Below are 72,089 nucleotides of genomic sequence, written 5' to 3' on the forward strand. Positions count from 1 at the left end.
TTGCGCCTTTGACCATCTTTAGTTCGTTATAGATTGCCTCATAAGGGTAGGATCCACTTATTCTTTCTCAAGCCTCTCATGCATACCTTTTTATCGTTTTACTTGGTGCATACTCGGATGTATATGAGTCAGTCATAGAGCAAAGTAGTATATGCTTAGCACACATGTCTTTATGCTTCCATGAAGTGTATGTGCCTTTTGTAGCTTGTGATGAGTTGCTTCTCGGATAGCGAGGACGACGCTGAGACAATATCTTATTCAAACCCTCATCATAAAGCCCATAGCCTATTTTGCGCTTCCATGAGGGGTAGTTTGTTTCATCGAACGTTTCGGTCTTTGGGATCTCAGAGATAAACATGAGTGCAGCAATATTTCTTTTCCCAAGATAATACAATTCTAAAAGAAAATAAAAATTCCTATGGGCAGCATGAAACTCTCGCTCTGATACCATTGAAAGGTGGACAAGGTGATATAGCACGATGTATATACTTTTTTTTATTATTATTTCTCACACCGACTAGAACATTTACAATGATCTAATTACAATAAAATCGACTCAAAATAATAAATAAATAACTAAAAGTGGTTCTCACTTACTTCCACTAATTACAACTTTATTTTATTGGAATAAGAAATGACAAGAAATAAATAGATTGCAAAACATAAAGTAAAAAAACCATAAGATTATCTCAACCGAACTTAGAACACCCCACACCCGGTCTCCTCCTTCATTGGTGCACGAGATCAAATGGTCTATCTCGAATCTGCCAAGTATGAGAAAGCTCAGGTTATCCCCCAAATGTGAGAGCATGGAACAAATATGGTCAAGGCCTCAATGCCTTAGAACAATTTGAGTGAAGCGTGCCACCTTCTTGAACTAAGTGGGGCATGCCCCCTCTTTCGATCTCTTATGGGGCATGCCCCCTCTTTCGATCTCTTATGGGGCATGCCCCCTATCTCTCTTAAAGGAGAGAAGAGACCTTAAGAAAGAGAGAGAAGAACCAAGGGTAGTGTGGCACTTCAACATAGATCAAAGAGAAAAGAAGGGAGGTATTTTGTGCAAAGAATGAGAGATGCGGGGTGCTTTACCTGTGGGGTAAGAGATTTGTGTCATTCAAACCTTAGATCAATCATCATGATCCAAATGATGATACAGAACCTTATCCTTTAACTTCCCGAGCTTTATTCCATCAAATATTAAGTTATGGAAAATATGAGGTAATACCTCTTTTTGTTTAAATCTCTTTTCTATTCCCTTTAAGAGTCCAAACTCCTTTGGATTCCATAAAGCATATCTTGTTTTTAATTGACTAAGTCAACAAGATTATCTTAGTCAACAAGACATGATCTTAATTAATACATAATCCAAAATAAGTAGAGTGTGCCATCTAGAGGCCCTAGTGGGGCCCAAACGCACATCCCATTGAGGTCCGTAATGGGCTTTCAAATCTCCTATGAATTTTAAAAATAATAAAATTCATTTTTAGATTTTGGAAAATATACTTAAATTTTATATTCCTTTGAATATTTAAATACTAAAATTGAATATTTCTTATTCTATAAATTTGTTTTGTAAAAATAAAATATCCAAATACTCATAAAAATTCAAATAATCAATCTAAAAATCATTAAACATCAAAATAATTAAAACCAAATAATTTTGGTGATAATCGAATACATCTAAGTCTAAGATTTTATAATATTGTTGAAGCACTCTATCTTCTAATATGGACTATAATTCACATTTGCTTTCTCAAACTGGCCCAACAATTACCATGACCCACAGACCACAAGGATTCATAATTGAGCTATCAAAATGAACTAGACCGGATACAACCATTTCTAAAACTTGAAATTCATTTTTTTCTCATGTTCATGCATCTTGAGATCGAGATGATCAATTTGAAGAAATTTGAACATCAAAATAACTTCTTCTAGTGAAATTTTTTATGCAGGCTCTAATTTGATTGTTTAGAGCCTCGGCTCTATATAAACTTTTCCATTTTTAAAATTTTTAAATAACACATAAATTGACGAATATTTATAGGATTCAATAATTTTTTGGTTCAATTCAAAATAGATTGATCATTTTTGTGGAAATTTTGATAAATTTATCAAGCTATATGAAAACCAACAAAGTTTACACATACTTTTGAGATCGATTTCCAATAAATTGTAATTTACAAATTTAAAATAAACTTTTAATATCGCACTATTGAATAAAATAGTTCCCCATATGAAACTTACTACACCAATTTTTCAGACAAGTTCTAGGGAAAACTGCTTCGCTTTCCCATGGAAATTATCAAACCGGAGAAAATGATTGCACTAACTTTCAGATGTTTCTAGAACCCCAAGTATTCTCAAGAGTTCTCTGTGAAATAGTAAAAAATTATCAAACCAAGCCTAAACTAAGAATAGATAAGGCGCCAACTCTCAATCATCTTCTTCAAATTGTGATTTAGGAGGGAGGGGAGTACATGGGGAGTATAAATGCTCCAAAGAGGTTAGGAAAAGGTGGAAAACGGGGTCCTCTGTTGATAAAGATGAACAATCATATCTTCTTAAGCAGGCCTCTCAAATGCGGCTGTAGAGTTGTTGAATTTGTAGCCATCTGAACCACGTAAACTAGTTCTCCACTAATAAACTCAAAAGTTCGGGTTATTTCTCTCACCTGCAAATGGTACAATCTGTTAGAAAGCAACATTCATCACTTCCGTTTTCCACATTTCGTTTGCTCTTTTTGAATTAATATGCTTACAAAAAAAGTCATCTTTCATCCGTTTAAAAAAAAAAAAAAACAAGTCAAAATCTTTCTTCTTCATTTTCTTTTTTTTTTTTAGTATGCATCTTTGCTGATTATTTTAAAAAACTTAGAACTCACATTTTAACAAGGGGGTCCACCTTAGAGTAGCAACATGCCAAAGTAGAAGAATATACATGAAGTCCACACCACAAAGGATGATCGAGTAGAAGCCCATAAGAACAGCTTGAGTAGGCAACAAAATAAACATTTCAAATTGCAATCGAATTTATTTTCACAAAATCAAAAGAATGATTCCAAGCAACACAAACACTTTGCCATAAAATCTACCAGAAGCCTCAGGCAAGAAGGAAAGATTCACAGCCCCAAGCAAGCCCAAACTAGAGATGCCTTATGTTCACTAAAATCTGGAAAAGGTCCACTACTCCACAGTATTTATAGCTATTAATGAACATTGGGAGGACTACACATGTCCAACTTGATTGGAGCAAAAAAAAAGAACTGCATGGGTCTGGGGAGATCTGGGACAACGGGAAGCACCCAACCACTGCTCAACCAGTATTCTCATATCCAATCGATTAGGCTAATCAGGTATTGATGGTGAAAAAATGAAAAATTTTCAAAATCTAGAAAATTGACGGTCCAATCTCTTGAAAATCTATGGATTGAATCATCAGAGGTTTTTCAATTTTCACAAAAATCACAATGGTAATGGCATTGGGATCACTGTTCCTTCCAAAAGTTCATATACTAGGTTTTGCATAAAAGGGAATTGAAAGTTGCTAGGATTTATATGCCTGAGATATGAATCAGTTCTTTGAGAAACTCCTACCAAAGACATTCCAGTAATAAACAGTTACCAGTTTCAAAAAAAAAAAAACATTCCAGTGACATAGTGCATTTTATGTTTTTAATGTTTAGATGCACATTACACCTACTTGAAAGATAGACATAATCCATGATATGTCCAAGATGCAGACTTGAAAAAGCAGCTAGGTAAGTCGTGTCTGAAATTAGCTAAGCTTTCATGATTACTAAATTCACGAAGTTAAACAAAATTTGAGTAGTTTAAGGAAGAGCGATCAAAGCATTTGTGACAATTAATTTCACAACGTTCAATAGTATTGTAATTCAAAGAGGAATTGAAAGACATGGGACCGCACAAAATTATTTCAGTCCATTCGGATAATGGGACCACAAGAACACAAACAAATCTATAGAAAGGACTGTATAATCCATATTATCATCACACCCAGTATTTGCAAGAGCAGACTTGCCCAAGTCGCTTGGGCCCATAATCCTCTAACTCGGGGATATATAGAAATCTACAGCAATGTGGCCAATTTATCATAACAACTCACCCAAGCACCATCAGAGTCAGGTGAGTTTTTGAGTACTCGACAATTCATCAATATTCGTCCAAGTTCAATACTGAAATCAAAACATTAGTGAGGGATATCCATCCCCTTTTTCATTTTTGATGATAGACAGCCATTTTAGCCCAAACGTTTTGCCTATTCACTCGATTAGTATGATCTCTATCCACTAGATATATCAAATTTTATAAAAATCATCATACTTAATAGAATAAAAGAGATCAAAGATTCTAACTAAGGTTTTGATTAATTTATACAATTTGTGATTTCTTCACAATCATAGGCATGTAGCTCAATTTATACAATTTGTGATTTCAACTAAGGTTTTGATTAATTTATACATGCCTATGATTGTGATTTCTTCACAATCATAGGCATGTGATTTTCTTTTTTATCCAATCATAGGCATGTAGCTCAAAAAAAAAAAAAAAAACTCAGATTTGCGAAATTTTAATTTTATATTCTACAGTCACCCCCAATTTTCACAAGCTCGGATAGATTAAATCCAAACTCGGACCCTAAATCTGGTCTTGAGAAGAGTTTGAGGATGGTTTGAGAAAGACTGGAGGCATCGATTCACTCAGTGCACAGAGATTAGAGGATCAGCCCTAAAAATGTTGCCTAAATTTCAATTCGTTCAGTTTAAATTCTCGTGATTGATTTATTCTTGATAGATCTAATTTAAATTCAACATCAATTTTATGTTATATATACTTTTATTATTTCTTATGTTTTTTTTTTTCTTATTTTTTATTAAAGTTCATAATTTACAAAAATTAAAGTACTTTTTTGGGCATCTTGGATGACTTGAGGCAAACTTAGGTGAGTTGACTAAGACTTGCCCAAGTAGATCATACTGGCCAAGGGCGACTTCCATCTTTGAGCAACTTCGCCAAAACTTGATCAAGACTGTATAGTCATAAGGGCCATCTGCTCAACCAATGGATTGGATGATGGAGGGAAAGTAGGTCCCATCAAATATAGTTAGCTCCAAAAAGGAAATATTGACATAAAGAATTGAGATCTTACTTGTTTGACAATCAAGATAGTTGTTCTCTAGCATATAAGTAATTAGAAATGGGTACTCCCAAGTTCATGGCAGGGATTACCTTTGTGGCATTCCCTATAAGTTCGCTTTGAAGCTGTACCATCTTCTTCTCAGCATCATATGTCCCCTTCTGCAAAAACAAAGGAGAATGTTGTTACTCAAGTACCATTAGGAGCTCTAATCACATTAATTCATGCATCTAACAGTTATATCAACCACAATAGTCACTAATCTCTGCTGCAAATATAGCCCCTAGATTGTTTTTTAGTAATGCCATCTATGTTTCCAAGAAAACCAAATGAACTTGCATTTCGATACAAACTAGAATATGTTTGGTAGGATTCTCATCTAAGAAATTTCAGTTCCTTGAAAGGAATAATTTCAAATTTTCAATTTAAGACATCCAAATAACAACAGCATTTATCATAATATCTAACATGAAGGATATATAGAACTATCATCCATGTGTCTGTGGGTGCATGTTAACACATTTGGTTTTCATAATAAATAGTGCAGTACACAACTAATACATACAAATACAGTATAGTTTCCAAAAGCGATTCGGAAACTGAATCAATTTAGGAATTGGAAGCGAGGAATCACTGCTGGCTGGAAAATTCCTATTTTTGGGATCGACGTCTATACAAGAGGAATCGCGGAGGACGAGATTCCGATTTTTAGGAATCAAGATTCAACCATCATAGAATCGAGATCCCTACGTAGATGGAATCGAGATTCCTTGCTCATTGGAATCTTGTTTCCAACCTAGTTGGAATTGAGTTTCCAACCTAGTTGAAATCGACCAATATGGAATCGAGATTCCGATATTTTAGGAATCGAGAGGGCACTAAGAAGGAAAAAATACATTCTCAATGCCATTCATTGACCGACATGTCATACATGCATGTTTACATTATTTGTACTAAATTATTTTTAACATCTCGGAGTTGCAATCTCTCCATTAGATGAATAAATTAAGTAGAGAATGTGGATCTCCACTTTGGTTTCTTCTGGTAATTTCATGCCAAAAAAGATGATCACACCTTATAGCTTGGGATTGAGTGTCTAGCTTGTGTAGCTTGGGATTGAACGTCTAGCTTGAGTAGTTTGATGCCTTGAAAACTTAACATTACTTCTAAGGGGAAAAAAACAAAAAACAAAAAAAAAGGGGGGAAGTGATAGAATTTCGATAAATGTGGAAATCAATTTCAACAAGTGTAGAATCGAGATTCACCAATTGTGGAATTAAAAAACTAACAAATATTGGAAGTAAGATTCTATAAGTATTGGAATCGAGATTCTAGACTTCATAGAAACAGATTCCGTGAAGATTCCTAGTCGAAATTTCTAAATCGGGGTTTAGAATCGGAATCGCAACCTTTGGTGAGAGATTCGAGTAACTATGGCATACATTACATAAAATTAGTCTATCCTATGTTGTATAAGGATACATTTTGTGTCTTTACATCTTTTATTTTTATCCAAATATCTCATATTTATCATGTTATATAGGACATGGACATGTAAATAAAAAATCAATTATATTTTGGTATTATCAAAAACACTACATTTTTGCTTTAGACACCACATAATATATTATAATGTTATTATACATTACATTATATTATACACTACATTATATTTTAGTCGCATTACACTTTTACATTTATATCATTTGACTTTTATAAGTACCTTAAGAGTGCCACTATCCTAAAAGTATCACGTTGAGAGTGGTAGTCTCTAAGCATATAAAAATATTCAGCTCTTTTAACTTTTTGCCACAAGAACAATTACTTGTCCGTCAACCTCAAACCATGGTCCTTTTTACAAAGTTATGGAACATAAGTAAGCATTCAAGATAGAGAGGAGTATTCAGACTTGCCCATGTTACTGAGGCGAAAATTTGAATTCGGAACATTGGATTTGAGAAAAAACCTCAAATCTGAAGAACTTGAGAGATTATAAATTTTGGCCAAGGGTTCTTTGAAATTAAAAATTGTGATTTGTTTGCAATGGATGGTTCAATTTGATGGAATTTGATATCTAAGCCTACTTTTGGAATGGTAATCCACCCATATTGCATGTTTTTCACAAAAAACACCAAAAAAAAAAAAGTTCAGGATTTGAGAGATTGAAAATTTGGAATTTCTTTTCATCCAAAATATTCAAGTGCTCAGATCTCCCGATACAAAGTAGAAGGTCAAAACTAGTTTAGGGGCTTCATTGTAGTTGGCTTAGGAAGCTTTGAGGGGATTTAGAGGTGTAAATTTGATATGAGTATGAATATATGGGAACCAAGAGTTTTGCTCGAAATTTCAGGTAAATTCCTTTTTTTTTTCTTTCACTTTAAATTCATAAATGGGATTGTCTACAAAGAGACCCTTTATCTTTTGTACGTGGAGGTCACAATCATTCTTGTCCCTTAAATTTCAAAATGGGTGGTTGTAAGATTGTCATTGAATAGACATAAAGTTTCAAAAGAAAAATTCTCGGACTTCATGACTCACCCGAAGCCATCCAATTTGACATATAATGAGTGGGAATGATTGTGACCTCCATGTATAAAAGATCTTTGTAGATAATTCCTTCATAAATTTGCCTTATTAATGAATAATTTTGGTTGATCTAGCAGTATTTTAGTTAGAGAAATGATCCTATAGGACCTTCCCCCACCCATGTGTGTAGGACCCCAAAGGATCACCATTAAAGTTGGCACAGATATCTAGAAAAGTCAAGTCCCACACCCATGTGATAACTTTTCTAGAGATCTATGCCAACTTTAATGGTGATCTTTTGGGGTCCTACACACATGGGTGGGGGAGAGTCCTATAGGATCATTACTCTTTTAGTTATTATTGCATTTTTTTTGCAATCTATCAAAGGAAAATGCATAATATTCAATTCATGCAGGATAGACTTTTACTCATAGATAAAGATAAAAATTACATGCATCTATAATGTTTTAATAGTTATGTGGACTCATTTTCAATTTTATTTATGCCTCTAACATACTTCAATTATTTTGTAAGTGGAATTTACTCTAAAAGGAAGACTTCAGCAAGTTAATTGTTTTTGGAATTTAAAAAATAAGAAAATAGACTTATTTAGGGATAAATTATTTTAAAAAGGAAAATGGAACTTCGATAATGAGGTCAATATTTTGTTGAATTAGATGGCTGACTATATTAAGAAAGTGGCAAAAGACGTTTTAAGAGAATTTAGAGGGAAAAAAAATTTCGATAAAGAAACATGGGGTGGAGTGATGAGGTTCGGAAGGCCATTAGTGAAAAACAATCATGTTATAAAACTTAGAAGGATAATAGAAATGATCAAAACTTAAAAGAATTTAAAATTCTAAGAAAAACACTAAACAAATAGTAAATAAGGCTAAATTTAAGGCATATGATAATCTATACAGTAAACTGGGAAAAAGCAATGGTGAAAGATGTCTTCAAATTAGCAAAAAAGAGAGAGAAACAGTGTGGGGATCTAAACCATATAAAATGCATTAGAAGTGAGGATAAATGGTCTTGGTGAAGGATGAAGAGGTCAACGAATGGTCGAGAATTTTATTTTCAAAAATTATTTAATGACGAACACAATGAGAACATGGCGGTAAAAAGAATCGTTGGCATAAATGAAGACGAAGGTCATAGATACATTTGTAGGATTAGGTTATCGGAAGTGAAAGAATCTTAAAAAATGATGAATATAGGAAAGGCTTTAAGACCGCATTGTATCCCGATAGAGGTTTCTAAGTGGGGAGATTAGCATTGACTGGTTGACCAAGTTGTTCAACAAGGTGTTGAGAATAAAAAAATGTCAGATAAATGGAGGAAAAGTACTATCGTACCTATTTACACGAACAAATGAGACATACAGAATTGTGCGAACTATCAAGGGATCAAACTTATTGAGCCACACTATGAAGCTCTGAGAGAGAGTAATTGAGCAAAGACTTAAGGCATGAAATCGAAAAACCAATTCGGTTTTATGCTAGGGAGGTCAACAACCTAAGCTATTTTTCTACGTAGGCAACTGATTGAGAAGTTTAGGGCAAATGAAAAGACCTCCACATGGTCTTTATTGATCTAAAGAAAGCTTATGATAGAATACGTTGAAATTTAACTTAGTGGGTGTTGGAAAACAAAGGCATATCCAGACACAACATCGACTTGGTGAGAGATACGTACGATGGAGCGCTAACTAGTGTAAGAACAACTAGTGGAGAGACGAGTGAATTTTCAATGACAATATGTCTACATCAAAGGTCAACATATGGGCGACTTAACTAGGTACCTACAAGATGAGGTACCATGGTGCATGTTCTTCGCAAATGACATAGTTTTGATAGATGAGACTTAAAGCGGCGTCAACATAAAGTTAGAACTTTGAAGGGATGCTCAAGAATCTAAAGGTTTTAAAATTAGCCAAACAAAGACAGTATATGGCATGTAAGTATAGTAATAATAAGAATAGAGACGAGGAAGTAGTTAAGATTGACGATCAGGAAATACTAAAAAGAACGTACTTTCGATATTTTAGGGCGATAATCTAGAAAAATGAAGAGATTGAGGAAGATATCGCACATAGAATTAGAGCTACATGTGCGAAGTGGAGATGTGCATCCAAAAGTTTATGTGACTACCGCATACCAATGAAGTTGAAAGGCAAGTTCTATAGGACAGTTGTGAGACTAGTTTTCCTCTATGGGGCGGAATGTTAGACGGTCAAAAAATAATATACCCATAGAATGGGTGTAGCAGACATGAGGATGTTGAGATGCATGAGTGGCAAGACAAAAAGGGATAGAACTTGAAATGAATGAAAAATTTAGGTGTGGCACCAATAGGCAATAAGATGAGAGACATAGGTGGCTGGCCAAATGTGGTGCAGGTCCAGTACAACACTTGTTAGGATGTGCGAGTTAGTTCAAGTGAAAGGCGTAAAAAGGGCAAGGGTTATGCCCAAACGGACAAGGTTGGAAGTAATGAGAAAAGATATGGGAACTTATAACCTCACTGAGGGTATGGCCCTTAATAGACCAGAATGGCGAGCCAAGATTCATGTAGCCGACCCCAATTAGTTGGGAAAAGGCTTTGACGATGATAATTCATATACGAAAGTTTTTATATCTGTTTTGAGTTTTTTACTTTTCTTCTTCTTTTTTTATATTGTTAACTGTGATGTTTTGATTTATTGTTTCTAATGTTTTTTTATTATTGTAGCTTAATAGTTTTTCCTATCAATTAGAATGCTTTGGCCATTTTAAAAGCGGTATTTAATTCAAAAAAAAAGTTTGGATATATGTTTTATCTTCTTGTTGCAAATAGTTTCTTTTTAAATATGCAGATCGCGTCATCTCCTCTCTCACTGTTGTACACAGACTAGGACAAGTCTGCACATCACCTCGAATGTGGGCGAGGTGATGTTGAAGGCGACTAATATTGCCTTTCATGGCCTTACTGCAATGCCTACAGTTCAGCCATCTCTTACCCTTCTCTGGCAGCTTCCCCCATACTGCCATGCTAAATCCTCATTATCTCCTAAACCTACAAGAGAAGACATGCTAAAGGCATCAACAGCAAACCAACATGTTTATATATATAATGATATAGAAATAAAAAAAAAAACGAATTAAAAATAAATCTAAAACTTTTGAAGTACACTAGATGCACAAAAGAAACTAGAAAAAGATAGATTGGAAAGGGAAACAAGGTACAGAGGCAAATGGTGCTTGAGAAGATAGGGATGGATATTATGCACCTTTTGGGAGGGTGAGGGTGAGGATGAGGAGGTGGAGTTTGAGGCCCAAACAGAAATGACTAAGAGGGCCCAAATAGAAGAGAAGCATAGACAACATGCCCACATAGATGACATACATGCTAAATGGGAAGGAGCCTAAGTAGTCATCCACATGGTCCCAACACGTAATACCCGGTGTGGGGGGTGTGAGCACGAGCCCTTTAGATCAACCTCAATTAGAAGACATTTTACTCGTTCCTGACCTTTGCTCAAGGAAATAAGATTTACACAATTCATATACAATCAAGGAAATAAGATTACACAATCCATATATAATCGCTCCTTTGTTCTTTGCTTGATGAGACAACATTATAACAGGGGGCTCGTCATGCATGCTATTACGAGGTTTGCAACCCATACGTGACATTAAAGTCAATACTAGACTAGTGATCCAGATTGAAGAAGATGGTGGCTTCAATGGAATGGGTTCATGCACAAATCTCAATGACTCAACAACGATAGCAAGTTGGATTAAATCATTGGTAACCATAGATTCTAGGATAAATGCAGGCAGATAGTTGCTGCCACTATCTCGCTTGTACATATCCTAAGAATGGTTGAATCAGATGTCAAGCCTGCTGTGCATTTTCTTAATTGAGGCGTTGTATCATTTGAAGTTGGGAATAGAAGCCCATTATAGATTTTATATCAAGGTATGGGCCATCTTTGATGAGAAGAGGACTAGCCCACTGCACCACCACATCCATGCAACAACTAAATTTAAATTTGAAGTTTAATTTATAGTCAAATCTTGTGATTATGTTTACCTATACAATGACAATATAATGTACCTAGTTTTCCTCTTTAGCCAAGCATATCACTATCTACCTAGTCAGAGTGAGCATCCTACGAGCATGGAAGGGGTAAAATAATGTATTGAGAGGTTAGAGCCAGATGAGGATGACCAAATTGAAATCTTAAGAGAAGTAAGTTTTTTCAAGAACTTTAAATTGTGCAACAGTCTCTCTTTAGCCTGTTGTAGTTTCTAAATTTTAAATCTATTTTTTGTTGTTTTAGGTTGCTTTCTCTACCTATGCACAAGGGAAATTTGGGTCCATTCTAGCAAGAAGACATGAAGGAAAATTAGAACAAGGTTAGTATTCATATTTAAATGATTGTCAAATCCTATTATAACCATTAACCAATGTGGTTGACTGTCCTCTTGTTTAAACAAGGTATGGTGGGATACACATCAAAACTACACCTCTACTCACAAAGTATTGCAATCAGGTTCCTCAACCAAACTTGCTCTGCCACAATGTATGAGAGAAATTGGAGTACATTCCTATAGAACATGCTGAAACTTGATGAGTTTCACAAGCTCGCTTGTATGCACTACAACCTGAACTTGAGGAGGAGGCTGTTGAGGAGTGAGAAAATGGATTACAATGCCATCAACTTGGATTACATATTCCAGGCGAATCCAGCATATGAATGGCTGGTAAAACAAGAAGAGCCACCAATCAACAGGAAGATCCTTGAAGCCTTGCGGATGATCCAAATGACATCCCAAAAGAGGGGAAAGGTGACACAACAGGAGGCAGAGGAGGCCAAGATGGTGGGGGCTCTGGTAGAAAGGGGGAAAGGTAGGGCCGAGATGTTGGGCAGCAAACCCAACTTATTAGGTGACAGAGCCAAGATGGTGGCCAACAGAGCCAAGGTAGTGGTGAGTAATAGAGCCAGGGTGGCAATGAGCATGAAGGTTGGACAAGCCTTAGTGACTTTGGGTTGCAAGCCGCCGACATGCATACCGAAGACATAAGGACCACTCCAGACATCATAGAGATGTTAGGAGGGAACCCCTCCCTGACACCAAGGGCTATGTATAACTATGATACTCATGGAAGTACTAGAATGAATGAAGAGTCCCCATATTACTTGTAGCGCAACACTCTCTATGGGAAGCCTGCAGTTGAGAGACTATCAACCTGTATTGGTGTATTTTGTACCTATATTGCAAATTAATGTATGATCTTTACTCTTGATGCTTATTCACTTATGTGGAGTGGAGTTTCATCGGCCTCAATTGATCCAGCAATATAATAACAGAAAACTTTAAATTATATAACGTCAAATTGGATTATCAAGTAGTTTCTGTAAGTGGGGCCCAATATTGTCATATAAGTTTCATTTTTCATAGTTGACATTCCTTATTCATTGCCTGTATTTATTCTCTTTTTTAACATATTTAAATTTTTCCTTTTTTTTGGGATATTTCCAATTTTCTATTCATTTTCTTGTGGCTATTGCATGGCTTTGCACAACCTCAGCTGAGTTGACTTGAAGATGCCCAGTAACTCAACACGACTGGTGGCAAGTTCCTCAACTGAGCCGAGTTTGAAAACCTTGAGTACAAGTACTAAACCTCCGAGATGCATGGGATACAAAGACAAGACGGAGAGAAAGAGACTAGAGTTTAATGCTTTTTTAGTAAACATTTTTTATAGGCAATCGTCTCAAACTACAACCATTTTATATACATTCTTTAGTAAAATCTTACTCATAATCCTTTTAGGATGTTATGATATTCAATACATGCAAAGGGCTAAAAGTTTCCCCTCTACCAATGTTCAAAAAATCAGAGTGGGTCGCCAGCCAACATGGACCAATTCATCGACCATCCTAAGATTATAAAAATTTCCAAAAATAATATTCAAAAGTTATCAAAAATAAAATTTAGTTGGTCAGTTGAAAAAATTTAGTAAATAAGTAGTATATTTAAAGGGAATTGTGAAATACATGGGAATAACTAGATTCTAGTTGCTGCCTGAGTGCCATACAATCATTTCATAGTAACAACTGCAGAAAAATTCAATAGCGAGAACCATATTGTTGATAGAATATCAGTATCATATACAAAAAAGTCAAAACATACAATCTAAAAATTATATATCTTTGAGAAATATACCTTAATTATGATTAAAAAGCAATACAAAATTCACAATATAACTGAATTTCCACATGAACAAATATTAATTGCTGAATCACCAAAAAAGCAAACATGAAAATTAAAGATAAATTGTATTAAATAAATTTTAAGAAAAATAGAGATTTTTTCCATCAAAAAAATACTGAACCATGCAAACAGAAATCAAACTTAATCATTGATAAAAAAAACATAAACAAAATATTCAAAAAAAATTCTTCAAAGATCCAAGCATATTTTCATGAAAATAGAGAATTGAGCAAACATAAAAAGGTTTCACTAGAAATTAGGTAGAGACACAATAAAAATTTTATCTAAAGCAATCCTAACACAATCTAGCACAGAAATCATAAAAATAAAAAAATTGATTTTAATATTTAGTTATTTACATTAAAATTGTTCAAAACTTTGTGGAACTTTTTCAAAAAAATATAAAACCAAGAAAAAAAAGCAGTTTCATCATAAATCGAAGAAAAAAATCAACAAAAAAATATTTAAACCTTTCTTAACACAATCTAGAACAAAAGTCCCTAAAAAATTCAACATAATACTTTCAAAGATTTATGTTTTTCTCAAACGATAGAGCCATTTTTGGAAGAATAGAGAACCAACCAAAAAAAATCATTTTCATTCGGAAATAGGGAAAAGAACAACATAAATTAAACCTTGCTAACACATCCTAAAGCACATAAAAAAAAATTTAAAATAAAATAAAATAAAATAAAAAACCCCATAAAATCTGCAAAATTTTCAGATTTTGTTAAAAAATCCAAGACCCATTTTCCTGGAAATAAAGAAAGAAAACAAAAAAGATCAAAAGAAATACAAGTTTTAATTGCAAAAATAAAATACCTAGTTTAATCAATCTTACCCTCTTCTAGACAAAAATTCCACACAAATTGATACTTAAAAATTCCAAATTTCAGACTTTTCTAGAAAATCTTAGCCTCTTTTTCAAATGAGCTGCTATCCAGTAAAACCTGACAACTTTGACATTAGATCTCTTGTAAGTTTGTTATCGATCCAGAAAATTTCTTTAAGGGTTCATTAGTGAGCTCAAACACAAACAATTCTAAAAAAATTTCCAATTGTTTGGTTCAAATTTGAGGGAGAACAAGTAAGAATGGCAGATTTGGGTTTTAAGGCACAAAAAAACGCAATTTGGATGATAAAAACTCACTGAAATCAGAATATTCTCTACCAATCTTGTTCCAACCCTCAAATTGATGGATTAATGCTCAAAAGAGTGATTGGAATGATTTACTATAGATGAAAGGACCAATAATTGATCAAAAAAAGTCCAAAACTACAGCTAAAATGTTTCTTTTCTTTTTTTCATGCGAGGGAAAAAAAGGGGTTATGGGACCAACTCGTCCAACTCTTGGCAAGAACCGAACCGGTAACCCACTAGGTCCCAGCCAACTTGGACACTACCGAGTTGTCTCACCAATTTTTTAATCATTGTGTTCTACCATGCAAGACAAAAGGATAACCTACTTGCATTTTGTTAAGTAGATAAGATTGTCGCACACAACGAGTATATCAGAAAACTAATTCGGTTTTACGCCAAGGAGGCAATTGAAATTATTTTCCTACTTAGGCAACCGATTGAGAAGTTTAGGGCGCAGGAAAAAGACCTTTACATGATCTTTATTGATTTAGAGAAAGCTTATGATAGCATACCTCGAGGTTTAATTTGGTGGGTATTAGAAAAAAAAGGAGTCTTCAGATACAATATTGACTTGGTGCGAGATATGCACGAAGGAGTGCTAACTAGTGTGTGAGCAACTAGTAGAGAGACAAGTGAGCTTTCAATGACAATAAGTTTACATCAGGAGTCAGCTTTGGGCCCATACCTTTTTGTCTTAATTATGGATGACTTAACTAGGCAATTACAAGATGAGATACCGCGGACGACATAGTTCTAATCAATGAGACCCCAAGCCACACCTGTACAAAGTTAGAACTTGGAAGGGATGTTCTAGAATTTAAAGGTTTTCAAATTAGCCGGACTAAGACATGTGGAATACAAATTAAGTAATAATAGAAGTTAAGATTGGCAGCCAAGAAATATAAAAAAAGAGCATACTTACAATATCAAGTCATTACTCTAGGAAACTGGAGATTGAAGAAGATGCCGCACATAAAATTAGAGCTGGGTGGGTGAAGTGGAAATGTGCAACCGGACTTTTATGTGATCGTCACATACCAATGAAGCTAAAAGGGAAGTTCTATAGGACAACTGTGGAACCAATTTTGCTTTATGGGGCAAAATGTTAGCAGTCAAGAAACAACATAGCCATAGAATGAGTGTAGCTGAGATGGGGATATTGACAGTGATAGAATTTGAAATTGAATACATTCGGGAGAACTTAGATATGGCTCTAATAAGTGATAAGATGAGATAAAGTAGACTTAAATGGGCTAGGCCTATGCAGCGCGAGCCTAGTACAGCACCTGTTAGGAGGTGCGAGTTGGTTCAAATAGAAGGCTCAAAAAGGACAAGGGGTAAGCTCAAAAGGACATGGTTGGAAGAAGTCAGAAAACATATGGGGACTTATGGCTTCACTGAGGGTATTAGCTTTTGAAAGAGCAAAATGGAAAACCAAGATATGTGTAGCCAACCCCAAATAGTTGGGAAAAGGCTTTGATGATGATGATGATGATGATGATAAAATTGTCACACACATGCGCACACAAGAAATATTGGTGATCCCGTAAGAGCAAATTGCACATTTGGTGTCGTCTCCAAAGCACCATGTCAGGGGATCTGGTTGTCCACAAATCTCTCAAATCATCTTTTGTTTATCTCACAAATCAAACTAAGAAAGAAAATGATTTGGAGCACAAATAAGGTACTCATCTAAGATATGACCCGCACCATCCATTTGATGGACAATCAAATCTAAGGTCCTAAGAGAACATGCGTATAATTAAATTTGTCAAAAGATGAATCTAAGATGTTTTGAAAAGCTTTAGATCATAGAAATCCTCTTAACTAGGTGTTTTTCTGCAATACCACATGTACAATATCGACCTAGTGTACCACATTATACACACCCATATGTGTGTGCGTATGGATGCCCACATATGTGTGTGCGTAAGGGCTGCGTGCCTTTTCCATGGTTTCAGAAATTCTGAAAAGAAAGGGCTCTACTCAGGCTAAGGCATCTCCTGATACAGAAGGTGCTTGCCTTTAGGGAGCAAGATTCAACTATTCAAGTACGGCCAACAAGAGCTTCCCTTTTATACAATGTAAGAACCTCGGGTTTGACATTCTCTTTGACAAGTGCAGCAAGTAGATGCAATGAGATTAACAAAAAAAATACCGATGTAAAATGGAAGACCTAAGAATTTAAAAAAAGATAATAGGGTCCAAGTAGAGAGGAAAACCCTAAGAGCCAGATAAAGGTTGAGCAGAAATATAGGAATATGATAGGATTAAGAACATACCTGAAACGTCAAAATATAGACAGAGCAACAGCTGGAGAAAGGCATGCATAGAGGGGACCATGGGTTTTAATTAGGCCAAGGTGTCCCCTAGTATAGGTGAGTCTTACACCGAATCACTTGGAGTATCCCTTACATAGGAAGCTTTTGGGAAAATCACTTTACTCCTTTGCTCCCATTGCAGGTCTCCTTTTAAATTATTTTCTTCCTATGGTGATAAAGCAACTCAACTCATTGAACCACAATTGAACTCTGGATTGTGCAATTTCAAAATTCCATATACTAAAATACTTCCAGAGGGGCTGAACAAGAAATTTAACAGAGTTCATTGAGAGATGAAAATCACCCTGAGGATTGACCTTGTTTACTCCAATACCTTTCGCTGTTAATCTTCCCCTATTCTATGCTGCAATTTACGTATGGAAGGGAAACGATTTCACTAAAGTTTTAGGCACATGGAAAAAGTGTACTTTGCATGCTGCAAACAAATAAAATTAAGCAAAAGATACAATAATTTTAATATATGATGAATTGATTCATGAATTCAGTGACAGGTCATCTAAAAGCTTCAGCTTATGATAGCATATCAATAACCTCAACACCCCATAATTTTTAGAGTAATGAATACAACAAATTTGTCACTTAAATTTTTTTCTTATCTCAGGACTCAATAGTTTAAGAGCACATTTTTGTTTCAGAATCCAGTATAGCCAAGATACAAAATTTTGAAATGCAGAAGTCCACTTGGACTTCTTCATGTTCTTGTAATACAAACAGCAGAACTTATCTGAAGGAAACAAGAGTTACCTGGACCTCCACTAGACCAGTACTTTGAGCAATAACAGCTTCAATTGACCCATCAACCTTTGGCCGCCAATAACCACTTTCAGCATGCATGTTCTCCTGAGAAGCTAATTTCCATGTTTTTTGAGCATAAGCTATAACAGGCTGTTCTAGACATTCATTGCAAAAGTTCTTGTTAGATGATCTAGAATGCATAGGCATATATCCAAACAACTCAATTTTACCCAATGTTCAATAACTAGGCTCGGGCATCGGACTCAACCATTGCCAGAGCCAAGTTACTCAGCCAAGTCTCAGTGGACTCGAGTGTATTCCCCACAAAGACTGGGGGGACAGAGAGAGAGTTTCAAGTTACACTTAATTTTTTGACAGAATAACCAGTTTGGAGTTTGAAGTTCTAAGAGAGAGCGCTCCAACTTACACTTAATTTTTTGACAGAATAACCATTTCGGAGCTTGAAGTTCTGAACCAGTTTAGTTACCAAAAAGTTGGTTCGGAACCTAAATTTTCGAATGTATCTATTGATAAAGAAGAGAAGACCTGATTTAAAACTTCGAGTTCCAAGCCAAGGTTATTTTATGGAAAAATATAAAAAATTAAAGAAAAGAGGACAGGAGCATAAATCATGTAAAATGGGGACCATCTTTTAAATACCACATAAAACAAAGGTTATTTACGCTAATTCCCCAGAAAACTTAACTTTGAGGTAAAAATATTGAAACTTTACATACAATACTATATAGAAGCAATTATCAGTCGCAGACCAACCCACAAAGGCCACAAAATCGAACCCCCAAAGTATTTTGGGGTGAGGCTTTCGGATTTAGAAGATCAGAGGTTCATTGAAGCTTTTTTTAAACTGAAAAATGACAACCTTGAATCCTCTCAAATCTGTGAAATTTGCTTAATCCTTCGCATAGACGACCCTAGAGATGAAATTTGGGGGCTTAATACCAATGTTAGCTGAAGTATGTTAAAATGACCCTAGAGATGAAATTTGGGGGACTTAATACCAATGTTCGCTAACGTATGTTAACTTCATCTATGCCTTTTGCCACCCGAAGCAAAAAATGTTGTCTGAACCTGTAAGTCACTCAAGAACTTGCCAAGTCTGATAAAGAACTGGCCAAGGCTAGTTCTATACCTGGGTAGTTTGCTGATTTAGGAACCTCCAGACTCTGTTGGTGCTAGGTTTAAGTGACTCAGGTGATTCCGTGCCTGTGTTACTGAGTTATGCACTGATCTTGCTTTATAACTCGAAAATTTCATTGAAGGACTTTGTATAAATCGAGATAATATACATCGTCATCATTGTAAGTGATTAAGCTTCTATAGCTCCATGCAATACACTTGACAAGTAACATTTGAAAATTAAAAACATACATCAAATTACACTTGGGCTAAGTTAAAAATACAGCAGCAACCAGGAAAGAAGTAAAAAAGAAAAAAATAGAGAGGAACAGAGAGAGAGAAAGACAGAGAGAGATCAAAAGCTTGGATAGGAAGAAAGAGAAGGAGAGACACTTTGTGAGAAGAGAGATAGTGAGTCATGTGGAGTCCAAACCAAAGTTAGCAGGTCAGGGATTTTCAATAAATCAGCTTACCTTAAAATCGGGAAAAAATCATTTTTATTTTAAAAAGTCGAATGAAAAAATCGGATAAAAAATACGGATCGACAAAAATACTTCTTGTAAAGATATCGCCAATATATCGGACTAGGCTAAAAAAATTGGAGTCAAAAAATCGGATAGGTTAACAAAGATCACATCTACTTCATACCAAAAAAAAAATACACAATATAAATGTTCACATTAAATAATTTAACAAAGATCACAACTACTTAAAAAAACAAAAAAAAGTACATCATATAAATTTTCACATTAAATACTTCAACAAATATCAAATCCACTTAAATATCAACATACCCTAAAAAAGGCACAATTTTTTTTTTTTTACAAATATCAAATCTATTTAAATATCAACATGCCCAACATACACCATATAAATCTTCACATTGAATACTTCAACAAATATCAAATCTACTTAAATATCACCATACCCAAAAAAAAAAAGGCACAATTAAATATCGACAAATATCAAATCTACTTAAATATCAACATACCCAAAATCTACTTTAAAAACCCAATTTTCATTGAAAACCGCTTCTTCAAGACCATTTGTGAAACTTGAAGACTTTGGGGAAAAAGATGGAGCAAGGCTTTGGAAGACCTGGAAGAAGCTCGATGGAACTCTCGATCTCACTGATAAGGAACCTCGATAGAACAGCAAGGTCTTTGAAAGACCTGCGTTTCATTGAAAACAGGGTATGCTTCTTCAAAATTGGGGATGGGGGTTTTGCTCTGTGAGTTTGGAAAAAGCTCAAAATTAGGGATGGGAGCTTTCTCTGTTAGAGAGAGAAAATCAAATGGGGTTCTTGGGGATGGGGGTTTTCAAGAGCATGAAGATTATGAAATTTGCAGGAACATGAAGATTAGGTTTGTTGATGAAAATAATATATTTTTTCAGGAACATGAAGATTATGAAATTTGCAAGAACAAGAGTGTTCTCTGTTAGGATTTTTTTTTTATGGAAATAATACGTTTTTTTTAGAAATTACACATCAGGAATTTTTTTTTCTTTTTTAAAAAAAATACAAGTAAAAATGCTTTTTTTTGGGCCCGTTTAATTTGTTCTCCAAAAAAACGCGTTTTTAACGTTTTAATGAAAAAAACACGATTTTTTGACAAACTTTTCAAAAAAACGTCGTTTTAAACGTTTTTCAAAAAAACGTTAAATTTTTTAAAAATCGGCGATTAATCATTGATTTGCTAACTATGGTCCAAACTGATCTCCACGCACCACTCAAGGAGACTTCTTTTTATTCCATAAATAGCCTTTCTCAATCTACACATTTTTCCCTCATATCCAGGAATCCTGAATCCAGGAAAAGGAACCGTTTACACTTCTTCCGCCCATGAAGGAATGCATTCTTGATGTCCAGTTGATGTAATACGCACTCCATGTTAGCTGCCAGAGACAAACCGACCCGAATGCAGTTCATGTTAGCCATAGGAGTGAATGTCTCCTAATAGTCTATTCCATAAGTTTGAGTGAACCCATTGGCAACCCATTGAATTTCACAGTAACAATATGCAGACCAGGGCTATCTCCATGGACATGCATATTGGAGGTTACAATGTGCAATATTAGTGAAGGTCGAAGAATGGCTTGAATCGCTCATATTCGACCATATTGACCACAAACAGGCTAAAAAACACCAACACATTGATCAGCACAGCCAGATACTGAAAAACACTTCGAACAGGGACCCGAGATCATCAATGCTAGAGATCGCGAAAAGGACTAAGTTCACAACTCACAAACGAGGGTTCAATCCATTTAAGGGGTCCAACAACAGACTTTAGCACCATCGAACTATACCAAACAGATCTAGGGTTTTTGATCCTGCATTCTATACTTCTTTTCCAAATCTAGGATTTCATACCTCCTTTTTCCCTTCAGATTAAATGTTTCTAGCGATCTGCGCATGGCCAAATCACATCTCAAGGGTTTCAAAAGAAACTTCTCAAAGCAACCGAGCTTTGATGCCGAGTTCGAACTACAGCAACAACTAAGGAACGAAGGAAAGAGAAGAAAATAGACAGCAAGAGAGATAAAAAAAGCTTGGTTAGAAAGAAAAATAAGAGACTTTCAGAAAGAGAGAAAGTCACATGGAGGACAACTAACCTCCACGCACCTCTGCATTATATTATGTAAATGTTAAATTTAGCTTACATATAAAAGTACCCTTTAATTAAAAAGAAGGACAAATAAGTTCTTCAGGATATAAACACAATTAAAAGAAAAGTAGGAGCTCTCAATATTCATCTTCACAACAGGCTCCCATATCGCATATTCTTTATAAATGACATACAATTTGCATAAATGTCACCTCTGTACATATTATTGCAAGTTTGTAACTAGTGAACTATCATAACGTTAATAAACCAACTAGGACATAAAGTGCACATGTTGACTTATGTTGAAGCATCATAACGATAATAATCCAACTAGGACATACAACGCACATGTAGACTTAGGCTTAAATCAGTGTTCATGGGTTGCTAAAATTAATTATAGCCTCGATTGAATTGGTAATCAAAGCAGGCCCAGAAAGTATTATAACATAGTGAAGCTATTAAGATGTCATGAAAGTCTCAAACATATGTCATATTTAACTACTTTGACATAAATAAGCCTACTACTAGAAAAACATTTCTAAAAACTTATTCTTATTTATAATATTATAACAGTAATCATATTACAAATAGATTAATAATTAATAGAAGAATGGGGTTAAAGCTTCGATTGTGCTTTCTTTCCATTACATGGAGAAAAAGGGAAAAGAAAATGTAAAGCTTTAGAAAACTACAATATATAGAGTGGAATCGTTGTTGGATTTATGTGGTCTCTCAAGGCCTTGACACCATGTCTTTCAATATTCTTAAGTCAAATCCTAACCATGGGTTTTGGTTCACACGCTCAATGGGGTACCATGAGGGTTGAGGTTATCCCATGGTCAAGGTTAGTGTGAACCTAGAACTAGATATCAAAGGCTAATCTCGGTGCATAGGGATGCCTGTGAGAGATCAAAAGAAGGGATATCTCTATGAGATAAAAGTCGGGGGAAAGGATATCCCGCATAGGTTGGTTGCCTGTGAGGGCAACGGAAAAAGCCTCGACTTATTTCCAACTAACTTATGGCATGTTCCTATAAGAGAAGCATAAATGGGAAGCTGCCTCTCCAGGTGATATACCAGGTTAGAGATGTGCACATTTGCTGGGGGGAAATCATGCACCATCACTTGTTTGCTTGATTCTGACTACGATCACAAATGCGCAATATACTTGTCCTTGAGGTGCACCTGCAGTCAACTAAGATTACAAAATTCTGACCATCAATCGGTAAGCTTTAATGGACCAAGCATGAGCCCATACGAAGATTGTAGGTCATGGTTCTGTTGGGTCTATTCAAGAAAATGGTTGTGGGTTTTGGGTTAAGGACATAGAGCGCCCTAATTTTATGGATTCAAACTCTAAAGGTGCTTAATTTCTTTCAAATATTTTTCTGACAGCCCAAGTTAATTTATTTTTGCAAAATAAGTTGAAAATGAATTTTAAATATCTTTAGCAATTTTATCTATATTTTCTGTGGTTTAAAATGGGCTACAAAAATTGTTTTGAAAAATTCCATTTAAGGATTGGGGGGCCCATCGCACCAGCCTAAGTGGCCAATGGGCCACACATGGCCTCAAATGGGCTAACTTGTGGCCCCTAGCCACCCCATCTGATGTTGACATAAGGATGACGCTTTGCCCTTGACGTCGTCCCCACAGAAAAAAGGATTTTGAGATGCTTAATACAAAAAGTCTATGCAAGTTTGAGAAGCTTCATACAATCAAATACAGATTATGCTTGATAGGATTTTTTTTTCCCCCTTTTTTCAGGCATCTTTGCACCCCAACTGCAGTATCTATAGAAATCATATCAATTCATATCTTCATATCAAATAAAGCACTAAACCACAAGCACAAAATGAAGTCCCTACACTTGCAAAACAAAGTTCTAAGAGTTTTGATGCGATAACTGACAATTGGTGAATAGGGGTTGACAAGGTGGAATTCAAACATGATTAGAAAAGATGGTCTTTAAAAGAATTTCAAATAAAAACATGGTCTTTCAAAGTGATTACAGGACTCATCGATACCTAAAGGAGCAATCCCTACAAGAATGAATCCCTATCGGTGCCTAATCAGAAGAAAGGTCCCTGCTGGTGAGGGAGGAGCTTGCCTGATATAGAGAGAAATCGTCCAAAGAAAACTTGTCATATGTCTGATAGAGCCAAACTACAAGTATGATGACATCAATTACGGTCGAAATGGAATTAACAGAAGGGAAAGGGATAAGGAAACTAGGGACCCAGTTATAAGAGCCTTATTCTTCTACCATGGGTGAAACTTCTTAAGTACAGTGATGGAACATACCAACCATGTGCTAGCCTCTTGTTAGCCTTGATGAGCTTAACTAAAAAAAAAAATCTGGTAATAATAAATCAATTCCATTAAGACAAAAATGAATAAATCCGGGCCTACAGGAAGAAGTTAGATCTTTAAGGGCCTGTTTGATTGCTGGAAGGTAAATCTTCCAGTTCTTCTTTCCTGGAAATCGGAATGTTATCTTTCTGGAATTGTGAGGAACTGTGTTTGATAACCTGTGTAGAATATTAACGAATTCTGGGTGCTCGTCATTGATTGGCTCTAGAACATTTGGATTCTGGAGAGCAATGAATAAGCAAGTTTTAACCATTCGTTCATTTTTTAGAGTGTTTCTCAGTCCACAATAGCTTTAAATCCAAGAAAAGTTTGGGCTAGAAAGAATATTAATTGACGCAGAAAGTATGAAAGTAAAGTCAATCTGGGCAAACTAAGTGAGTTGTTTTATAAGTTTCATACATATTGATCTATAGTCTAGATTCTAGACCAACGCCTAGACTAATAAATGAACCCATTAATCAAATGATAAAACGAATTATCCAAAAAAATATATAAAAACGAGAAGTTGTACATTATAAGGCCAATCCTCAATTAATGTGATTCCAAGTGTTTAACTTTCTCTCTCTGCAAGTAATCAATTTGGACTTCTAGTATGTACATTTTGATTGGACTCTACATTTCCAATCAAGCTCTTTAAATAAATGATGCATGGAGAAAATAAAACCAGAAAAACTAACAACAAAAAAAGAAAGGTTGATAGAATATACCCTCTCTCAAAGGTCGACGAGGGAATCCACCCTCAAAAACAATAACTTCACGAAACTAAATTCTATTCAACTCCTTCACTGATTTACAATGAAGGGAGATCTCCCTTTAAATTGACTAAAAGAAGATAAACAATTGTCTTTCCTATTTTATCTCTCCTCCCTATTTTCTCTCCCTTAACCTATTTTTTTGGTCATCCCTATTTTTTTCTCTCTTAAGCTCACGTACCGAAAACCCTTTTTATCCAAAGCTGCCTATTGTTGAAAAGATAAAATTCCCTTAGATTTAACTTTATCCTATTTACATTCCTAAACTAACCAACTCAATATCAATTCATGCACAAAATAAACTCATGCCCACCTAATTATCCCTGCGCACCTCCTATTCTTGAGTTAAAAGATAAACTCAAAAAAACTAATAATAACAATAATAAAATTATTTTTTTTCTCTACATCCTTCTTCCAGGGTTAGGAGAAGCTTGACCTCGAGCTTGATTCACAGTGGATCTCCTTCTTCATCACCATGGGGGACTATTTCTTGAACTTTATCTTCTTCTAGAACTTCTTCCTCTTCCCTAACAAAGTGTACGTCCATCTTCTTTTTTGGGCATTCAAACACACAATGTCCTGTTTCATTGCATCGATAATACATAAACTTTGCAGTACCTTTTTTTTTCTTCATTAAATCTCGATTGGCGCAAAACCTCCTTCTGGGTGTAAAATCGTTTATAGGTGCGCCCTTGGGATTTAGTTTCTAATCGTAAAGCAAGTTGAAAAGCTTCACTTAAAGTCCATTGTCGATGTAGAAAAACCTGATCCCTAATGGTAGGTTGAAGGCCATTTACATATCGAGCACTCTTTTGTCTTTTCGTCTCTTGGAGGTTATTTCTAGCAACTAATCGACAAAACTCCCCAGTATAATCTTCTACTTTTTTTTTATTCTGTCGAAGATTTTGGAGTTCTTGAAAGAAAATTTGCTCATGATCCGCAAGAAGAAAATTTTCTTTCAATTTCTTTTTCATCTTTTGCCAGTCAGTAACTTTTCCCTTCCCACTACGAAGTCAGGATTGTTGAACTTGCTCCCACCAGGCCGCAGCATACCTGCGAAGTTTGGTAGCAACAAGTTTAACCTTGCGTTCTTCTGACAATTCACTCCATTCAAAATCACTCTCGACTGCACTTAACCAATCATAAAACCTTCAATGTGGAGCTTACCATGAAATTCTGGGAGATCGACTTTAATACCAAAATCTCGTGGTCGCTCTATAGGATGCGGATCTGGCATATAATCTTCGTTTCGCTTGAAATCAACACCTTGGTTTTATCGTGGAAATCCAAATGCAAGATTAATATGATTGCTAGTACCTTCTTCACGAGGAAGGTTATTCTCCAACCGCTGCAACCTCTGATTCAACTGTTGTTCTTCACGAAGAACATTGTTCTCCGACCGCTGCAACCTCTGATTTATCTCCTCTAGAGCTTTAGTCAAATTTTCTATAGCTTGTTCCCAACGATCATCCATAAGAGCAGAATTAGCTTTGATTAACTTTTGGTGGCATTGTAAAACAAACCGGATATCTCTGGATCTAACTTGCTCTCTGTAGATCTAACTTGCTCAGATCTAACTCGCTCTAATACCAATTGGCGCAGGGAGAAAATAAAACCAGAAAAAATAACAATAAAAAAATAAAGGTTGATAGAATATACCCTCTCTCAAAGGTCTGCGAGGGAATCCACCCCAAAAACAATCTCTTCACGAGACCAAATTCTATGCAACTCATTCACTGATTTACAATGAAGGGAATCTCCCTTTAAATATGCTACAAGAAGATAAACAATTGTCTTTCCTATTTTATCTCTCCTCCTTATTTTCTCTCCCTTAACCTATTTTTTTGGTCATCCCTATTTTTTTCTCTCTTAACCTCACGTACCAAAAACCCCCATTTTATCCAAAGCTGCCTATTGTTGAAAAGATAAAACTCCGTTAGATTTAACCTTATCCTATTTACATTCCTAAACTAACCAACTCAATATCAATTCATGCACAAAATAAACTCATGCCCACCTAATTATCCCTGTGCACCTCTTATTCTTGAGTTAAAAGATAAACTCAAAAAAACTAATAATAATAATAATAAATCTCCGCATCATTTAGTATCAGAGCATACTAAAAAACCTCCCTCTGATACCAATTGATGCAGGGAGAAAATAACACGAGAATAATAACAATAAAAAAAAGAAAAGGTTGAGAGAATATAACCTCTTAAAGCTCTGCGAGGGAATCCACCCCAAAAACAATATCTTCACGAGACCAAATTCTATTCTACTCATTCACTGAAGGGAGATCTCCCTTTACATTGACTAAAAGAAGATAAACAATTGTCTTTTCTATTTTATCTCTCCTCCCTATTTTTTCTCCCTTAACCTATTTTCTCGGTCATCCCTATTTTTTCTCTCTTAACCTCACGTACCAAAAACCCCCTTTTTATCCAAAGCTGCCTATTGTTGAAAAGATAAAACTCCCTTAGATTTAACCTTATCCTATTTACATTCCTAAACTAGCCAACTCAATATCAATTCACGCACAAAATAAACTCATGCCCACCTAATTATCCCTGCGCACCTCTTATTCTTGAGTTAAAAGATAAACTCAAAAAACTAATAATAAAAAATAAATAAATAAAAAATTCTCTGCATCAATAAAACACCAACCCCTAATTGCAATAAACAATCCACATAATACCTTCATTTAATTTAACAAAGTGTCTCTTTAGTTTTTTATTGTTAACAGTGTGAGCTTCACCGACCCACGAACATAGTGAGCTTGAAAAGAAAAAACATAATAAACCATATCCATCAAATTAGAACATTTAATTATAGAGAAAAATGCCCGATAACCATCTTGCCCATCAAAATGATACTCTGGAGAAGAAGAAAACCATATAACATAGCCATCAAATTGGAGCACTGAACTACACAATAAAACCCGCACATCAAATTGATTATCTGAATTGCATAAAAAATCTCAGAGTAAAGCATAGATCACCAATTAATTCACATAAATAAGCAAAAGCATCAATTCAATTACACTGAAATAAAGTCTCAAATGCAATTGTCCATCTTGAGATCATGAAGAAAGGACCAAACAGGGTGGCCAAAAGTTGCAGGCGTGTTCCCCTCAACAAAGAAGCAGCTATGCCATGCAAGACCACAGCAAGAGATAAGGGAGACAAAGATGAAACACCATCTAAAGAGGAGAAAGAGTAATAAGAAGAAGAGAGCAGAGAGAATAGCCATAAAATGGAATTATTGGGTTTTCCTTGTTCCTCTTTCTAACTTAGATTGAGTGTTAGGGGTGACGGCTTGAGCGAGGAAGATTTATCTTTGGAAGCGAGAAAACAAGAGACTAAGATGGAGAGAAAATCCATTGAATTGGGAGGAATGGCTAGGAGTTCTTTTTTTTAATTATGTTTGTACTCTAAGCCAAAGGAAAAATGGGCTGGAGATACAAAATTGTGGGTTTGTTGTTTAGATATAGAAAGGGGCGAAATAGGTTATATAAATTATTGTGTTTCCTAGTTACCCACATATGTGGGGTTCCAGAGAGAGGAGAGAGAGAAAGAGAGAGAGAGAGAGAAAGAGTAAGAGCGAGAGATAGAGATAGAGAGAGATCTGGGGGTGAGGAGCTTGCATAAAGAGAGAGAGAGATCATGAGAGAGTAGGAGAGAGAGTGACAGATAGAGAGATTTGTGGGGAGAGGGATTTTCATAAAGAGAGATAATGAGAGAGCTGGGGAGTGAGAGCGAGAGAGAGAGAGGTCAGAGGTTTCATAGAGGGGAGAGAGGTGATGAGGAGGCACTTGGTTGAGAGGGGCGAGCAGGAGAGAGAGCTGGGCTTGGCGAGTAGAGAGAAGAGGTTAGGGAAACAAAGAAGGCAAAGGGCTTTTACCATTGTTATAACGTAAAAAGGAAAAACCTTCCAAAAGTTTCACTTCTATGGTTTTACCACGGAAGTCGAACTTCACAGGATTGCGTACAAATATAAAAGACGTAAGTTTCTTTTTTCTATATCACTATAGCGTGTCAAATGCAAAAGAGATACAGTAACAAGGATGGTTTGTCTTCTAAAGACAAACCTTCCCCCAAAGAAACGTGCCCTAATTGGCACATGATGTTTCATACAATGCCAAGAGAAATTCAGAACTAAGAATGTCACATTCCTAAATCCTGTAACAAATCTATGACATCTGTCACCAAACCAATATAAGGTAATGAAGGCAAATCGATTAGAAATTCAGAACAGGTTGCACTTCAAGAATTTCAATAGTCTATTAAACAGAGAAATTTAATGCAATAACCAAAATTTTTGCGATAGAAAACACATAAAACATCATAATTATAACACGAATGAAGATTCAAGCACAAGATTCCATGGCTTCAAGGCTTTTTCCAAGTAAGCAATTAAAATAATTAAGAGGAAAGTATGATGCAATTGAGAGAGAAGCATGTCCCAATGGTTGTACGATTCTGCACAATTTCAGGAAGAAATAATAAAGTAAGAGAACATACACAGCCCCATGAAATACAATTACGAGTTATAAGTTCACAAAAAGTTTCTGAGAAAGAAGTTAGGCTTATGCAGAACACAATAGGACTCAATAAGTCATACATGTTCTAATTGTGGTATAGAATGTCAAGACAAAACAGTTATTTGGCATGATGTGAACACAATATGAGCATTGCAACTTCATGGTTCAATTCAAGTAACTGAAGCACAAATGCGATAAGAAACTACAACTTTGAGTCACTACCAAGAAGTAGGTAAATTAAGGATGAGAAGCATTGTCTAATGAAAGATCAAGCAATGAGTGAAATTCTAGGTGAGTGATTAGCATCAGCAGGATGCAGCCAAAAGCGGTGGGGGGGCTGATGAGGCTCAATGCGGTCCAGATGCGGGTGCATCGCGACGATGCAATCAATACATGTAAAAAAATTCTAAAACATCTAAAAAAATAGGTTAACGCATAAAAAAAATATGGAGGTGATATATGTGATAGTAGGCATTTTAGTTTAATGATTAACTCCAAAATTATTAACTGTCGGAGATTCTATATCCACTATCCCCAATTTTAATGCTAAATTTCTTCATGGCCTCTAAAACCCCCGATTTCTTGTCACAAATTCACCTAAACTTCTCCAAATCAACAATCAAAAGGTTCTAATCAATATCCAAGTATCAAACAATCCCAAAATCCAAGATCTAAATGAAAAAGAAATTCCGCCTAATTTTTTTTTTTTGCTCGATTTGATCCCATAAAAGGCCATGAAAGGGGCTGTAAATGATCGTTTAGGGGGGTTTACTACCCTCCCAAACTGTTTCCCCCAATTTTTGATGGTCAAAAAGACCATTTTGCCCCTCCTCGAGGTGCACAATTGAATTTTCTTTTTGCAAAAAACGATGCGACTAGATACAGCTCTGATGCGGCCAGATGCAGCTCTGATGCGGTCTAATGCGACGCATATGCGGTCTATGCAAATGCGGTGCCCACTGCATACCGCATGATGCGGCCGCATTTTAAAACAATGATTAGCATCTTATTTGTCCTTGGAATTACCATTCATCAAGTTGATCTGTCACCCATTGCGCATATTGAGTTAAAGCGTTTGATACAAATACTAGAGCCTATTGTAATTTTTTTCTAGAAAGAGAAAAAGCAGATTCCACTACAATGAATGCTCATGAAATTGAATGGTACAGTCTAGTCCAATTCTATTGAGGCTTCTTTGATGGCATATGCAGTTTAGGAACAGCAGTTGGGCGTCCACAAAATTCCCCAGTTGGCAACAAAACTCAATAAAAGGTCACTTTGGTGAAAACAGCCAAAACAAGGTTATGAGGATCAAGTTCTAGAGATAACTGCAATAAAACAAGGTGGACTAAATCCAATACTTACTTTGACTAGGTATCTCCCCTTTGAGGTGTGTAAGTGATGACCAATTTTTAGAGTGAAATGCAAGGAAAAACAGAGCAGGTCGCATACAACAAAATTTCGCTTCCATAGTTGCACCTTGTCACGAATCATTAGCAAGTGTTAGTTTCGTCACATTATACAGTACTCACCGCAATAAAATCAAGTGGCACCTTGCCTCAGGTGGGTGCCCAAGCTCCCCAACCCATTATTCCTTCTGCCTTGTCTCACCATAGCACATTGAGCCATCAAGTACAAATCTCTTTGGGCAGTTACATCATAGCAGATAATTTTCGTGTCATTATTTACCTCTATCATGACTTCACCACAAAATTCAACCCCCCCAAAAAACAAAAAAAATCCAGGCAGCACAAGTTAATTGGAATAGGCGTGGAGATATCAGTCTTTTTTTTGTGTGTGGTGGTCCTTAGTTATCTGCATAGCACAAAAAACCGATTGTACCGGAGATTGAAGGATAAAAGTCATCCATCCGATTGTTTTCTGTTTAGAAATGAAACCAGAGAGAAAGAGGTAGGAACCTTTCCACCGGAATGCGAGAATGTGAGCTCCTCCCCATAATGGAAAGAAGAAGAGATTGTGGGAAAGCTGCCTTCTCCTTGGCCTTTCCAAGTGCCCAGCAAGAAGGACAGCGGGGCAACAGCCGGATGCAGCGGCACTTGCGCCTTTGTCTCCCCTGCCATTTCTGTCGCCTTGGTTCCAACCCCTTCTCTCTCTCGAATATATATCAGTGTTGGCAAAATAACCAGACATGCCAGGACGGCCGTTTAACCGGCCGAAGTACGAAACCGGCCGATTCAACCTTTTAACTGGGCAACTAGCGAGTGATCGCAAAAAAAAAAGTATTTACTAAAATATGAAATGTATATGAAAAATATTAAAATAAATCACATTCAAATAAACTTGAAAATTATGCAAAAAATGGATTTTAACCCATTTTATATTTTTCAATCGCTATTTTAAAAATTTCTAAAAAAGATGGAAAAATATAAAAATGACTATTAATGATCAAAACAATTTTTAATCTTTACCATAATGTAAAGAATATTTAAAAATACATTACAAATCAAATTTTTTATTTTTGAGAATTTATGTACATTGTTTTGAATGTTTTTTTTTAAATACCGATTGATCACCCGAACTGCCAAAAATCGGAACTAGCCAATTCCGATATAACCTGACGGTTAGCGGTTAGATCAGAAGATTTTGTGAATATATATATATATATATATATATATATATATGAAATAGTATATATAAGGTTGCACCTCAACAATCCATCCGAAAAGGTTATTTTAGTTGGTGGTTTGAACACCTGATTGGTGCCACCAGGATCGGCACCCCAAAAACCCATTGGATGGGTGAATCGATGTTTCGAATTGAGAATCGATCAAATTCAATCTTTAAAAAAAATCAAAAAAATTATTAAAAATCATTCTAAATATTATTTTATAGGAATCCAATAAGAAATGAGGGTACTACATTAATAATTTCTTCTTCTTTGTTTGCATCAATATGTGCATATTGAGATGTTCTTTCCTTTATGAAGATTATCATCAAACATTTATTAAAACCTAATTAAATACAATATTATACATTGAAATTAGAATTATTGGTTTGTGTTTTATGATTTTATCATCATTTTACTATACAAATAAGAATAAATTTGAAATTTATTCTTATAGAGCTGTGGTCGCATCATGTCGTGGTGACCTTGACTCGTCTTTAGGGGAGGACCTATAATCCAAAGACTGGGATTGCAACCTCTTGATTCATCGACCTAACTTTGGTGACCCGCTAATGACCTGTTTGGACTGTGGGTCATGGGAAACACTGGATCAGTTTGATAAAGCTTGTGTGGTCTGTATTCCACAGTTGGAGGTGGAGTACCCCATATTTACAGATTAAATTCCTAAAACCATATGGATCCTTTTCCCATCATATTAATTTAATTGTGTTCATTTTATAATTGAAATGATTTTAGTTTTATTATTTGAATTTTTATAAATCACTCTATATTTTAATTATGATTTTTTTACTTATAAAAATACAGTTATAAATTTTACAAAGTTGTAAAAATTCAAATATATATATTAATTCATTTTATTTTAAATTTTTTTATAAAATTCCATGGGGGCCCAAAGTACACATGGGCCCACCATGTGGCATGTGGGTGGGGGCCCACATGTGCCACAAAAGGGTGGCACAGCCCACCCTTTGGATTCTTTGTTATCAAGGTCTTTAAGATTATAGTAATTTTGATTTGAGTCATGAGGTCAAATCTTGAAAAGGATATAGCGGCCATGGCATATTTTGTAATATGATAAGTATGCTTTAAAAGGGCCATAGTTAATTTGAATAGATGGTAAATATTGACCTTATCTTGTTTAAACATTTTGATAGTATTTATTTACTTGATAATGTTTGACATATCCTTATGGAATATGTGATATGATCATGCTATTTTTATGGAATGCATGATATCTATTTTATCTAAATATATTGATGGGAAAATGGTTTAAGGAAAGGAGGATAATGGTCCAAGTACCTTCCATAATGTTGATGGCCCATCTATGGAATGGATGGCTCAGATCTCTCACCCCACAAGTCACCTTGATTAGCGGTCTAGATTCAATCTCATGAAAGAGGCAAACTATGAGAAAACCCTAAGAAACCTTAAACCTAAATATTCATTATAAATAGGGGTGCTCTCCCTCAATATCTACACAACCTCTCTCTCTCTCTCATAACCTCTATCTCTCTCCTAGAGGAGCACGTCCCACTCTCTCTCCTCTGAGTTTCTCTCTCTAACCCTCTCTATCCTAAAGTTTCACAAGGGGGGCCACGCCCTAACTCTAGCTACTACTCTTTTTCTCTCTAGACCTAAAAAGAAACTAAGGGTTGTAGAAATTAGAGGGAAGCCTCAGTTATTTTTAGAGGTTAGGGTTTTGTGGAGAATTAAAGGTTCTTACATAGTTTGGCCGAAATCAACTTTCTCAAATCAAGATTGAAACTAGATCACAGATCTCGCGCCATTGGATGTGGTGACTAGGTGTGGGGTCTAAGAAGCTCGGCTGAGGTAATCTCCGGCATCTTTATCTTATACTTACTTGTTCTTTATTTCATATTCTCAAGCATAATATTAGGTTGTATCAATGGCATCAAATAGTTGAGATTTATTTTATTGATGTTTATTTATTTTGGAATTTCTATTGTTTGTAATAAAACCATTTGTGAGTGATCTTGTTGCCAAAAATATAAGGGGTTATTATTATTATTACAAAAAAAATTGTATTTCCCCGGTAAAAGATCACATATGTCTTTCTTTCACTGGTATTAGAGCTAGTTTTACTTGATTGTCATTATGAGTCTTTTCTTATTTTTTCTTGAGGATAGAAATATATGGCTGCTCGTACCTTCATCTCTGAGATTCTGAAAACCGAAAGGTTTGATGGGGCCAACTTTGCTTCATGGAAAAGAAAAATCAAATTTGTGCGTTATGAAGAAAACTTGCATGAGGTACTCTTTGAGGACCGACCTCATCGTCCAACTGACGACTCATCTTAAATAATCAAAGATGAGTACGCCAATATGAAGAGGAACTTGAGATGCAAGCACATTCTTTTATGTGCCATGACTGATTTATATGCTTTCTGAGTACAAGTCAATCTATACTGCAAGTGATATTTTTGATAAACTTGAAAGAGAATATGTTGAACCCTCTCTCATGAAGCAAACTATGGCTGTGAAAAGGTACAATGATTTAAAAATGGTAGAAGGTACCAAGTTTGTAAATCATGTGCACGTGTTTCGTGCGCTCGTCAGAGATTTGGAAGATACAAGCATGAAGATACTGCAAGTGATTCATTTAATGAATTCTCTTCCTAATTCATGGAAGACTTTCATATCTTCCATCTCTGCTAGAAGAAAGGCATCAAAATTGGAGGAACTCATCACGACCATCAAATTTGAAGAAGAAAAGAGGAGTTCAAGGCAAACCCCAAGGGATGCTGTGCATATGGTAAAATCCCAACCATTTTTTAAATTTAAAAAAGGAAATGGCAGAAATACTTTTGAGAATAAAAGATATTTCAAAAGAAGAGATTTTGAAAATAAGGGAGTAAAGAGAGAGACTCAAACTTGTTTTATTTGTAAGAAAGTGGGCCGCATATGCAATAGTTGTCAGTTCAACAAATCTGGTGGAACTAACAAGGAATTAGCATGTATGGTTTTTGAGTCCATGCTAGTTGACCCCAAGGGACCTTCTTGGTGTCTTGACTCGGGGGCTACAGCCCATGTCACAAACACCAATGAAGGTTACCGTTCTTTCACTCTCATGGGGCCAGGGGAGCAGCATATTTATATGGGAGGAAATCAAACGACCGATGTACTTGGAGTTGGAGATTTTTAGCTGAAACTGAAGAGTGGGAGCACCTTGATCCTAAAGCAAGTACTTTATGCTCCTGATATGAGGAAGTGCTTGGTTTCGGTCCTTAAAATGTCTATGGCTGGATTCATAACCACTTTCATTGGGGAGAAAGTGGTGGTTAAGAAGGGGAAAGATGTGATCATGACTGGACGACTTGTAGAGGGTTCTTTACTATTGAAATAAAAGAGAACATTGCTTATGTCTCGTCCCCTAATGAATTAGATGCTACCCTATGGCATATGAGGTTAGGACACATTAATATCAAAAGAATGGAGATATTAAAAAAAGACGGGATTCTTCAAAATTATAAGGGAGATTTATCGAAAGTGTGCGAGTCTTATGTGTAAGGAAAATTAATAAGGAAAAATACCACTGGGGCAAAAAGAGCTACTAGCGTATTGGAAATCATTCATAATGACATATATGGACCTATGAATGTGACCTCAAAAATAAAAAAGGATATTTTATTTCATTTATAGATGACCACTCGTGATATGGCCATGTGTACCTTATTCATGCAAAATCAGAAGCTCTAGAAAAATTCAAAGAATATAAGGCCCAGGTAGATAATCAAACCAACCTGAAAATTAAAGTCCTTAGAACCGATAGAGGGGGGGAATATTCATCTGACCTTTTCAAAGAATTGTGCATTGAAAATGGGATCATCCATCAGTACACCATGCCTTATACTCCTGAACAAAATGGTGTAGCTGAGAGAAGGAATAAGACCTTAGTGGAAATGATAAGGAGTATGATAGGGCATGCAAATCTCTCATTGGAGTTTTGGGGAGAAGCCGTATTAACAACATGTTACATCCTTAATCGGACTCCCACAAAAGCTGCCCCACTTACTCCTCACGAAATTTTCACAGGTCGTACTCCTTCCTCGAATGCCTGAAAGTTGGGGGTTGCTCAACCCATGTCCTTATCCTACATCAAAATAGAACCAAATTGCAACCCAAAACTGTCAAATCCATTTTCATTGGTTGCCCAGATCATGGTAAGGGGTATCGGTTCTACAACCTTGAAACATGTACGGTTATTGAAAGTCGCGATGCTCACTTCTTCGAAGAAGAGTTCCTTGAAGCAAGGGTGAGTAGAAAACAAGCCGACTTTCATGAGGAAGCCCAAAACAAAGATGTAGTTTGAGACCCTGAACCTGAAAATTCCAAACCAACCCAACCTGATTCTGAACTCCCTATAGAAAGTGAACATTTACTTGAATCAAGACGAAGTAACCGAGTTAGTAGACCACCTCTTTACTTAGAACATTTTGTTTACCTTGGAGAACATTTTGATAAGGTTGGGGAATATCCAGATTCAGAACCTAAAACTCACTGTGAAGCCTTGACCTGTCCTGAAAGGGAATACTGGGTAGTAGCCATGAAAGATGAGTATGCTTCCATTAACCAAAACCATGTATGAGAATTAGTACCTATCACACCCCATGAATTTACAATACTGATATTCCTGAGATGTGACAGTCAAAACTTATATACATCTCTTAATAGGACAAATTTACAGTGGTGAATTCTTACAAAGTAACAAAAGAGAGTTTAAGTACAACTATAGTATCTTCCAGAGTTGATCCTGACGAGCACTCAAAATGAAACTGCAGCTATCTTGAAAAAAAATGTTTACCATAGTTTGATGAGTTTGGCTACTCAGTAAGTGATCATCACAATCCTAAAAATAATCATGATTGAAAGATATCAATATTTTCAAAAAGGAGATCTATTAACAGGAATGCATTAACAGTTTCACTTTCAAAAATGCATAATTATGTATAATCCGAAATTGAAATGCATATAACACTTTAATGGCAATGCATAATTCAAAGGATTTTACACATTACCCTACTGGCGTCCCAAGTATGTCACCTATGTACCCCATCAGCGTCCTGATGGGTCCACTTAATCCCTATCGACGTCCTAGATAGGTCCACTTAATCCCTGCAGGTCCACTTATACCTCATCGGCGTACCAGATGAGTCCACTTAATCCCTACAGACGTCCGAGATAGGTCCACTTATACCTCACCGATGAACCGGACGAGTCCACTTGCATACTTAAAGTATTTCTAAATCTCTTTAAACATTCAAAAGCAGCAATATCATGTACTCAACATATCACTTGAATTATTAATATGAATTTCACTTAAACCATTAATAACAGTCACTTTCAATAACATTTCAAAAATACCCAGTCAAATATTTTGGGCTCAAATTCAGAAAGGTACCAGTTCGTAAAGGCATTCTAGCATAATTGCCAGTCGAATATGTATAGAAAAACTCTTATAGAAATTCAAGAATACGGAATCATCACAATTTATGGGATGTCAATTCACAAATAAATATTTCACAAACAATGCTATAATCAATTGCAAAAATATCAGTTTTCAACTAATAAGGCAGTCATTTGCACATGAAATTTACAATGTCTAAATATTAAAAAACAATAGAAAGAAATATCACAATTTTACTAACAGCAGAAAAATCACATTTATTTCTAATAATTTTACAGTATCTAAAATTTTCTAACAATAGACAAGAAAAATAAATAAATTTATTTTTAAAAATTTACAGTATTTAAAATTTCTAACATAAATAAAATATCACAATTTTATTAAAAAGATCATTTTTCAAATTAATGAGGTCGCTTGCACATAAAATTTATTACGCCTAAAATTCATGATAATAAGCAGAAGTAATTATTTCATTTTATTTTTAAAAAGAACAGATTATTTTTCAAGATAATAAAGTCACTTACCTAAAATATTTAAGAGGGTGCTTCCGATAAAAATTCGGCTAGAGAGAGAAAGAGCTCACTGCGTTTCAACTAGAGAGAGAGAGAGATCTCAAAATTTTCTAAGGTGGGAGTCCTCACTTCTCCCATTTAAATTATTACGACACCTTATTATATTCTTTTATTAAGTTACACCTCACACATGAGGTATAACAGTTATATTACATCTTAAACGCTTAAAGCCCACGTCCACTAAAGGACGTGGCAAGAGCAAAAGGTTAAACCCCGTAAAAGCTTTTGAAAATACTGATGGTCCCTAAGGACCATCATGCTCATACGAACCATCACTTATTTAAAAGTTTCTTTTCATCTTTTTTTTTTTTTTTTTTTTTCAAAATTTTAGGATTATATAGTACCCCTACCTCAAAAACGTAAGGCCATTGGTTATAAGTGGATTTTCAAGAAAAAGTTAAACTCTTTAGGGAAAATAGAAAAATATAAAGCTAGGTTGGTTGCTAAAGGCTTCACTCAGAAAGAATGGATAGATTATGATGAAACTTTTTCTCCTGTTGCCAAATTTCCATCCATCTGAATCCTTATTGCTATAACAACCCATTTTGACTTTGAGATTCATCAAATAGATGTCAAAACAGCCTTTCTAAATGGGGATTTAGAAGAAGAAATTTACATAGCCCAATCTGAGGGATTTGAGGAGAAAGGGAAAGAGAACGTAGTATGCAAACTTAATAAATCTCTTTATGACCTGAAACAAGCATCGCAACAGTGGTATATAAAATTCCAGGAGACCCTTGCTCTTGCAGGGTTCTCCACAAATAATGATAATTATTGCATATATCAAAAGGTCAGTGGGAGTGATGTGGTCTTTATATCGTTATATGTGGATGACATGCTAATTGTTAGTAGCTCAATTGCCCTAGTAGTAAAGACGAAAAATTTCCTTGCACAACACTTCGATATGAAGGATCTTGAAGAAACTTCATATGTGTTGGGCATCAAGATAATAAGAAATAGGAGAGAGAAGACTATCCAACTTTCCCAAGCAACCTACTATAATAGGATTCTAGAAAAGTTTGATACGAGTAAGTGTAAGCCCATGTCTACCCCAATTGACAAAAAGATAAAGCTTAGTAATAAGATGTGTCCTACTGAAGACATAGGTATAAGAGCCTTAGAGAGAGTGTCATACATGAACGTAGTTGGGTCCCTTATGTATGCCATGAAGGGAACAAGGTCTAACTTATCCTTTATCATGAGTCTGGTGAGTCCAAAGTAATCCAGGAGCTGAGCATTGGAAAGCTATAAAAAGAATTCTTAGTTATTTAAAAAGGATCATGAACTATGCCCTCACATATAAGGGGGGAGCTAAAATAGCAATAGAGGGATATTCATATGCAAGTTATCTGGTGAATCTAGATGATGCGAAATCTACATCTGGATATGTGTTTATGCTTGGAGGGAGTGCAGTTTCTTGGAAGTTAAATAAACAATATATTGTGGCCTTGTCCACCATGAAATTCGAGTATGTGGCATGCTGTCTAGCAGTTAAGGAGGCCATGTGGATTAAGAAGTTTCTTAATCAACTTAATTTTCATCCTGTATGTTGTGAGGCAATACGAATTTTTTGCGACAACAATACAGGTATTTGTGTATCTAAGGAGCCTCGGTTTCATACGAACTCTAAGCATATTAAGCCTTATTTTTATCACCTAAGAGATGAGGTGAGATTGGAAGAGATCGAGATCAGCTACATATCTACAGATTTGATGATTGTAGACCCTCAGACTAATGGAGTTGTCCCTAATGTGTTTGTAATACATATGAGAAAGATGGGGATGAGAGAAAGTGAGGAAGAGAGAATGTAAGGCCTTCAAAGGCCAAGTGGGAGATGTTAGGTTTATGTGGTCGTTAAAAGCCTTATGAGTGTATATTGAAATACTTTTATTGTAGTGAAACATAAACTCAGTGGAAGTGTGGTCCCTCGAGGACCACACTAAGAGAATGATGTTTGCTTATATCGGACTGTGCTTATTGATTTATATCAGTCGCTTGGAAAACCAAAGGTACCTGGGCATGAAGAATTAACCGAGGAGGGTTTTGGATTACCCCTTGATGAGGTCGAAGCTTATGCCTAGATGAGTGAGTCAAGGGACTGCGTGACCCTTATGTGTAATAGTAGGCCTACTGAGACGGGGGTCAAAACCTCATCCATGTTTCATCACACGGCATGCATATCGATAGATCGTTCGGGAAAGCCAGATATCCACCTCTGGGTGTATACATGTGCGAGAGATACCTTTGTACACCATAGACCTGTGGTCGCATCAGGTCGTGGTGACCTTGACTCGTCTCTAGGGGAGAACCTGTAATCCACAGACTGAGATTACGGCCCCTTGATTCAGCAACCTAACTTTGGTGACTCGCTAATGAGCCCCTGCGTAGACTGTGGGTCATGGGAAACATTGAGTCAATTCGATAAAGCTTGTGTGGTCTGTAATCTACAGTTGGAGGTGGAGTACCCCATATATACAGATTGAATTCTTAAAACCATATGGATCATTTTTCCATCATATTAAATTAATTATGTTTATTTTATTATTGAAATGATTTTAGTTTTATTATTTGAATTTTTATGAATCCCTCAATATTTAGTTTATGATTTTTGGACTTATAAAAATACAGTTATAGATTTTACAAGTTGTAAAAATTCAAATATATAAATTAATTCGTTTTATTTTAAAAATTTTTATAAAATTCCATGGGGGCCCAAAGTACACATGGGCCCACCATGTGGCATGTGGGTAGGGGCCCACATGTGCCACAAAAGGGTGGCACGCCCCACCCTTTGGATTCTTTGTGATCAAGGTCTTTAAGATTATGGTAATTTTGATTTGAGGCATGTGGTCAAATCTTGGAAAGGATATAGCAGCCATGACATATTTTGTAATATGATAAGTATGCTTTAAAAGAGATATGGTCAATTTGAATAGAAGGTAAATATTGACCTTATCTTGTTTAAAATTTTTGATAGTATTTATTTATTTGATAATGTTTGACATATCCTTATGGAATATATGATATGATCATGCTATTTTTATGGAATGCATGATATCTATTTTAACTAAATATATTGATGGGAAAATGGTTTAAGGAAAGGGAGATAATGGTCCAAGCACCTTCTATAATGTTAATGGCTCATCTATGGAATGGATGGCTCAGATCTCTCACCCCACAAATCACCTTGATCAACGGTCTAGATTCAATCTAATGAAATAGACATACTATGGGTAAACCCCTAAAAAATCTTCAACCTAAATATTCACTATAAATAGGGGTGCTCTCCCCAATCTCTATACAACCTCTCTCTCTCTCTCTCTCTCTCTCTCTCTCCCATAACCTCTCTCTTCTAGAGGGGCATGCCCCACTCTCTCTCCTCTGAGTTTCTCTCTCTAACCCTCTCTATCTTAAAGTTTCAAAAGGGGGGCCATGCCCCAACTCTAGCTACTACTCTTTTTCTTTCTAGACCTAAGAAGAAACTAAGGGTTGTAGAAATTAGAGGAAAGCCTAAGTTATTTTTGGAGGTTAGGGTTTTGTGGAGAATTAAAAATGGCCACATAGTTTGGCCGAAATCAGCTTTCCCGATTCGAGATTGAAGCTAGACCGCAGATCCCGCGCCATTGGATGTGGTGACTCGGTGTGGGGTGTAAGAAGCCCTATTGAGGTAATCTCCAGCATCTTTTTCTTATACTGACTTGTTCTTTATTTCATATTCTCAAGCATAGTATTAGGTCGTATCAATGGCATCAAGTAGTTGAGATTTATTTTATTGATGTGTTATTTATTTTGGAATTTCTAATGTTTGTAATAAGACCATCTGTGAGTGATCTTATTGCTAAAAATATAAGGGGTTATAATTATTATTAAAAAAAAACTTTTATTTCCCCGGCAAAAGATCACATAGATCTTTCTTTCAATATATGACCAGTATAGAAGATGAAAAGAAAAAAGAAAAATGACTTATATATGACTTAATCTAAAATTTTCTATTTTTTTTATTTTTAAAAATATTTTGGTGGTTTTTGTAACATTTTTTTTTAAACAAAATCTACTTGACCAGTTAGTCTGGTTAACCGCCCTGGTTATTACGGTTCCCGTTCGAAGCTCCTAGGCTCATAACCGGTTAACCGTTATGGTTCGATTTTTTGAATACTGACGTACACCCATCTTTTTCATAACGCGCCCATCCCCACCGAATAGTACACTTAATAGTATTAGTTTATTGGGTATGAAGTTTATTCAATGCAAAAATTATATGAGAGAATTGTAAGGTTTAAACAAACGGATCGGTTCGGATTGGGGAATCAGCAAAATTGACAATTTTTGTCTCACATTTTTTTCAAAAAATCACTATAAATCTTTAAAACTAGTGTTATTTTAGTTTCTAAAACAAATTAGAAGTTGTGCATTATGTACTTTCATTACTTTGTAAAAATAAATGAATACTGTGGCGTTTTCCTATCTGGATGTTTGTATAATTCTTAATTATAAGATAATATTATAATAATTACAACTATGAGAAAAAATAATACATTACATAATTTAGATGCAAATAAATTAATAAATAAAATATAAATTTTGGTTATCAATGTACAATTATTAATTATAATATTATAATAAACATGATTCACAAATTATTAGAAAACGTAATAATTTTTGAAAACATACTATAATTTTGAAAAAAATAGTCTTTTAGGTTCCTTAAAGAAATAAACTTGTTTTTTAAATCCCTTGAGCTAATAGTATTTTTAAAAAAGAAAATATTATAGTAAAACTTGTTTTTCAAAACCCGGATTGATACGATAGAAGGAGTTTTTATTAACTACAACATAATCAAATATTTTTAGCAAGGTGGTTAGAAGGTTGAAAGGAAAAGACGAATGAGATTGAGTCCAATAGTATGTAGATGCATCATGGGGTTGATTTTGTATATTAATTTTCAAAATTAGAAGTTTAAAGAGGTTGCATCTTATTTTTAAATAATTTCTATCAAAGTGACGAGCTATCTTTATCTCTCGTTCCATTAAACTGCATCCCACATCTCAACCTAAAGTTCGATCTCTTATTCTCTCTCTCTCGATCAATGTGGAAAGTTAAATTGTGCTACATCGAAGAGATTGGGAAGTACTGGGCAAGATAAAAAGTGTGAGCTCCAGTAACTCCTACGCACCCAATGGGATGGCAAGCACATGTTATAGCCCTTTGTTGAAGTTAAAACGTGACAGAAAGCTAGCTTCGTTGATTTGGAATGCATGTTCTTGGTTCTTCTGTAGTGGGCCTGCTTTCTTGGTAATTTTAATCAATTTCACTGTTTTGATCCGATTGTGTGATGTCATGATACTGATATTGATTCACGGAGTAATTTTAATCAATTTCACTGTTATGATCCGGTGATGTGTAGGATGTGTGATGTCATGATATCGATTCATGTAGGATGTGTGATGTCAAGATATCGATTCATGATGTCTTCATACTGATTCATTGAGTTAAAACGACCCCATTTTCTGAGAGGATCCAGCCAATTGCGATGTCATGATACCGATTCATGATGTCATCATACTGATTCATTGAGTTAAAATGGTTGGATCACATTTTCTGAGAGGATCCGAATGGGTCCAACCGATATCCGATAAAGATCGCCCGATTTTGGATCCAATCCTCGAATTTTTAAACACTGGTTTTAATGTTGAAAAAACCCAATCGTCTTATTCAATCTAGATCAATCTAACGGCTACGTCCTCATTTTATATTTTATATTTTAATTTAATTTGTTTTATACAAATCCAAATCATATGAAACTTTAGGCGTCTATTCTTCTCATCAAGATGCAGCTAACAAAAATATTTTAAAAAATAATCCGTAATAAATAAATTAACCAAAATACACCTGAAATTTTTCAGGGGTATTGTGTTCAATTTATTTCTTGCAAATTATGATTTTTATATTTTTATTAGATTATCCTATTTTTGAAGAACAAACGTCCAAAATTTTAAGTAATTTAGATTTGCAAAAAAAAATTAAAATTAAAATACAAATAGGATTGCACCTTTTAGATCTTCCCAAATTGAATTTGGGCCGTTGGGCTCATATGTAGCTATGAGCTAGTGGGCCGTCAAAAGTTGTTGGTCTCTAAAAAGTTTCAAGTTCAGGACAGTTTTTACAATTAGAAGCTTGTTCTCATTTAGAACCTAGAAGTTCCTACTCCCTATGAAGCTGGATGATTTAGATCTTTGTACTGGAAAATAATGTGTTTGGTAACTTATTTGGACTTTAGAGGGAGACTGGCCCAATATTTGCAAAATCGAATTGGAATGATTAATTGGACATAGGGCTAGAAGAGGTTTAACCGGCTTAACCTGTAAACCGGCTAATTCAACCATTCTAACCAGGCAAGTCCCAGAGCGGTCAAAAAATTGTTGAAAAAAATAGAAAAGTATAAAAAGCAAATCTTCTAAAATATGAAAAAGCGAATAAAGAATGATTAAAATAAAACACATTTAAATGAAGTTGAAAATTAATGAAAAAAGTGGATTTTAAATGAGCCAAGGTTTATTTTTAAATTTTTTCAAAAAAGATGGGAAAATATGAAAGTAAGTATTAATGACCAAAACAATTTATAATCTTTACCATAATTTAAAAAATATTAAAAAATTACACATCAAATTTCTTATTTTTGAGATTATATATATATATATATATATATATATATATATATATATATATATATATACACACACACACACACACACACTAATCGATCACCAAAACCACCCTAAACCAGAAGTGGCCAGTTCCGATCTAATCAAGCGGTTACCGGTTAAATCATCCGGTTTTTCCAACATGGGCATGGCCATTTTGTAGTAGTTTCATTATCATTTTGTTCTTCTAATTCTAGTTACTTAACAAACAAAAAAAACCCCCTTCAACAACATTATCACATTTCTTGAGAGTATTAGAGTATAAAACATGCACTCTTTTTAACCAGCAAGCAGTCCATAAAGAGTAATCAAAGTATAAAACGAAATCCATAATAAAAATTTAATGATAAATAAATAGATATAAATATTGTAGACATCCTCTCAAAATTCTGGCTAAGTGAATTCCTAAAAACTTTGATTTTCACCCCAAAGGACCACAACAATCTAGTAAACTGTAGGACACCTATGTTGAATATGGTGATTATCCAAAATCACCCACATAAAAAAATCCCTTATTATGTGGGATTGGGATTGATATTGATAAGTTTCTTAAAAGAAACAAAAATCCAAAAAGATTAGAACTCAGGGATATATCTCTTGATTATATATAACACATATAGGAAGTTTCCTATTTGGTGTGGACTCCTAACCTTATATATATGGATGAAAGTGCAGAGCATTTGTGTGCCCTATTTCACCATATGGGAAAGGTGGCTTCTTCTAAAGAGAAAGGAATGGCCTCTTCAGTATCGGCAAGGCCTCCCTTAAAGAGAAGAGAACTTACTACAAAGAGAAATGCCACAAATCTGCTTCTTGTAGATTGAGAGGCTAGTTTCTTATATAGAAGTGGTTCCCATGGAGATTTTGGGTGGTTTTACCTTTTAGAGAGAGAAAGTCTCGGTTTCTCTCAAGCTTCTCCTCCTAGACAGTGGAATGGAGATGCTATATTCTTAGACATTGGTTTAGCTGTAGAATAGAGATGAGAGATCGACGGGTGGTGCCGGTCGGGAGACTAGGTCTAAAAGGGTTTGCTCAACTAGTTTTTGTCGAGGGTTATAGAGGTGACTCCTTTATATCCCAAAATCTATAATATAAGTTCCATTCAGTTTGTCGTGCCCGTAGATGTAGCCCTCTACTTTCATTGGTATAGTGGATTTTAGTTTTGTTGTGCCCGTAGATGTAGCCCTCTTGAGGGTGAACTGCATAAATCTATGTTCTTGTGGTGTGTGTTTTCATGTTTTATTTCTTGTATTATGGCTTGTACTCTCTCTTATTTAGTTTCTAGCCAGATAAGTATATGATCTTGGTGGGATCCAACTTTGGGATTTTTGTTTCCGCATCTAAGAGGGTTCTTAAATCCTAACAACCTAGACCCAGTAGAATTGTCTCGAAACTATCCAAAACATATCCCAAGTTGTAGTAGGAATCTTTCCAATAGTCCAAAAATCGCCCTAATCAGACCTACTAATCATAAGATATAAGCCTTGGGGGGTTTAAGAGCCAAATTGACCAAAACATCCTTAGAAAACGAGCCAGCATGACCCGCCCGATGCTCCATGCGTCGTGTTGAGCCGCACGGCCCTCCATGCATTGCATGAAATGCCGGGCATGCTTCGTGCAGAACATCAGGCCGTGCTTCACGCATCCTAGTTGGCCCAAACGCGGCCCGTTGATTCAATAAAAGCATTTTTTGAGGAAAAATAGAGTTTACCAAGAAAATCAGGAAAGATTATAAAAAATTCCCTAAACCTAGTTCAATTTCAAAATTTAAATTTTACCTTAAGAGATCCCCAAATCCTTAAAAAGTTAAGGAAAAGCTCTTCAAAACTCAAGAAAAACCCTGGTAGACTCTACTTAAAGATCCTTAGCTTTTCTCCTAGCATTAGGAACCCTAGATCTAAGTGAAATATCATTTAGATCTACCAATTCCAAAAAGCAAAAAGACATCCAAAGAAGAGATGGTGTCATCAAAAGAGCGTCCTAATCCAAGCCTGATACTCTAAGTTTCGGGGACCTTTAAAAGGTAAGTATTTCATTCTCTACTTAATCTAATTTATTTTCTTCTTCAATTTATTTTACTTTTGTTAGAATTATGTCCTTTCAAAGCCTTAAATTTTTTCATTTTCAATGGCTCTATACTTGAGTGGGAATATAAGAGTGACATGACTTTAGGATCTTAGGACACTACGACTAAGAGTCATGGAATCTCGATTCGATCATGAGGAGGTTTAGTATATCGAAGGTACCGAGAGAGTTGAGGGTTACCTCTAAGTCAGGGTCAGTTATTTATGATATGTGCCTCATAACCATGTGATGGGCCAAGACAATACGATGTTCGTATGAGCTTGATGGCATAAAGTCATAAACGGGAAGGTTGAGCCAGCATAGGGCATTGGCCTAAATCACTAACTCTTAGAACATTATTGGGGCATGTGCATATACAGTCGCATTTTATGATAAACTTGCTCTTTCAGGGATCCACTCCCTCCACCTTGTTTTTTGTGTATGTCATCTGGGGTGCACCTGAAATCCACTTAACCATGAGATTTATGGTCACATATCAACTTGATTGTGATACGACTAATTTTTTGAGGTCATTTTCTATATCTTGTATCCCCAATGCGAATAAGGAGAGAACAGTTTGCGACTTAGGTCCGTAGGTGCCAAAATGCATGTGGACTACGGAAGCCGTAGGACAATAAGCTCTGATCTGAAGTAGAATATTCATCATTCTCAAAATGGTCCGAGAACATGCATGAACATGGCTAAGGGTCTCCTAAGAACACCTGCCAAGTTTTTTCGCAATCCGATGAGTTTAAGGTAGTGCAGACGTTAAAACAACTTCGGGAAATCTCGCCTCTATCATGCTAAAAATGGGCTTTGAAGTACAACATAATTATTAAAGCGTCAAATGGTCTCCAGACCATCTCCATTGGATTCAGAACGGTTAAAAACCCTTGAATACCAATTTTCGATGCGTTTGGACGCTTCTGGAGTAAGTTATGGCCAATTTACCCAAAATGGGTAGGTTGTACACTATTACGGTGTGCCCTCGGCCAACCACTTTCTATTAATGGAAACTGTACATCAGCAATTCGGGGGCAAACTTCATAAGGTCATATCTTCTTCATCCCAGGTCAGATCAAGCCCAAAATTTGGAAACATGTTCGTCTCGTCGACCCGGTCGATTTGATATGCGACATGTATAGTGACATGCCCGAGGCAAGAGAAATTGAAGAGAGAAGTTCACCAGAAAAACTCAAAAGTTGCAGGAAAATTCCAGCCACACGTATCGCCATTCAAAGTCCCATATCATAGCACTCGTGCATCGGATCGACCTTAAACCAATCCCATTACGAGCACAAGGTCAGAGGCTTCATCTGAGCCAAACCTCGCACGTGATGGACAGTCGGTTCGATGCACGACAAGTCCGAAGTTGTTGCAATTCTGGCCACCGGAATCTAAACTCCGACCAAAGTTTCTCAATTTGAAAAATGGCCATCTGGGCATCAAATCGAGCTGTTCTTTTTACAAAACGATCGTGGGAACTTGCTCGTTACGCTATAATGAAGAAACCAGCGAAAAACACTGAGAAACAAGCTGAATCTTAAAAATATGATAGCACATTTTTCCATGTTTTTGCCACGTTGTGATCATGGTTCAAAACTCAAATCCACGGCCCGAAATTGGTACCAAAATGATCATCTTCTCGAGCTCATCAAGAAAACAATAATCTTTCGGCCAGATGGCGACCATAAAAGCCCCGAATCAGCCATAGAAAGTTCACACGATTGAACAGCCATGACATGGACTGATTTGAAATTACTGAGATTGTTGGGATAGGGGAAAAATTGTCATTTTGCCCCATTTTCTTAGATTTTCTTTAATTCTTTTAATACCTAATTTTCATCAATTAGGTCAAGTTTTAGTCATCCACACATGTTTGGGCCCCACTTCCATATAAAGAACGTGCCATCTCATTGTAAAGGACCACTTTTTTGGATGACTAAAAGATTTCTTTTTGCTTGAGTGTTGGGTCACGGCTTGGAGAGATAAAGAGGAGAGAGAAAATTCAGACGGGTACCCCTAAGTAACTTTCTCTCTCTTCTTTATTTCTCTCTTCCTTCTCTCTCTTCTCTCTCTTCTTTCTTTCTCTCTTGCTTCTCTCTCTCTCTTCTCCTTCTCTCCCTCTTTTCTTTCTGTCTCTCTTCACTCTTACTCTCTTTTCTTTCTCTCCCTTCTGTCTCTCTCTTTTTTCTCTCTCTTTCTTCTTTCCCTCCTCTGTCATGCACGACAGTGCTCATTGTCGAGTGTAATCTTCCTTCTTTATGTCTCTCTCCTCTCTTTCTCTCCTCTTTTTCTCTCTCTCTTCTCTTTCTCTCTCCTCTTTCTCTCTCTTCTGTCACTCTCTTCTTTCTCTCTTTCTTCTTTCCCTCCTCTATCACACACAGTAGTGCTCACTGTCAAGCGTGATCTTCTTCTTCTCTCTTCTCCTCTTTCTTTCTCCCTCCTCTCTTTCTCTCTCTCTTCTTTCTCTCTCCTCTCTTTCTCGCTCTTCTTTCCCTCCTTTGTCACGCACGACAGCGCACACTGCCGAGCACGATCTTCTTCTTCTCGCTTCTCCTCTATCTTTCTCTCTCATCTCTTTCTCTCTTTCCTCTCTTTCTCTCGTCTTTATCTTCTCTCTCTTCTTTCTCCTTTCTCTCTCTCTCTTATTTCTCTCTCTTTCTTCTTTTCCTCCACTATCACGTACGACAGTGCTCATTGTCGAGCGCGATCTTCTTCTTCTCTCTTCTCCTCTTTCTTTCTCTCTCCTCTCTTTCTCTCTCTTCTCTCTTTTTTCTCTCTCTCCTCTCTCTTCCTTATTTCCCTCCTCTGTCACGAAAGGTAGTGCTCACTGTCGAGCGCGATCTTCTTCTTCTCTTTCTTCCTCTCTTCTCTCTCTTTTTTCTCTCTCCTCTGTCATTGTCGAGCCCGATCTTTTGTCTTCTCTCTTCTCCTCTTTCTTTTTCTCTCTCACTCATCTTACTATCATACATGACAGTGAGTGCTGTCTAGTGCGACCCTCTCTTTCTTCTCTCTCCTTACTGTCACGCACAACAGTGAATGCTGTCGAGCATGACCCTCTCTTTCTTCTCTCTCCTTTCTGTCTCGCACGACAGTGAGTGCTACCGAGCGCGACCCTCTCTTTCTTCTCTCTCATTACTGTCACGCAAGATAGTGGGTGCTGCTGAGCGCGACCCTTTCTTTCTTCTCTCTCCTTAGTGTCTCGCACGACAGTAGTACTGCCGAGCATGACTCTCTCTTTCTTCCCTCTCCTTACTGTCTCGCTCGGCAGTGAATACTGTCGAGCATGACTCCATTCTTTCTCTCTTCCTTCTTTTCTGTCTTGCACGATAGTTCAGGTCACCAAACATGATTTCTCCTTCTCCCCCCTTTGTTTGTTGTCAGTCTCGACATCGAGTAGCCTAGTCGTCATGCCGATCTAGTTACCGAGCCTGTAGAATTGCCGTGTCAGATTAGCTATTGCATCAGACCAACCACTGTGGTAGTCTTATGGACGAGCAGCCTAGCTGTCATGTCGGTATGATTACTGAGCCCGTCTATCTGCCGTACTTGACTAACCTCTGTGCCGGTCTCGCCATTGTGCCACTCTAGCAGCCTGATTAAAATTTTTCCCTTCTTTTCTCCTTCACACGTCTGCTTTCTTATATCCCTCTTAGTTCTTTTTTTATTATTATAAAATATGTACTAAGGGTCCTTGGTCAAGGAGACACCAGAAGGTTGTCGAATTGATACGAACTCGATCACTTTATTTTCCATTTTTCTTTGAGTACATATGCATATGTGCGCTCACCCTATGATAAGGTGGGGTCCTCAAACCCACTTGTATGTATTCTAATGTGTGTGTATGTGATTGCAGGAAAAGAAGAATAGGCCAAAAGAGGCGATTCCGAACCGGATTATGATTTACGAGATCCATATTGAACCGGTTTACGATTTACGAGATCTCGGATCCATATTGAACTCGGAGCCAAGTCATCAGGTCACCTCGACCCGAGGATGAGATCAAGGCATCTAACCAGCTTGGTGACTCCACTGGGGACGCACTACCCCATAGTCGGATCGTCCTTATTTGACTTGTTTTTCTTCTGTTTCCTGTTTACTTTCACACACACATGTCTTCGGGTTTACGTAACCCTTTTATCTGAGTCGAGGACTTTCTGATCCTCGCACTCGTGAGTCCGCGTCGGGCGTAGGTTCCGTGAACCTCGTTCTCGACCTTTCTTCTGAGTGCTGACCCAATGTCACGCTCCTAGGTCTTAACCTGGGTTGGTGCGAGGAGGGACCCAGAAGTCCCTCGTTCCCCATTTCGTAGCCTTGGTGGACCCTCCACCGAAGCACCTTGCATGGGTGGTGCGTTAGCCATCGCAAAACGTATGCACCCTACTACCAGCAAGTCACTTGCCGGTCCTACTGCTTGGGGCAGCCGAAAGGTAGCCCCTTCCCCTCCTGTGCATGACAGTCTTCCTACCAATGCTTTTGTGGGTCGTCGTGAGGCCACCCCCCATGTTCTATCACATCGGGCTCCTATAACTAGAGGCTCGACACATGGAGGAGGAGGTCCTAAGGCTGTCACCCCCCACACACGCATCAAGGCTAGTGGTTCATCTACTTGAGCCGCACTTTGGGGAAACCCTCAGGCTGCCCCGAATCACTATCCGAGCTCAGGTCCTCTTAAATCTGGTCCTATATACTTGATGCATACATACCACACTACTCGGGCCAGTCCTCTAATTGCGCTTAGCCGAGGACACAAGAGACGATCCCCTTGTCGTCCCTCTCAGCACATGCCTGCTCACTCTGTGAAGGGTGGTCACAAAGCCACTCGCTCACAAACACATGCTCACATTCTTTGGCCTCCTAAAGCCCGACCCATTGCTCTAGCCCAGGTTGACCCTCAAGCCTCCCGAAACCCTTCTGCAAGTGGCACACACGTGCCACCCCCACGGACAACTCCAAGCTCCCGACTGAAGGGTCACTGACAGTTGACTCCTCCCCCCTCCGTCCCTTCTCCTCCCAACGAACCGCTCAAGATCTGATACTCAAAGAACTTCCCCAAGAGTACCATCTTGAGATACTCTCTTTAGACTGGCCCTATCTTCGGTGCCCACAAAAGAACTCGAGGCAAAGCCTCCTTGGGTGACGAGGTCTTCCATTCCCCATCTCTCCACAAGCCAAGACCAAAATCCGAGCTGACTTTTGTCTCTGGCCTGCATTGCCTGTCACATCTCATGAAGACGACTCACTCATGTTTGAAGAAAGAGGTCCCAGTCTTAGTTTTGGAGGGAAGTAAGCCCGAACTTGTGGGCCAAACATGACCAAGGCTTACGAATAGTCTTAGGAGAGGAAGTTAAGACACATGGGGCAAGCAAGCCTACTAACCCCTTGGGGAAGAACCCCTTTCATCCACTACAGGCGGTGGCAGAGCCTGAGATAGAAGAGTCTTACATGGTTGTTAATGTCGTAAGAGACACCCCAATCGTGCAGCCCCTATGGTCCCAAGACTGTCGTGAACCGGTCCTGACAAGTTCAGCGTACAAGGATTGAGCTCAGACAGGGCATGTTAAACCCTTATTGACCGACTTGCCGCACCCAATTTAGCATATGTACCAGACCTCGACAGCATAAGAAATCAATCATCCTGAGGAAACTGTTAGCGTAATGGTCGTTAACGAACCCAATGACGACCAAGAAGACAGTATGAATATGTTTGAGGACATGATTCAAAAGATGATGGAGAAGATTGACCTGATGGAGAGTACCCGGCTTCCTGGGAACTCAGTACACTAGGAAGCCAATTCTCCTCACCTGTCGAAACCGGTCCCGAGGCAGCCATCTCCTGCCCATGACCATTCCTCCTCTCCATAGGTCTCTCAAACTGACATTGATGCCATGGTCACCCGTAGCTTGCAAGGCAAACAGATCCCAGGCATTCAAGCTTCAACTCTTTAGAAAAAACCCTACACCATCTTATACCGACCAGCTCTTGTTTCCCCCAAATTACTAGAAGGGGAAACTCCCGCTCTTTAATCGCACAAGTTCGCTCACCAGCATATTTCCCACTTCTATTCGTCGTGTCAAGAGACAGCAGCTGATGGGAAACTTCTTCTCCGTCAGTTTGTTGAAACCCTTGGCAGGCCATCATTCAAGTGGTATGCTAGACTTCCACCGAACTCAGTGTAGACTTGAGAAGAAATTGCGCATTTGTTTTACAAAGGTTTCTATGAGATTGAAAGGGAAGTTCAAACTGTTGAGCTTCTCATGATGACCCAGAATCCAAATGAGTCGGTCAATCAGTTCATTGCGAGATGGATAGATTTCGCTACGCATCAAGCTACTCCCATGCCAGAAATTGACGCAATCCAAACATGTATGTGCAACATGCGGCCGGAAATCTCCCTGCATGTTGAGGCATCAAAACCAACCTCTATATCAGAACTGATTTCCATAGCAGTCCAAATAGAGATTTAAGCACCATGGAAAGCTTCAAACTCCAGTGTCAAGTGGAGAAAACAATCGGGGTTCAAACAATAGTTACAACAATTCTCGGGGTAGTCAACAAAAAGGTGTGATCAGTGCTGCTGTCACTATGCCAGACCCCAAGAAGGCTTTACCTCAAACCCTGGACTTCTCTAAGGGGGTGAGCCCTGCAAATGCTTAGGGGACACCACAGGCAGGTCAGGAAACCCAATCCTACAATAAGGTGCCTCCACCTCGGAATCTCTATGGGAAGGATTACTAGGAGGAGCAGAATTAAAAGGTATATAGTTTCGATAAGGAGTGGGTCTCGACTCTACTCCGAATGTTGATTGAGCAACATATGATAACCTTGCTTGAGGTGAAAAGGCCAGAAGATTCTGACTTCGCCACTCACAAGAGGTATTTGTGCATATCATAGAATGTTGGGGCATCCTGTTCAAGACTATGTCACCCTCAAAGACCACATTGAGGCTTTAATTCAAAAGGGGCAGATACAGCTCAATAGCCTTAAGAAGGCATTCGGGGCAGTTGAGGCGTCTAATATGGTGACAGTTCAAGAAGAGGTTGAGCAAGTATATCGTCTTGACGAGCTACAACCAAACCTTCTTCAGGCACTATTTTGCATGATGCTCCACTTTGGGGTCATCACACCAAAGCCGTCAAGACAGCTTCAGCATCTTGCTCGAGGGACTGAGAACCTCTGGTGTCCATATCACTAGATTGGAGGTCATGACTTAAGAGGGTGTTTTGGCTCAAGCTATAATGTCAGAGAAAGTACGAATTGGACGCTTTGTCTTCTCTATCTTAGAATATCATGTTCAAGCCACTGAACAGTCAACACAGGGGGTCGCCCAGATACAAATTCCCTGTGATAGCATGCTGCCCAAACCTTCTGACTCTGACGAACCCTCGTCGTCCCACCCATAGCAGGTCTATCGAGGACGAAGCAGGATGAAATCCATGAAGAGAGAGGTTATTTGCCAAGTAAGGCCGGCCCCTGAGCCTCGAGAACCTGGTCCGTCTACACCTGCTCTCAAGAATGGTAGAAGGAGACGAGCACCAAGGGATGCTCGCCGAAAGAGGAAACTCCCTCAACCCCAGATTGAGGTTGAGTTCCTAAAGCCTATTCCTCCATTGCTAACCCTGTAAGACTTCTTCCCCAAGTCAGTTGCTGTCACTGACCAAGATCCACAATCATGTTAAGAAGATATTCCTGAGTCTTCCTCATCTCGAGCTGCCACCACGTCTGATAAGGGCGATGACATTAAAAGCACCCCTCAACGGTCCAAGTAGGGCGAAGACCTAAAAGATACCGTGCACATGTCCAATTCTGGTGATGACGCTAAAAGCTACCTAGAACGATCCAATCCGAGTGATGACCTTAAAAGCTCTTCCCCTTAAATTCCCAGAATCACCATTGATCCCATATACCCAACCATCTATGAATCCTAAACCTCCATCAATCTCCATTTTACCAACACCCCTATTACCCAATCCAACCAGCCCACACTAGACTTTACTAGACCTGGCCAATCAACACCAAGTTCCGTGGCGCAACCTTTACGTATTCAACCTTCACAAACTCCGCAATCCACACCAGTTGTACAACAAAGACAGTTGGAACCCCAAAACCAACCTTCACCACCCAAACCTACCTTCATGATACCCAAACCCATGACAGGCCCAGGAGTACATAGAAGTAATGATCGCAAGAATGAGAATGGTGTGGTGGTTGTATTTATAGTTGTCGAGTCTCAAGATCCTCCCCTCATGCTCTCTGAGCCCCAACTCTTCCCAGCTGACTCAGGTGCCTCGAAATTCGCTTTCTCAATTATATGCACTTCCTCTCCTTGAAACTGACCCCTCCTCAAGCAAATAAGCAATAGAAGTAGCCACCACGCTCTGTATCGTCAAGGACCAATTTGACGTAGAAATGTCAAGAGTGTGGGTGTTTGAACACATTTTTCAACACCTTGTGTCCCTGATGCGAAATAAAGAGGAAGCTGGTCAATAAAGCCCTGACATACAGTGGAATTTTCGACAATTTCAAAATTGCCCCAGAACGGGTTACAATCTTCCTAAGGACTCTAGAAGGCCACTTGCCAAGTTTCGTCGCATTCCGATATATCAAAGGCAGTGTAGACAAACAAATAATTTCAGAAAAATCAGCCTCTACCACCTTGAACGGACCCACAACTAGAACTCCATTTTCGGTGCGTCAAACAACTGTGGGACCACCTCCATTGGATCCGACACAGTCAAAATCCCTTATGGGTCAATTTTCTGCTCAAATAGACGTTCCAAGACAAAGTTATGGGTAAAAGACTAAAAATGGGTAGGCTGCACGATATTCATGTGCGCCTTCCCTGCGTCAAATCACCATTAATGGTGACTATTTTCATAGTTCGTGCAGTGACTTTTGAGATCCATATCTCCCTCGTTCAGAGTCGGATCGCACTAAAATTTTGTGAGCATGTTCGTCTCGCCAATACGAGCGTTTCGATATGTGGCATGCCTCTTGACGACGTCCGAATAAGGAGAATAGAGTGAGAGAAGTTGCCGATTTGTGAAAAAAGTTGAGGGAAAATCAGCAGCCACACGCTTCGCTCGAGCGGCCAAATCACGGCGCCCACGTATCGGATTTATGTGAGACTAGTTTCATCGCGTGCGTAAGGTATGAGGCTACATCTAAGTCGAACCTCACACCTGATGAGCAGTTGGATTTCATGCACGAAGCCGATAAAGTTAATCTGAATTTCGGCCAAAAACCCAAAAGTGTGAAATCTTCGTTCGAGCACAAAATCGAGCTGCGTTTGTTGCAACTGATCGTGACGGCATGCTTAGTGTGATCCAATGAAGAAATACATCAAGAAACAAGCCCACTATCGATCCGAAGTTTTCAAGATTCGTGTAAATTTCGAGTCGTATGATCGTGGCCTAAAAACGTGACCCATGATTCGAAGTTGGTAACCAATCGATCGTCATGCCGAGCCCAACATGAAAGCATTCAACTTTTTGCCAAACGGGCACCTGAGCAACTCTGAATCGGCCAAGAAAAATCACGCACGTTCTAGGGCAGCAGCATAGACTATTTTGAAATTTCATGTATTGTTGGGCACAGGCAAAACTGTAATTTTGTACCCTTTTTTAGGTTTTATTTTAATTCAAATGAAATGTACTTTTAGCAATTAGAGTTAATTTTGATCAATCCACCCACGTTTGGGCAAAAGTCTATATATATCACATGATATCATTATACAAAGGACCCCACTTTGCTTAAAAATTTTTTGATCTTTCTTCATTGTGGGGTCATGTTTTGGGAGACAGAGGAAGGAGAGAAATTTTTGGATCGGTACCCCTGGTCTTAACATAAATTTCTTTCTCTCTCTTCTCCTTTTCTCTATTTCTCTATCTTCTCTTTCTCTCTATTCTCTCTCCTCTCTTTTCTCTCTCCTCTCTTTCCCTCTCTTTCTCTCACCTTTTTCATAGACCGCAAAGCCCCATTGCTGTATGTGTTTCACTTTGCTCCCTTCTCCTCTTCCTCTCCTTCTCTTGTGGTCTCGCATGACCACGAACCTCCTTTTCTCTCTTCCTTGTGGTCCTTCACGACCTCAACTTTCTCTTTTCCCTCCTTGTGGTCCAGCATGACCCCAATTTTTCTCCTTTCTTATTCTTTTATCCTCTGTAAGTTCACTTGCTCCTTGTATACCCTCGGGTCCACCTCTTCCATCTTTTTCTTATAGTCCCACGTATCCATCTCCTTTTCTCTTATTTTTCTTTGCACCTTCACATTATCCCTTTTATGTACCCTCGAGTTCCCTTTTTCTCTCTCACGCTCCGTGGTCCCGCGTGACCACCATTTTCCAAAACCTTTCGTGCCTATCGTCGTTTGCAACCATCTTTCCCAACACCGTGCGTCAAACATACCCAACGCGGTGCGTCAAACTTACCCCAACGCGGCCTATGCAACCTACCTTATTGCCCCTGTGAAACCTTTCTACCCAACGCCGTCTGTGTAACCGTCTATGATACATAACCTCTCGTCGTGTGTGAAACATAACCTATCGCCAAATGTGAAATCAACTCATCGCCGCGCGTGAACTCCACCCATCACCGTGTGCCCGTCTCCACACCATTGCCGTGCGCCTTTTTTCTGCGCTACTGTTGCTCTCTCGTTAACCCTTCATCATCGCTTTCTTCCTCTGTCACCCTTCACTGCTGAGCCCCCTTACCTCTCATCGCTCCGTCATCTCTCGTCCACTCACGAACCACCTCAACCATCTCTCTTCATCGCAACCTCTCCCCTGGCCTCCTCCTTTTTACTGTACCCAAAATTCAGCCCCTTTCTCCTCCAGCACTGGCCTCCTCTTTCTCGTCACACCATCCACAACCATCTCCCCAGTCCATCAAGCCTTCTCCTCCACAGCTGAGCCACCCTCAATCTCAGCCCTTTCTTCCACCACCACTTACAAACTTCTTCCCTGTTATTCACCTTGCTGCTCTCTCTCTATAGTCCCTGCAGCTCGCTGCTCTCTCTCTCTAAACCTTTGCCACTTCCACCCACCAGCTGTTAACGCAGGTTCTCCCCTAATCTCTCCCCATCTTCACCACTCTCGATCACATCTCCTCCACGCGTCTCCACCCCTATCACCTGCTCTGCTCCCGGCCGCCACCATCTCTCCACTCCAACCACCACCGCTCGCCTGCAACCACCGCCATCCCTGCCATTTCTGTCACCCTGCTGGCCCATTTCTGCCACCATCTCCGCCTCATCTTCACTATCTTCCTGACCTCCACTTTGCTGCTCCACCACTTGCAACTCCCTCACCTCCATCTCCGCCATTCCACTGCTCTCATCTCGCCACACTCCCCTCTTCTTCTCAGTCATTCGCAGCCAGTCACTACCCTCTTTTCCTCACCTTCTGCAATTTTCCCACCCATTCGTTGCCTTCTTCGTGCTTCCTCCATTTCCTCATGCTTTTCACCCTTCACTATCTTCGGCTTTCTCACTCTAAAAACCCCAAATGGATAGCCTTACTTTTCCCCTTTTTCTTTTCGTTTTCATTTTCACTTGTTTCGTTTCGTTCCCATGGCTTCACTTCATCCAACCTCAAGTCCCCTTCTCTCTCTTAAGCAATCTTACCCTCTTTTTAATTGGTTAAACTTTTTCTCATTCACCCAATAACCCACGTTTATTCACACACTCTCTTTTAATTAACTCTTAGGTTTTGGTTTATTAGAATATTCTTTTCTCTCTCAACTAATCCATATTTTTTCTTTATTTTATTAAACGATCCTATTTTACTTCTTCTACCCTTGTTTTTATTTTATTCCATTTTACTCCTTCCTTTCATTTTATTTTATTAACTTCATTTTATTTTCCCTTATTCCATTTATTTTACCTCACTCATTTTATCTCACCATACTTTACTCCAATGGTTTAAAAACCGGATCGGTGACCCGGATCGGGCTTTCCAAAAACCGATCCGGATCGGCGAATCGGCTATCCCGATCAGCGAATCGGCGATCCGGATCGGAATCGGGTGAATCGGTCAGAATAAAGCTTCAAAAAAATCCGAAAAAATTATTAAAATTCATTATAAATATTGTTTTTTAGGAATTCAATAAAAAATGAGGGTACTCCATTAAGAATTTTCATGTTTTTGAATGAATATGCGAATATTGATATGTTCTTCGCCTGCATGAACCACCATTCAACATTTAATTTACATCACACAAAAGGATAAACATAGAATTATCATGGAATAAGTATATCAACATACATGGACTACAATAAAGCATAAAATTAGTAACATACGATCTAAAAATAAAATGATAGACGATGTTGTTGTTCTTCTTGGTCACGCTGGTGCCATTGATTGAATTCGTTTGACAATTCATTGATTCGATCTAAAAACGAATCATCGATATTAGCGGGCGTCTGACTATTCTCAAATCCCTGAGTGTTAGTGTTTTGTTGTGTTCCCAATCCAAAATCCCCGAAGCTTGTCCATCTTTCATGCTCACCTACACTGTCGTGCTCATCCCTACACTGTTGCTGTTGGGACTCGATATGTGAATAATATGGCTGGGATAGGGTGGCCTCAGAATCATCATCTCTCTCATTTTCTCTTAGACCCCCTTCCCACTCTCCCTCATTAGGTGCAATATCACCGACATATTGTGGATACATTGGCTGGCTGCTTCCTCTTTCATGCCGCTCATCACTTTCTTCAATATCTTCATCACCGATAGCCTCAAGGAACGCTCTCTATGCAACACTGGCTCCTCCTCTTCTACTACCCATCGGTCTGCTGTGTCTGTGACAAATATTGTGTCTAAGTCTATCGGCCCATAGTCTTCAAGCTTCCTTCTTATTTGTCGCTCTCTAAGGTTTAAATTATAATGAACGTAGACTAGTTTATGAAGCTTCTCAGAAGCGAGTCGATTTCTCCTAGTAGTGTGCAACCATTGGAACGTACTCCAGTTGCGCTCACAACCAGTAGCAGAACATGTCTGGGAGAGCACCTTGATTGCTATCCTCTTTAAGTGAGGTGCATCAGTACCATATATCTCCCACCATTCAGCTGGATTAAAATGTAAAAAGCATTGTAAGGGCAAGAACAATTCATAAGATTAAATATATGAATAAACAAAATATTAGCGAAGGGATAACCTGGATCCATCATAGTTCGAGAATTTCTGGCAAGTCTAGTTCCGAAGGATCCTATAGCATCCCTATACATAGCAAGTTAAAACAAATATATTACGTTTTAGTGCATTATTCCTCACAAATATAACAACTCAATGAAGTTCTTACCCAAACATTAAATAATACCTCTTGTATTGCTGCTACTTGGTTTCGATGGCTTCTCTCCAACCTTGCAATAATGTATCTGACCCCTTCCATAATCTTGTGGGGTTGTTCAGGTGTCAAATAGAAAAATTTTGAGTTGAAGTAGTAACCTAAAAAATATATAGGTAGAAAAATGTCATTTACAATTTCATAAAAAAATGATTTAAACTGAAACATTGTAATGATATAAATATATATTTACCAGCATAATGAATTGGACGTCCGAATTTGGTGTTCCACCTCTTTTCTATAATCTCGATCACTTTGCTAACAAAATTACACTTCTCCCCAATAGCTGATTTCGCCCTATCAATACGTTCATAAAGGATACCCATGGTAGCTTTCTTATCAGCATCCACCATTCTTAACACCGTGACCAAAGGGGCAGTGGCCTCTACAACACTGGAACAACGAGACCAGAACAACCTATTTGAGATTATGTTGTCCACTTTTATACCGGTACTGGACTTCGAGAGGTGGTCATTTAACCACTCTTCACAAGTAAACAATCTCTTTAATGCACCTTCAGATTGTCGAATGGAGTCCAGCTAAGTAATCGGTCGAAAAGCGGGTTATGGCAGGCCTGATTATCTTTTTTTTCTTAGTGTTCTCTAAACAGAAATAATATTTTAGAGTGGTTGTATATAAATCTCGACACCAACCTTGCTTCATCAAGAGTCTCCTTCACAATTTTAATCTCACCGATTTCCTCTAACATAAGATCGATGCTGTGTGCAGCACACGGGGTCCATACTAGATGCTTCCTCTTATCCATCAACTTGCTGCCCGTAGAAACACATGCACGCGCATTGTCCGTAATAAACTGGACTACATGCTTATCTCCCACCTCCTCCACTATCTGATCATATAGTCGTACGTAGAAGTTTGCATCCTTCTTCGTCCCTGATACGTCTTTGCTAGACAAAAAAGCTGTACCTTTTGGGGAATAGGCCAAGAAGTTTAAAAACTCCTTTTTGCTAACTTTATTCAACCAACCATCACTCATGAGAGTAATTCCTGTCCTTGGCCAACTCTGTTTATATTCTTCGATCCACTTTTTAACTTCCTCTACCTCTTCATCTAATATTGGCCCACTGAGCTCATATGCCGTCGGGGGTTTTACCCCGGGCCCGGCTCTCTGGATTACACTAACCATAGGTGGAAAATATGGGCTATTGGCTGCATCAAAGGGAATCCCTTTATCGTAGAACCATTTACCAACATATCTCCCTAACATGTTTCTTGTACCTTTAACCATGCCTTTTAGGGTCATCTGTTGTGACTTAGGCTTTGAGAGAAATGGGTCTTTAAGACCATGACCTGCAATACTGGCACTCCTAGGTAACTTAGAAACAATTTCTTCAACAACTGATTCTCCTTGATACATATTGCCACCAATCCCTCCATACATATTTGAGCTGGGCCCGTCATACATGCTCGAGCTGGACCCGCCATGCATATCTGAACTAGGCCCACCATGCATATCGGAGCTAGGCCCATTATGCATGTCTGAGCTAGACCCACCAGGCATTCTAAACCCACATTCCCTCTGATATTGTTCATGTAAACTCAATCTTGTGGCCATGTCCAACTCATTATTATATTGCTCTTCTAGGTCATAATTATATTGCTCTTTTGTATCATTCCTGCTTGATGGTGTATATAAACTAGCTATCTCCTCATTCATCCTATGTTTGGCAATTTTTTTACCTTTGCTAGCATTAAGAATTGCCACCATCTGTTTTTTTACATTACTAGGGACACTAGTGCATGCAGAACTTTCTCTCTTAACCCCTGCCAAGTGTTGCTTGAACCTATGTACCCCACTACTTATCACTCTTTGACAGTAATTACAAATAATTTTGTCTTTCTTGTTGGGATCAAGTCTGACCCCATGTTGCCATGCAGGGTCTTCTGTAGATCTTGACATGATTCAACTGTTTTAAGATGTAAAAAGTTTAAATTAACCTGACAGTTCAAAAAGAAAAATAATCACCATATGTAGTGATAATATGTTGCGGTAGTTCATGTAGTCATATTCGTTGTTATTTGTTATTGCAAAAGGACAATAATATTTTCGTACATATTAATTACAAACATTTAGAATAATACAAAATGCAAGCTCCAAACATGGCTACAACTCAATTATCAAGAACATACATTTTTTGCATTAAAAAATTAATAATAAAAACAATTCTTCAAAGAGCCGGCTAACATTAGTCATTCCAACTAAAAAATCCATGAACAACAGATAAAAAAAATACAGTTTTGTATTGAAAATATAATAACATGCATTTTTTTGCATAAATAATCCATCAACATACAATTTTTTCAACAAAAACTTTAACAATAAAAATTTAAAATATGGTTTAATACCTCATGATAATTAAAACCTTGTCACGATTTTCACATCTTTTCGAAAAATCATCATTTTTCAAAAAATTCGATCATGGAAAAAAAAAAAAAAAAATTACAGCAAACTCAAACAATAAAAATTAAAAATTGGGTTTAAATGTTTAATACATCATGATAATCAAAACTTTATCACGATTTTCACATCTTTTCGAAAAATCATCATTTTTCAAAAAATTCGATCATGGATAAAAAGAAATAAAAAAAAAAGTACAGCAAATTTTAAAAAAATTCTATCATGGATTGAAAAAAAAATTAACAAATTTTCAAAATGTTCGATCATGGATTAAAAAAAAAAAATCATAAATTTTCTAAAAAATCGATCATGGATTACAAAAAATTCGATCATGGATTACAAAAAATTCGATCATGGATTACAAAAAATTCAATCATGGATTACAAAAAATTCGATCATGGATTACAAAAAATTCGATCATGGATTACATAAAATTCGATCATGGATTACAAAAAAAAAAAAAAAACATAAAAAAACAAAAAATTCGATCGTGGATTACAAGAACAGAAAAAAACAATTCGATCATGGATTACAAAAAATTCAATCATGGGTTACAAAAAAAAAAAAAAAACAAAAAATTCGATCATGGATTACAAGTAAAAAAAACAAACATTTCGATCATGGATTACAAAAAAGTCGATCATGGATTACAGAAAATTCTATCATGGATTACAAAAAATTCGATCATGGATTACATAAAATTCGATCATGGATTACAAAAAAAAAAAAAAACAAAAAATTCGATCGTGGATTACAAAAAAAGAAAAAAACATTTACATCATGGATAACAAAAAATTCAATCATAGATTACAAAAAACTCTATCATGGGTTACATAAAAAACAAAAAACAAAAAATTCGATCATGGATTACAAAAAAAAACAAACATTTCGATCATGGATTACAAAACATTCGATCATGGATTACAAAAAATTCTATCATGGGTTACAAAAATAAAAAATAAAAAATAAAATTCGATCATGGATTACAAGAAAAAAAAGCAAACATTTCGATCATGGATTACAAAAAATTCGATCATGGATTACAAAAAATTCTATCATGGGCTACAAAAAAAAAAAAAAAAAAAAAAAAAAAAAAAAAAAAAATTGTTCTTCACAGAGTCGTTTTACATAAGCGATTTTAACTGTAAAATTCACCTCTAAGAGAATAAATTACATCCAATTGAGTATATTTTCTGATAAACAACAATATAAGGAATCAAAAACCTAAATTTCTAATACATTATTTCTAATATATCATGAAAACAAAATCAAAAGGCGGAAAAAAAAAAAAAAAACAGCGGAATTTGGTTCCGCAGACATCTCACTGTTCAAATCAAATTTCTTGCTGTAATTGACTAGATTACGTAAAATTGAAAATTTTAAATCATACTAGACACAATAAAGATTAAAAACCCTAATTATTGAACTCATTTTGTTCAAAATATGCCGTGAAATAAATCAAATGGCGGAAAAAAAAAAAAACCCAAAGTTCTTACCTGTTTTTGTGAACCGAAGCCTTTAATCTCCAAAAAACTCTGTTTTTCTCAACGATTATCACAAATTAGTAACAAAAGGTTTTGATTCACAGCTTTAAGATCAAAATGCCTACAAATTTTGAAAGATTCATGCCCTATTTGGCATGAAATTTCAGAAAAGGCGGAAACCCTAAACCCCGAAATTTTTGTGATCCAAAAACAACCAATATTTCCACCATTTAATTCTTGAAAAAGCTGAATAAAGCTGTTTACAGCCTACAAATCAGATCACATGCCAAAAAAAACAAAAAAAAATGATAAAAAAATGACAAATTTGAAAGAATCCGTGAAGAACACTGTGCAACGCGTGTTCTTCACGGACTTGCCAATTCCGCACAGTGAATCGGCGAGTCACTGTGCGGAATCGTCCGGTTCTCTCTAGAACCGGACGATTCCCGATTCTTGAAACGATCCGGTCCATTTTCGGGAAATCCGAGTCGAACCGGGCGAGTCCTGTTCGACTCGGCGATTTTTTAAACGCTGCTTTACTCTATTCCATCCATTTATTTTATTTTATTTATCTCATCTTATTTTATTTTCTTCCATCCCTTTTATTTTATTTTACTTCATTTTATTTTATTTATTTCACTTCACTTCGTTCCATTTTAATCCTAATTCCATTTTCTAATTTTATTTTTAATTCATCTCTTTCATTTTCATTTCATCTCATTATCTATCACTCTCATTTCACCATCACTTTTATTTTCACTTTCATCTCTTTTGAAGACCTAGCGAGAGTCCAACTAGTCTTCATCTCTTCTCTTTCTCTTCATCGCTTGTTTGACCAGGGGGCAGTCCTGCCAGTCTTGTCATCTAGCAGTAATGCCGTTGTGCCGGTCTGAGTTACCGTGCCTGTTTTATTGCCACGATAGGCTAGCCATCGTGCCAGGCTGGTTGGTGTTGATTCTGCTGTCTACTAATATTGCCGTCGTGCCGGTCTGAGTTATCGTGCCTGTCTTGCTATCACGTCAAATCAATCACCATACTGGTCTAGCCATTGTGCCAGCCTAGCCGCCTGGTTGAGCTTCTTCTTTCACTTTCGCTTCTTTTATCTCTTTATAGCAGGGCGGGGTCCTATGACCCACACCTCTGTATTTTTTTATGTGTGTGTATTTGCAAGAAACAAGAAACATGTTAAGGGAGGCGATTCTAAACCAGCCATAGGCCAGGGGGCATTCCAACGTGATCTAAGAGGGTGCCCAAACGAGCTAGCCCAAGTGTGTCACAGACCCACGTGAGGTAAGTCCCGCCTCACGATCTTAATTCCTCTCTCACCGGTTAGTACTCCTACCCACATCTTCTTTACGTGGTTCCCGAGAGAGCGATCTCAGGTCCCAGGTCCATCTCGCAGGTCAACCCGACCTGGAGTACGAGATCGAGGCACCTAACCAGCTTGACGACTCCACTGGGGACACGCTACCCATTGTTGAATCAATCTTGTTTGACCTTTCTTTCTTTTTATTCCTGCTCACTAAACACACACCTATCTTCGGGTTGCTTAACCCCTTCATTCGAGTCGAGGGTTTTATAATCCCTGCATTCGTGAGTCTTCATCAATAACAGGTTCCATGAACCTTATTCCCGACCTTTCTCCTGAGAATCGACCCTGTGTCGTGCTCCCAGTTCATCACCCGGAAAGAGGTGAGGATGGACCTGAAAGTCCCTCGCTCCCTACCTACTTGCAATGGTGGACCCTCTACCAACGCACCCTGCATTGGTGACACACATGCCACCACACACAGCATGCACCCTGCTACCGGTCCCACTGCTTGGGGCAGCGCCGAGGTTGCCCCTCCCTCTCCCGCGACTGGCAATTCTTGCGGGTTGCCGCGAGGCTACCCCTCAATTTCTATCATTGTGGGCTTCTGTAATAGGATGCTCAACACCATGAGGCGGCTCTGAAGTCACCACCTCACACACAGCCACCAAAGCTAGTGGACTATCCATTCTAGCTACACCTCAAGGCAACCCTCAGGTTACCTCGGGACACTGTTAGAGTTCACGTCTTCTTAGACTTGGCCCTGCACCCCTTTTGCATGAACACTGCACCACTCAGGGTAACCATTAGGTTACCTCGGGACATTGTCAGTGTTTGGGTCTTCTTTGACTTGGCCCTGCAAATCCTTGGGGCAACCCTCAGGTTACCTCGGGACACTGTCAGGGTTCGGCTCTTCTTGGACCCGGCCCTGCACACCCCTTGCATATGCACTGCACTACTCAGGGCAGCCTTGTTGCTGCACTTGCTCGAGCACACGAAGGGGAACCTCCTAGTCCCCCTTCCCAACACATTCGTGTTCACTCTGTGAGGGATGGTCACACAGTCATGCTGTCACACACACTTGCTCATGGCACCGGGCCCGAGTTGACCACTAGGTCACTCGAAGTCCTTCTGCAGAGGGCGCACATGCGCCAATCCCCCGCCCGCTCAGAGAACACTTGTGCAACGTGCACATATCCAAAACTTCCCCTAGTTTTGAGGGCGAAGAAAAGGACACCATGGAAGACTTCTCTGCTGAAGACGAGAGCCCTTTATTTCCCCCAACTCCCCTTGATGCGGATGATGCTAGAAAAACTTGGAATGAGGAGAACACTAAAACGGTTACTTGGGGCATGATGAAGGCAATTATCTATGAAGATCCAAGTCCCACTCATGGCAAAGACAAATCTACGAATGGGGCAAAAAGCCAGTCTGACCCCAGTAGCCCCACCAATCTTGAGTCAATTGCACCATCAACTGGTCAAATGTCCGAACCTAATTTGAGTCAGGGCATCGAGAGCAATGGCTTCTTCGAGCAGACTGAGCTCGGGGTAGCTCGTGGGCATGAATTGATTTCCCCTTGACTCGTGTTAAGCCCGAAGGCATCGCTCCGAGGTACGCCCGGTTCTTCAAGTGAAATGGAAGCTGAACCCACCAAGGGCACTGACCATGACTTCTTTGTGGTGGAGAGTTTGATCCATGAAGAGACAGTTTCCCTTCCCATAATGCAAGAGAATGATCCATCATCTTCCCTCAAAGTTTGCCTTGATATCCCGGCTCCTCAAGTTGAAGCTGAAGAGAAAACTGATACTGTTGAGCCGCTGCAAGGGCTTGAGAAACCCGTTGTCGAGATCGATCTTCAGAATAAGAAGGGGACCTTGCCATTAGCCACTTTCCTTCTGTCTTTCCAAGGGTTCTTCACTGCATCTTGGATACGTGATGAACGACCATCTACTCTCGTCAATCCTAATGATGCTACTTCTCTTGCTTGCTTCCCCTCAGACATTCTTACCTCTGATGAGAACTTGTCATTCTCATCCAAAGGAAAGCTGCTCCCCAATGCAAGATGAAATGAGCTCCGCTTTCCTTGATGCTAACTTTGTTCAAGTGGCTCATCCATGCCTTGAGAATGCCACGACTCCTTGCAAAGCCAATTGTCTGCTCTTCTCATGTCATGAATGCCTCATTCATCCTCTCGAGGATGATGATGCAAGCTTGCCATCCTATGAGAGGTTCAGGTTCTCTCTTGATGGTAAGGAGCCCTCAAGTACGGCTAGTGTCGAAACCGACATGATCAAGGAAGTACCAGAAGCTTATGAAGGCGAGATTCCTTAGCTTAAGGCCACGTTAAGGCAGTTACAGGCCGAGATGAGGTCGAAAGATCAAATGATAGAAACCTTACGCCAAGTGGTACTGAAGTCTCATAGGCTTGAATGTATCCCCTCAGGGCACCAAGCCCTACTTACTGTCTCTCAAGCACCGCTCTTGGACATCAAAACATGGCCATTAAATGATGAACTACTCCCACCCTCACCTCCCTCACTGCCAGTCCCTTCTCCATCTTTTATTCGGATTGGAACGGAAGACTAGTAAAAGGCATGGTGGCCAAGGCATCAAAAGGATGCGATGCCTCAATGTCAGAAAAGCTAAATTGCTACCAGAAATCTCCCCCAGCTTATGATGATCAAACTCTATTGCCACAAGGAGATTAAAGACTCGATGTCCCCAAGAACAAAATTAAGCATTTCTCAGTAAAAAGCCGACACAAGAGTTATTCCTTTGAAAAGTGCATGATCCTCACGTTGTTTGAAACTCTCTTATCAAAGGGGGTGATCGAACTAACTGCGCCGAAAAGATCGGATGAAATTGAGAGGGATGACGAGCCCAATTATTGCCAATACCATACGAGACTTGGTCATAGCACTACGGGGTGCCGTGCCATCAGGGACATCATCCAGAACTTCATAGACATGGGAAAATTGAACTTGAGTCACACCACTCATAACCCCCTTAAGCCTCCATCATACACCTTAACTGCCCATGACCCCATTGCTTATCATGCGTGCCCCTACAACGGTCTAAAGTGGGTGAAGACCTTAAACTTTCCCTCAATGTGTTCAACAAGAGTGAGGACTTTTAAAAGCACCCCTTGGCGGTCTTTTTGGGGCACAAGACCTTAAAAGACCTTTCCTCATGAGGCCGGGTTGATCGGGGCAGCAGCTTCCAAGCGCCAATACGAGGTCCTTCGCAAGCCGCCACTCGCACGCGTCTCTCGCACCCACGTTCAGTAAACCGCTGTGTGTGTTCCATTTAACCATGGCGCGTGTTCCACTAAACCGTTGTGCGTGTTCCACTAAACCGCCGTGCGTGTTCCACTTAAATGTCGTGCATGTTCCACTTAACCCCTGTGCATGTTCCACTAAACCGCCGTGTGTGTTCCACTAAACCGTCGTGCATGTTCCACTTAACCGCCATGTGTGTTCCACTTAACCGCCGTGCATGGCCCTGTTACCACCGCATGTGTTCCACCATTATCCCCAGTGGAATAACACTTGTGCCCCGACCTATCATTCTTAGTGGGGTTATGAGCATGCCACTGCCCTTTATCCCCAGGGAGTCACACTCACCCCCTAATCCCTAGTGAAGTCCGCTTCCATTTGCCATCCCTCGTCGGGCCACCCTCTCCATCTGAGCGCTCTGCTTGTGTATGACCTTAACCATTTTATCCCCAAGGAGTCGGATTGCCATCTACAGACCTATTCCCCATGGAGCTCCACCTTCATGGCGACCCACACAATGGTCTAAATGCACGACCCTAAATTGCATGGTCCAAACTATATGACCTTAAACTCTAGCGGAGGTCTACTTGCACTACCTTAAACTGCATGATCCATGTTACATGACTTTAAACTACATAGCCCTGGTCCAGCTGTATGACCCTAAACTACAGTACACGTCCTAGCCACATGACGTTGAACTGGTTTGCACAGGTCCCGGAGGCATGACCCTAAACACGCCTTTACAAAAAAAAAGAAAAAGAATAACGGGTATGGTGTATACCTGAACAAGGGAACGCCATGAGTAAAAATGACGGACGGGCATGGTTACGAAACCATGAGTAAGAGAGTTATATGAAAATGAAAACCCGAAGGGCACCGTGAGTAAAAATGGAAGATTAAGGGTGGACATAGCCGAAAGGTCATGGGTAAAAGAGCCCCGAGTAAAAAGAGGTTACTGAAAACCGTCTCTAGGGCACCACTTCCTAAGTCCAAGTAAAAACCCACAAAGGGCGCTTGGACTAAGAAAGCAAGTTGATGTCACACCTGCTTCCACAGGCGGTTTCAGCCGGCACTCCCTTCATCATTAAGACGTCGAACATGGTGTAGACGTTACAATTATCCCTCAATATCCAAAGCAGGCAAGAAACTGTCATACCAGGCGCGCTACAAACTTGGTTTGGCTGCCAACAACGCCGCCAAGACATGCAACAGGGTGTAGACGCTAAAATCATCTCTCAACATCTTTCTTTCTCTCTTGACATGAGCAGCAGTGGTAGTGTCGTACATGCCCTTCTCTCCCTCTCTCTCTCTCTCGCTCTCTCTCTCTCTCTCTCCCTCTCTTTCTCTCTCTTTTTCTTTCTCCTTCTCATATGCACAACATCGGTCGTATTGTGCATGCTTCTCTTTCTCTCTTCTTCTCTTCTTCTCTCTCCTGACATGTGCACCGGTGACAACACTGTACATGTCCCTCTTTCTCTCTTTCCTTTCTTCTTCTCACATGCACGACATCGGTAGTATTGTGCATGCTTCTCTTTCTCTCTTCTTCTCTTTTTCTCTCCTTCTCCTTCTCTCTTCTTCTCTTCTTCTCTCTCCTGACACTTGCGGCGGTGAAAGCACCGTACGCGTCCCTTCCTCTCTCTTGCCTTTCTTCTCTTCTTCTCTCTCTTTACATGCACGACATCGGTAGTACTGTGCATGCCTCTCTTCTCCTTCGTCTCTTTCTCCCTTCTTCAAGGCTGGGTGACAACGTAGCCCAATCATCATCCCTTCTTCAAAGCTGGGTGACAAGTAGCCCAGTCATCATCTCTTCTTCGATGCGGGGTGACAATGTAGCCCAGTCATTATCACATGGTCGTTAGGTACCGTCCGACAAGGTGATGACTTAAAATACTAATCCCTCCAAAATAGTCCACGTGAGGGTGAGGACTTTGATAGGATCTCTCAAGAGTCTCTTCTCCCCCTGAAGTCAGCATGGATGGACCTGCACATTGATCCAAATGTCTGAGCATCCTAGTTACAACATTACGTGGATATTTCCTCGACGTTCACGTGGTCCGGTGGCTAGGAAGAAAAAAGTAATAAAGCTGAAGGAAATTTTCTGAATGTTGTCTTTCTTGCTTCTCTTGAAGCACAACATTCGGCGAGGTAACTGTTTGAATACATTTTTCAGCACCTTGTGTCCTCGATGGAGAATAAAGAGGAAGCCAATCAATAAAGCCCTGACATACAGTGGAATTTTCGACAGTCTCAGAATTACCCTAGAACGGGTTACAATCTTCCTAAGGACTCCAGATGGTCACCTGCCACGTTTCGTCGCATTCCGACATGTCTAAGGTAGTGTAGATAAATAAACAATTTCAAAAAAAGCTGCCTCTAGCATCCTGAAATGGACCCTGTAACTAGAACTCTATTTTTCGGTGCGTCAAATAGCTGTGGGACCACCACCATTGGATCTGGCACGGTAAAAAACCTTTACAGGTTAAGTTTCGGCTCAAACAGACGTTCCAAGACAAAGTTATGGGTAAAAGACCGAAAAAGAGTAGGCCGCGTGCTATTACCATGTGCCCTTCATGCACCAAATCACCATTAATGGTGACTGTTTTCACAGTTTCGAGCAATGACTTTCGGGAGCCATATCTCCCTCGTTCCAAGTCGGTTTGCTCTCAAAATTTGTGAACGTGTTCGTCTCGCTAAGACGAGTGTTTCGATATGTAACGACGCCCGAGCAGAGAGCAAAGCTAGAGAGAAGTTGCCGATTCGTGAATAAAATTGTAGGAAAATCAACAGTGACACGCCTCGCTCGAGCGGCCAAATCACGACGCTCGCACATCGGATTGACGCAAGACCAGTTCCATCACGTGTGTAAGGTATGAGGCTACATCTGGGTCGAACCTTGCATGGGATGAGTGGTCGGATTTCACGCACAAAGTTGATAAAGTCGCTGTAAATTTCGACCGCTGGATTATAGATTCCAGTCAAAAATCCAAAACAACGAAATCTTTGTTTGAGCACGAAATCGAACTGCATTTGTTGCAACGCGATCGTGACATCATTCCTAGTGTGATCCAACGAAGAAATTGAAGAACTACATCAAGAAACGAGTGCATTGTCTATCCGAAGTTTCCAAGATTAGTGCAAATTTTGAGTCTAACGATCGTAGCCTAAAAACGTGATCTGTGATTCGAAGATGGCACCAAATCGATCGTCATGCCAAGCCCAATAAAAAAGTAATCATCTTTTTGCCAAACGGAAGCTAGAGCAACCCCGA

The 72,089-nt window shown here is 38.3% G+C and overlaps 1 protein-coding gene across 10 annotated transcripts; it reads right to left on the bottom strand.

Moving 5' to 3' along the window:
* Positions 1-2,139: 2,139 nt before the first annotated feature.
* LOC18425451 (peroxynitrite isomerase Rv2717c) lies at positions 2,140-31,682 on the bottom strand. Of its 10 annotated transcripts, XM_088860084.1 has the most exons (6): positions 31,498-31,682; positions 30,944-31,057; positions 18,177-18,317; positions 5,250-5,318; positions 2,885-2,989; positions 2,140-2,674 (listed from the first exon to the last, which is right to left on the bottom strand). In XM_088860084.1, exons 1-5 carry the CDS (start codon positions 31,657-31,659, stop codon positions 2,906-2,908), a joined length of 570 nt encoding a protein of 189 aa, XP_088716210.1. In that variant the 5' UTR covers positions 31,660-31,682; the 3' UTR covers positions 2,140-2,674; positions 2,885-2,905. The 10 variants fall into 10 exon arrangements, with proteins under 10 accessions (XP_088716210.1, XP_020517680.1, XP_088716209.1 ...); XM_020662021.2 differs by lacking the exon at positions 30,944-31,057; XM_088860083.1 differs by lacking the exon at positions 2,885-2,989.
* Positions 31,683-72,089: the final 40,407 nt, after the last annotated feature.

This window comes from Amborella trichopoda, chromosome 2, assembly GCF_054954075.1.
Source record: "Amborella trichopoda isolate Santa Cruz 75 chromosome 2, AtrichopodaSantaCruz75HAP2 v2.0, whole genome shotgun sequence".
In the NCBI taxonomy this organism is placed as follows: domain Eukaryota; kingdom Viridiplantae; phylum Streptophyta; class Magnoliopsida; order Amborellales; family Amborellaceae; genus Amborella; species Amborella trichopoda.

Excerpts from the sequence above, each read along its gene's own strand:
- LOC18425451 (XM_088860083.1), bottom strand. The coding sequence starts at position 31,659 with ATGGCAGGGGAGACAAAGGCGCAAGTGCCGCTGCATCCGGCTGTTGCC. Across the intron at positions 31,058-31,497 it reads TCTCGCATTCCGGTGGAAAG|GTGCAACTATGGAAGCGAAA; the intron begins GTTCCTACCTCT and ends ATTCGTGACAAG. Across the intron at positions 18,318-30,943 it reads AGGGGAGATACCTAGTCAAA|CCTGTTATAGCTTATGCTCA; the intron begins GTAAGTATTGGA and ends TGTCTAGAACAG.